Source organism: Clarias gariepinus, chromosome 24 (genome assembly GCF_024256425.1).
Source record: "Clarias gariepinus isolate MV-2021 ecotype Netherlands chromosome 24, CGAR_prim_01v2, whole genome shotgun sequence".
In the NCBI taxonomy this organism is placed as follows: domain Eukaryota; kingdom Metazoa; phylum Chordata; class Actinopteri; order Siluriformes; family Clariidae; genus Clarias; species Clarias gariepinus.
Window position 1 is genome coordinate 18,207,427 of NC_071123.1, and position 72,089 is coordinate 18,279,515.

Consider the following 72,089-nt stretch of genomic DNA (forward strand, 5'->3'; position numbering starts at 1 on the left):
CAAGGACGGCTACAAGGCACAATCACGTCCAGCGCTTAAGTAGCTCTAGGAGCTTGCGGCAGGGACTAAGGACAATAATGGATTATAAAGCACCAACATCCGGTATGACGAACGCAGACGTGACTCTTGCTGACAAGCTGAACACCTTCTATGCTCGCTTCGAGGCTGCAGCAATGCTAATGCTAGCGGCGCTAACGGCTGCAGACAGGAAGACACTGCCAGCACCGGAAACGCGTTCATTACCACCGAGCACGACGTGAGGAAAGCAGCAGGACCAGACGGCATCTCAGGTCGTATCCTCAGAGCCTGCGCAGACCAGCTAGCACCTGTGTTTACAGAGATATTTAACATCTCTTTATCTCAGTCGGTGATCCACATGCTTCAAAGAGTCCATCATTGTTTCTGTCCCGAAGAAACCTCATCCTGCTTCTCTCAATGATTATCACCCTGTAGCCCTCATCTCAGTAGTGATGAAGTGCTTTGTGTGCCTGATCAGAGAGTTCATCATTTTTTCACTACCAGACACACTGGACGTACTACAGTTTGTATACTGCCCAAACCGCTCCACAGACGATGCAATCTCTCATCTCCTCCACACATCACTCATTCACGTGGATACTCGGTAAGGGAATTATGTTAAAATGCTCTCTTTATCGACTGAGGCTCTGCATTTAATACTATAATTCTCTCAATTACACCACCACACAGGACTAATAACATCTTTTTAAACTCCCAACATTGACTGGACAATCATGGACACATTCATACACACTTGCACTACATATTTAAATTTTCATTCTGGACCATTGCACAAGACACTTTAATAAGTCACTTTTTATGCATATTTGCACAACCATTGCCACTTTCACATTTTATATATATACTTTTTTTTTCTTCAATATTTCTATATTTTGTAATATTTCTATTATGCCCTTATTTGTACAGTTTATTTTACTAGTTCAATTTATATCTTTAGTTTTTCTCTTTATCCATATTTATTTCTTACATATAAGGTTTTTTTTAAGGTCACTGGCGGTTGTATAAGCATTTCACTGCATATCGTACTCTATATGACTGTGTATGTGACAAATAAAAATTTAATTATTACATTTGCATACTGCACTGGTAATCAAAAGCTATATTAAAAATCTACTATAATTTTAAAAGAGAAAAAAAAGAAATCCTGACCTCAGGATGAATCCAGTTTATAACTTTGGAGAGTGCTAAATCATTTTGAGAACATGTCAGTAATCCTGTGTCTTCACTGAACAAAAGGTCCACAGTGATCGTATTCTTTCTGTTTATAACTCTGCTGCTGTCCGGTACAGTGCTCTTTGGATCAGACGTGTGATGAAGCACCACCAGAATGGCTCGTTTGTTACCTTTTGATAGAGATGTTTAAAAATTAGTTTGAAGGAGACAAAATTTCTGCATCATTACTTCAGTCAAGAAACATGCATTTAAACATTTAGCAAAGCATCTAAGTATAGAAAATAAAATAAACATGAGAAAAAAAATTAAGTCTGTGTTCCTAATTCTTAAATGTTAATCAGCCTATATTCTATAATTTCCTCTTGTTGTTTATGCCTCAAGGTGTTCTCTGGTGTGAGGGAACGGTATAAATAGCTGTTGGTTCTGGGAAACTGGGTCAAGCATTGTTTATTTTTGGTTATGTTAAGTGGGCATTTGTTTTGTTTTGGTTTGGTTTGGTTATAGTTGGCATTTGATTTATGGAGCTGGTTAAGTTTATATCTGTTTTGATTTAGTATGTATAGTTAGTATGTCTTCTTGTCTCTATGTCTCCTAGTACGATTAGCCTTTTGTTAGTTTCCCCCTTGTGTGTAAGTAACCTCTTAAATGTTTAGTTCTTAGTCTGTATAAATACTAACCAAATTGTTTATTTACTAATGTCAGGACGTTGATCACGGAAAGGCGTGATGTCCGTCGGTGCGTAGAGGCGGGTCCAGACGCAGGTGCAGGAACGAGGCGTTGTCTGGTCGCGGATGAGTGAGAGCGAGCAGAGCAGAGAGATCCGTCAGCGCGGCGTTTGTGCTGGAGCGTGAAGATAAGCGGTAGTCGTGAAAGCGCGCGTTGGGTCGTGAGCCGTGAAGTCCGTCAGCGTCGTGACTGTGCCGAGACGTGAAGATAAGCCGTGATCGTGGAGGCGCGCGTTGGGTCGTGAGCCGTGAAGTCCGTCAGCGTGGTGTCTGTGCCGAGACGTGAAGATAGGCCGTAGTCAAGAGAGCGCGCGTTGAGTCGGGAGCCGTGTAATCCGTCAGCGTAGCAATCAAATCAGAATCGAAAGGCGAGGAGGGGAAAAAACGAGAATCGGAAACAAACTTGGCAACGTGAGGGCTATCAAAGTAAACGCGAGAAAACTGGTACAAGAGACACAATAATCTGGCAAGGATCCAGTGCGCTGCGCTTCCTTATAAGCACAGAGAAATCAGCGCAGAATGAGAAACCGGTGTGCCCGCGGGGCGGAGCGAGGGCGTGGAAGTGACATGACAGCGTGGGAAAACAAGGGCGCGTGATGAGGAGCTTGACAGCGTGGGAAAGGAAATGTCAACTGACAAGAGCGGTCTTAGATCAGCGCGGAGCGCTGAGAGAATGACAGTACCCCCCCCCCCCAACGAACGCCTCTGGGCGTTGCGCGGGGTGCGTCGGGACAGCGTCTGTAGAAGTCTGTGATCAGAGTTCGGTCGAGGATGAGTTTAGCCGGGATCCAGCTTCTCTCCTCAGGACCATAGCCCTCCCAATCCACCAAAAACTGGACTTCTCTGCCCCGTCGGTGGGCCTTCAGAAGTCTTCGAACAGTGTAGGCCTCGCTGCCATCAATGATCCGGGGAGGAGGATGAGGGTGGGTGGGTGGACTTAATGGACAACTGATGATGCGTCGCAGCTGGGATACGTGGAAAGTGGGGTGAATCCGTCGCATGGACGAGGGGAGAAGCAGTCGGACCGCGCATGGGTTGATTATCCTAGTTATCGTGAAAGGACCGACGAAACGGGGGGGAGAGTTTTTGAGAGAGTCTTCAAGGGGATGTCCTTTGTGCCGAGCATGACTCGGTCTCCCACACGGTACTTGGGGGCTTTGATGCGGTGGCGGTCCGCCTGTCTCTTGTAAGAGGAGATGGCACGTAGTAAGGTTCGTCTAGCGCGTAGCCACGTTTGCCTGCAGCGGCGGACGAAGTGCTGGGCTGATGGGGTCTCCACCTCTATTTCTTGGACTGGGAAGAGTGGGGGTTGGTAGCCTAAGCAGCACTGGAACGGGGACAAGCCTGTCGAAGCGGAAGGCAGAGAGTTGTGGGCATATTCAACCCAAGGGAGAAACTTGCTCCAGGTAGTAGAGTCCCGGGTCGTCATGCAGCGGAGAGAGACCTCTAACGCTTGGTTCATGCGCTCAGTCTGTCCGTTTGACTGGGGATGGAAACCTGACGAGAGGCTGGGAGTGGCTCCGACGAGCCTGCAGAACGCACCCCAAAACCGCGAGGTGAACTGAGGGCCCCGGTCTGACACGATGTCTGTGGGAAGGCCATGAAGCCGAAATACATGGAGGACGAGTAGTTCTGCGGTCTCCTTGGCGGATGGCAACTTCGGAAGGGGCACGAGGTGCACCGATTTGGAGAAGCGGTCCACGATGGTCATGATACAGTTGTGCCCGTCGGAAGAGGGTAGGCCGGTGACAAAATCCACCGCAATGTGGGACCAAGGGCGTCGGGGAGCCGGTAGAGGTCTGAGAAGGCCAGCAGTCGGCCGGTTATCCTTCTTACAGCGGGCGCAGATGTCACAGGCTGCCACGAATCTGGGCACGTCCCTCCTCAACGTGGACCACCAGAATCGTTGCTGGACGATATAGAGAGTTCGAGCGGCGCCTGGGTGACACGATAGCTTGGATCCATGGGCCCACTCCAGAACTTGTGAGCGCAGGCGAGGGGGAACGAAGAGACGGTTGGGTGGGACATCACTAGGTCCGGGCTCCTGGGTCAGGGCCTGCCGAACCTTGCTCTCTATGTCCAGTTCCATGGCGGCGACGAGGCAGTGGGACGGGAGGATAGTATCCTCCGACGTGGGCTCCTGGGAGGGTGAAAACTGGCGTGAGAGGGCGTCTGGCTTGGAGTTCCTTGAGCCTGGCCGGTAGGACAGGGCGAAATTAAACCTGGAGAAAAATAGTGACCATCTGGCTTGGCGTGCATTGAGTCTCTTGGCTGTGCGTAGATACTCCAGGTTTTTATGGTCGGTCCACACTAGAAATGGGAGCTCAGTCCCCTCTAGCCAGTGTCTCCACTCTTCCAGGGCTAGCTTGATGGCCAAGAGTTCTCGGTCTCCCACGTCATAGTTCCTCTCAGTTGGGGTTAGCCGACGGGAGTAGAATGCGCATGGGTGCATCTTGTTATCTTGGGTGGACCTTTGGAAGAGGATCCCACCAACCCCAGTATTGGAGGCGTCAACCTCCACCACAAACTGAAGAGATGGGTCAGGGATAGTGAGGATGGGAGCAGAGGTGAATCTTTGCTTGAGCCTAGCAAAGGCTTGATCAGCTTCCTTATCCCAGTGGAACCGGGTCTTTGTGGAGGTTAGCGAGGTCAGGGGAGCGGCGATGGTGCTGAAACCTCGTATGAAACGGTGGTAGAAGTTGGCAAACCCCAGGAACCGTAGGAGGTCTCGCCGTGAGGTTGGTGTGGGCCAGCTAGTGACAGCCTGGACCTTGGCTGGCTCCATCTCCAACATGGACGGGGAGATGACGAACCCCAGGAAGGTGGTGGAGGATGTGTGGAACTCACACTTCTCCTCTTTGACATAGAGGTTATTCTCTAAGAGTCTCTGGAGGACCTGGCGAACGTGGTGATGATGTTTCTCCAATCCTTGGGAGAAAATTAAAATGTCATCCAGGTAAACAAATACAAAGGAGTTGAGGAAGTCGCGGAGAACATCATTAATGAGAGATTGGAAGACGGCGGGAGCGTTAGTGAGACCGAAGGGGACCACTAGATATTCATAATGTCCCGTAGGGGTGTTAAAGGCTGTCTTCCACTCGTCTCCCTCACGGATACGGACAAGGTGGTAGGCATTTCGTAGGTCAAGCTTCGTGAACGTGTCGGCCCCCTGGAGCAGTTCGAAGGCGGTCGCCATGAGTGGAAGTGGATAGCGGTTCCTGACGGTAATTTCGTTGAGGCCCCTGTAATCTATGCATGGACGAAGGGACCCGTCTTTTTTTTTACGAAGAAAAAGCCTGCCCCCGCAGGAGAGGAGGATGGGCGGATGATTCCGTCAGCGAGGGCCTCTGTGATGTAGGTGTTCATGAATTCTCTCTCTTGGCGAGACAGGGAGTACAGGCGGCCTTTGGGCGGAGAGGTGCCGGGGAGAAGGTCGATGGGGCAGTCGTACGGGCGATGAGGAGGAAGCGACATGGCTCGGGTCTTGCTGAAGACCTGCTAGAGGTCATGATACTGAGCAGGGACGTTGGCGATATCTGGGGTGTACTCGGCCCTGGCGGTGGTAGGGAGTGTAGGGAGTGCAGAGTGAAGACATGACGTGGCGCAAGAGGGGCTCCAACCCGTGATCACCTGTTTGATCCAGTCAATCTGGGGACTGTGAAGAGCTAGCCATGGAAGACCGAGAACTAAGGCGGCGTGGGATTTGTTAATAACGAAGAAGGAGATCTCCTCAGAGTGGTTCCCAGATGTTCTTAGGGTGAGTGGAAGGGTTCTGTGAGTGATGGCTGGAAGGGGGCTTCCATCTAGAGCTTGGACGGACAGGGGATGATCCAGCGGTGTGCAGGGGACCCGTAACGCCTTGGTCGTCGCCGAGCTGATCAGATTCCGATCAGATCCGGAGTTGATGAGCGCCTGGATGGGATGAGTCTGGCCGCTGATGACTAGGGTTACCGAGAGCAGTGGGCGTGGTTCTGGGAGTTTATCGGGAGGAGCGCCCTCTAGGGCTCCCAGTCTGACTAGAGGGCGCCTCCTTTTAACGGACAGTCCCTCAGCATGTGACCTGAGCCCCCGCAGTAAAAGCAGGCTCTTTCTAGGCGGCGGCGACGTCTCTCCTCATCGGAGATGTGGGTTCTACCCAGCTGCATAGGCTCCTCCTGATTACTCTGCGCGCGAGGAGAGGAGGGAAGGGGCGCCCTAGGGGGCGAAGGTCGTCTGGTGGGTGGCGACCTCCGGGTTGGCTGCCTTGAGCGAAGGCGCGAGTCAATCCTCCCAGCGAGATCCATGAGCTCGTGGAGGTCGGAAGGAAGTTCACGAGAAACTAACTCATCCTTGAGTGCCTCCGACAGACCTTCCAGGAAGACGTCGGCGAGTGCTCTGGCGTTCCATCCGCTTGAGGCAGCTAAGGTCCGAAACTCGATGGCATAGTCATAAGCGGAACGCGACCCCTGGCGGAGGCGTAGTAGCTTGGTGCCTGCCTCTCTGCCGACGTGAGATCGGTCAAAAACCCTTTTCATCTCCCCAGACACTTCAGCAAAAGTGTCACAGCATGGGTCGTGCACGTCCCAGGGGGCGGTGCTCCATTCCCGGGCCCTACCTGTGAGAAGAGTGATCACGTAGGCGACCCTGGATCTCTCCGAAGAGAAGGTGGAGGACTGTAGTTCAAAAATCAGAGAACATTGTGACAGGAAGGACCTGCATGTACCTGGCTCTCCGCCATAAGTGGGAGGGGCTGGCAGGCGTGGCTCTCGTGGAGGGTCCGTGGACCGTGCTACAGGCATCTGAAGACGTTGCATTTGGGCGGTGACGTCAGCGAGCGTCTGTCTGGTAGTGACCAGTTCCTCCTGATGTTTACCAAGGAGAGCGCCTTGATTCTCCAGCGCCTGCCTCATCCTGTCTAATCCTGCTGGATCCATTGTATGGCCAGATTATTCTGTCAGGACGTTGATCACGGAAAGGCGTGATGTCCGTCGGTGCGCAGAGGCGGGTCCAGACGCAGGTGCAGGAACGAGGCGTTGTCTGGTCACGGATGAGTGAGAGCGAGCAGAGCAGAGAGATCCGTCAGCGCGGCGTTTGTGCTGGAGCGTGAAGATAAGCCGTAGTCGTAAAAGCGCGCGTTGGGTCGTGAGCCGTGAAGTCCGTCAGCGTCGTGACTGTGCCGAGACGTGAAGATAAGCCGTGATCGTGGAGGCGCGCGTTGGGTCGTGAGCCGTGAAGTCCGTCAGCGTTGTGTCTGTGCCGAGACGTGAAGATAGGCCGTAGTCAAGAGAGCGCGCGTTGAGTCGGGAGCCGTGTAATCCGTCAGCGTAGCAATCAAATCAGAATCGAAAGGCGAGGAGGGGAAAAAACGAGAATCGGAAACAAACTTGGCAACGTGAGGGCTATCAAAGTAAACGCGAGAAAACTGGTACAAGAGACACAATAATCTGGCAAGGATCCAGTGCGCTGCGCTTCCTTATAAGCACAGAGAAATCAGCGCAGAATGAGAAACCGGTGTGCCGGCGGGGCGGAGCGAGGGCGTGGAAGTGACATGACAGCGTGGGAAAACAAGGGCGCGTGATGAGGAGCTTGACAGCGTGGGAAAGGAAATGTCAACTGACAAGAGCGGTCTTAGATCAGCGCGGAGCGCTGAGGGCATGACAACTAACCTGTTTAGCCACTATTTTGGTGGCTTATGTGTAAAATATGGGGGAGCAGATAGTTTTTGTCTATGTATATACTGATCTAATTTACTTTGTACAGTGGAACCTCGGATTACGAGCATAATTCATTTTGGAAGTGGGCTCATATTTCAAAACAATCGTAAACCAAATTATTTTCCTATAGGAAATAATGGAAACTCAAATTATTCGTTCTACAGCCCAAAAAGTAAATAAATACATAAAAATAAGCTATAAATATAAAGTAAAAATAAAACAAATTAACCTGCACTTTACCTTTAAAAAAAACTTAAAAATAAATCCAGACAGAAGTGTTTCCGTTTGTGCACGCAGGTGGTGTGTAAAATGTGTGTGTGTGTGTGTACACACAGATTCTCCTTTAGAGCCCCCTCCTCTCAGGTTCGCAAACACACACACTCTCTGCCTTACACAGACACACACACACACTCAGAAACTCTGCAAGCACTATGACCCAACAGGGGAGACATTTACCTATCGTCTCCCCTGCTAGGTCTTAGTGCTTGCAGAGTTTCTGAGTTTGCTATTCACCCAGCAGGGGAGATGACTACCTCCAATTCCGCAGCGCAAGAGAGAGAAAACCCGTTGGCTCAGTTGTGATGACGTGGCACTCAGTGTCAAAACAAGAAGCGCATGCGTGATACGTAATACTAGGTGCTCGTAAACCAAGACAACGCTCGTTTTTCAAGTCAAAATTTATTGAAAAACTTTGCTCATCTTGCGGAACACTCGTAAACCGTGTTACTCATAATCAAAGGGTTCCACTGTATATAATTTAAAGTTTAGATTTGTACATCTGGTATAAAAAACTGCTAATTACGACAGTGTTGTCATCCCAAACTGCCAGAAGTTATCATGGTCTTGAATGTAACTTTCATTAGAATTGATCAAATATTGCATGTTAAAAGTTATTTACTATCTATGTATTCATTTAATTCTATAGTACCTAATCAGCAGAAGTAATAGTATATAACTACATAGATATAATCTTACTGTAGTTAATGATTTTTAATTATACCTAATTTCTCTTTGGGCTAGCCTTAAAATTTCATAAAAGTTGTTAAGCAAACTTTGTTAATGTTAGGAATGGGTTGAGACATTTTTTTTGATAGACAATTCTGTGTGAATATCATCTTCATATCTGAGTGGTTATCGTTGCATAAAAATTCTAGAGAAAGTTTCTAAATTACTGCTTTTTTGCAGTGGTACCCTGGAATAAACATGGAGAGAAACAATGAGCCAAGGAGTGATTACAGGTACTGTGCATGTGTCCCCTTACAGGACCTGTAGAAAGTACATACCAAAATTTTACTTGTACTGTACTGTTTTGTTATTACTTTATTACTATTACTATTGTTATTTTTATTATTACTGAACATTTTTACAATTTAAAATGCTTGTAATGTTAAGTTTTTATGTGATGCCTTGGTTTGAGCAGCCATTATTATGCAATTTAATGCAAAAAAAACATGAAATGCCATGATTTTTTTTTTTAAACATGAAGTTTTTTAGTTTAAATGTAACAAATAGCCTGTGATATACAATTTCAGAATTATTTACGGCTATTGTTTTTACTTTTTTTATTTTAAAATTTGTTACCTAAAATTCTGTGCCTCTTTCCTTGGGTCATGTTTTGACTCTACCTTTTAATAAAAGTTTTAATTTATATCCTTTCTGATGTGTTTATTGTATTTTATAGATATTTACAAAGCAATACTTTTCTTCCTTTATTTGGAGTTTTTAATATAATGAGATTTATATTGTAGATTAAAAATAGTTATTTTATTATCTATTATACCTTTTAATAAACAGAGAAAATAAAAGTTAAACAGACATTTTCAGTTATGCATTTAATTTTTATAGACAATTGCTATAAAATAAATACTGGATGAATACTCTAAAATTACAGTAGATTGCTGGCGTCTGTGCTGCCAGTATTCTACTGTTAATTTTGAGAAATACAGAAATATACTGTGTTTTATGTTTACGGTAATAAACTTTAAAGTGATTTAACAGTATGAGTACTGTAAAATTACAATAGGTTGCTGGCGTCTGTGCTGCCAGTACCATACTGGTATTTAACAGAAAAAAAAAATTACAGTGTAGAACATTTGAGTTTTTACCTTTTTTAAATTTAATTATGCGCACAATTATTCCAGTTAGTTTGAGATGCACTATAGACACTTGATAGTAAGAAACTTACAACCTTCACACATTTAAAGTCTAAGTCTTATATCACATGCAGCACAACATAATTAAAAAAAAACAGTGTCTTAGGCACTGATGTTTTGGAGCAAAAAGAAACTGTAAGGAATCGCCACTAGAGGGCACTGTTTTGCCCTTTGTAGTTTTTGTTTTGCAGACTCAGTTTCCCAGAAGGCACCTCGGTCAGGTGATGCGGGTGCGCACTTGAACCGAGGTAGGTCGTTAAATAAAGAGCTGGTTAGTCTGGGAAACTGGGTCGAGCATTGAACGTTTGTACGTACTGTCAAGTGGGCATTTTGTGTTGTGTATTGTTTTTCTTTGTTTATATTTTTGTTTATTTTATATTGTTATTTTGTAGTTCATGTTATCCCATAGCTACTAAGCATGTCCCCAGGCTAAAGGTGTTTGCATGTACGTCTTTGGTGTTCAAGTGTGTGTGGAGCTGATTCGGTGTTGAGTCATGTTGTGTTGTTTGTTAGAGAATAGGTAAGTAGTTAGCCGCTGGGTGTCCCCCAGCCCAGCCGCTGAGAGTCCCCCAGCCCAGCCGCTGAGAGTCCCCCAGCCTAGCCGCTGTGCTTCAGTGTCCTGAGTCCCTAGTGTTGTGTTTAGCTATAAGGTAAGTGTAGTTATGTGCATGTTAGGCTAAAGACATTCTTAGCTAGATGTTTGTGTAGCTAATAGCCATGTTTAGCTGATTGCCATGTCTTTAGCCTTAGTCCTGTCTCGTGTCTCTAGTCCAAGTCTTATATTCTGAGTAACGTGTATTAGAGCCTGTGTTGACTTTAAGCATGTGTCTCTACATAATGCTTATAGTTATGTGTAGTTGGTGTATTAAAGTACATGTCTTGTCAGTTAACCAGGTATATCAGCATAATGCTTATGTCTTGTGTCTTGTCCTCTAGCCTGGGTATTAGTCAGTTATGGGTTGTATAATTTACGTGTTCGTTTCTTTGTTTTTGTCTCTTTGGGAGTCCTGTTTGGCTATATCCTGAATAAACGCTTTTGTTCAAAAACACCCCTCCGTGCCTATGCCTGCCCTTTTCTGCCCATGGCATTAACAACAGCCAATACCACCCCGTCATGACAGAAACATCTTAGCTGCAACTTATTCCATTAGGCAAGATAAGTCAACAAACATAAACTAAAACACAATCCACATAATGTATACATTTATACTAGACAAATAGAAAAAAAATTATTCTTTTTGCAAAATACAGAATGAAGACTGAAAAAATGAAAAATTTTCTGAAAACATGTTCTGTAATTTAGAACATATAAAATCTAAAAGCAAATGTATAAAGTTTTTTTTTTTGTCTTTCGTATTATAGCCGCTTGAACAGCTGTTTACAATCCTCTGCCTTAATATGCTTTCTAAACATTTAAATAAATTTAAATGAAATAATTTAATTAAAATAAAAAATAAAAAAATTGTAATGAATAAATATTTATAATAAATATATGAAAAATGAAATGTGTGTATTTATAACTAATTTACATTATGTGAAAATGAATTTTATTTAAATATAAAAGAACTCAATGATAAAGGCTTTAAATACTTAAGTACATGGAAAAGGCACTGGCTGATTACAAACTTACAGAAATCAATCACTTAAAACATATACAGTGGAACCTCGGATAACGAGTAACGCGGTTTATGAGTGTTCCACAAGACGAGCAAAGTTTTTTAATAAATTTTGACTTGGAAAAACAAGCATTGTCTTGATTCACGAGCACCGAGTATCATGTACAGATGTGGCCATTAAGAATGCGTGTGTTTTCCCGCTTGATGCCGCAATTTGGCGCGCAGCATGCCGCGACTTGCTGCAAGCAACATTCGGGAATATAAATAAATGTTTTGTGCTTCACTGAATATCTGCCAGATGGCGCATGGAGGAACTTTATCTAAAAGCCGGACCAAGTACAGCGAAGAATTGTGCATAATTAGTTAGCCTAAAACAATATTGTTTCCAGCATGAATTTTGTTTTACAACAGGTAAATTTATGATGAATGTGTGTATATGTGCTTTATATTATTTTCATAATGATGAAATGAGATGCCCAAATTCGTGTTTTAAAAGTTTCTTATATAGTTTTTGTAATGTCTTAACAGGGACAAAACAATGAAAGACATGGCAATGCCTCAGTTTAAATGGTATTGAAATGAATTTAACTTCCTGATAGTAGGCTATCTGAAAGTGTTAACTATGTGAATGTCCTGATTCATAAATATGCCAACATAACTTATTTAAAACTAAAAAATGTGTCGCCATCATCAGAAAACATGAATGAAGAATATATATATACAGTATATATATATATATATATATATATATATATATATATATATATATATATATGTATATATATATAAAATAATTATTTAATACATTATTTGGAAATAATAGCTGGAATGTGATTGTGAATTTATGACTAAAATAAAGCTGTTCGTCGCCGTGCGGAAACTCGCAGCTCGTACTTTCACTTTACAAAAGGCAGCGTTTTTATTAAAAGGCTGATAAACGCGTGTTGTACAATATATACAACGTGACAGCACGCTCATTTACTGTAATCCCTCTCTCACCTTCGATGTAGGTGTGAAGTTTTTAAACCGGTTTCCCAGATGGGGGAATTTGCAGAATTGAGGTGTTTAAAGCGATTTAACAAAACCGAGCAGACATCTCTGCCTAAAATGTATTTCGCCAGCAAAACATAGAATAAATAAAAATAAAATGTTTAATGGTACCAATCAAATTAGACTTAATAATTACTTTGAGTGTAATTCACAAATTTACTGAATATATTATGTTTTTATGTGTATACAGTATGTGTTTGTATGTGAATATACTATATAAGTATGTGTTTGTGCGTGCGTCTCATATGTGACATTCATATAAAATGCAATTCGTGATAAGTGTACATTGTTAAGGTATTTGTGGATATAAATGTAACGACGCAGCACTCACGAGGGGCACACACGTGGCCTCCACGTCGCACCCCGTAACAATATAATTAGGAGAAAAATGTAAATTAAGGATGCCTTGAAACATAATGCAGTAAACTTTTTTCATCTACCGACGGTAAAGGTGTTAATGTTTCGTACATTCCTTTATTCGTCCTTTCTGTTTGTGCTCAGGTTTCACTGTTTTCCATATACATACAACGTTTGGACAACAATGTCCCGTAAGCGATATTAAATAAGGAAAATACACAATTTTGTTTCAATACAGTTTTATTAAATATAGAATATTTTTATGTTTTGCTGGCGAAACACATTTTAGGCAGAGAAGTCTGCTCAGTCTTGGCAAATGGTTTTAAACTCCTCAATTCTGTGAATTTCCCCATCAGCGGAACCGGTTTGATAACTTTACACCTATCATGAATGAAAGATGAGAAGAGGGATTAAAGTAACTGGTTTCTTATTAAAGATTATTCACTTTTGTATTCTTTGTATTCGTCTTTTTGTACACACGCGCAGGCATCTTTAAATTTGAACAGAAAATAATAGTGGGCTGGTAGGAACGTTATTTTTCAACTTAAACGGCTGAATAAAGTTAAATATAGACAATAAATTAATAATTGCGTTTGCTTTATATTTGAGCACTCGTTGAGCCTTTTTATTTTATATACTATCATATCATATATTTGTGTCTAATACTGTTTTATTTATATTTTACAACATTACATGCAATTTTAGATAGATTTTAAAGCATCTGTTTTAGCCCTAAATATTCATTTTTATGAATGGCCAGGTGTTCAGTTGTTCTTTGCACGGTGTGTCTGCACTGAGAGATTGTGTGTGTGCACGGAGAGATTGTGTGTGTGTGTGTGCACGGAGAGTTTGTGTGTGTCCGCATGCTCGTCGCATACTGTACCTTAGATGTGTATGCACGGAGAGTTTGTGTGTGTGTTTAAACATGCTTCCAACCAACCAACCAACCAACCCTGGCCTCCAAACTCAGAAGTCTACGTGTCATAGCCAATAACTGCTCCTTTGATCTGCTGGTTACGGCAGGGCCGTACTGCTGATCAGCGTATAGTAGCCTGTACAAGCCAAGCTCTTTCCCAAAAAAGTGTGAATGTCTGCAACAATCACTAACCATTAAAATGTTAAGAATTTAATTAAACACAAATATATAAATTAGATTTTCTTTAAACATAATATTTTACTTATATATAAACTACGGTGGCCCTGAAGTGCAAAACAAATTAAAAAAACTGAAAACAAAATAACAAAACCCAATACAAAATAACAAATTCAAAACCAAATTAACAAAACGGAAAACAAAATAACTAATATCTGACTGGCCGATAAGTGCAATACAAATTAACAAAACGGAAAACAAATTAAAAACCAAATAACAAAACCCAAAACTATTTTTTTTGGAGGGGGGGAGTTTTGTTGTTTTGTTTTTGGTTTTGTTATTTTGTTTTCGGATTTGTTAATTTGGTTTTGAATTTGTTAATTTGTTTTCCGTTTTGTTAATTTGTATTGCACTTCTCGGCCAGTCAGATACAAACCGGAAAAGGTAGGTATAGATTGCAAATGAAATGCTTACCGCTAATTGGACGAGACATCTGTCACTCAAGATATACAGGAAGTAGGAACTTGTCTCTTTATCTTTGTTTCTTGTGTGTTCTGCTTTACTTTAAAATATGATGGCCGTGAAGTGCAAAAAAATTAACTAAACTGACTTCAGGTAAGAACGCCATATTTGAAACCACAATAATGTTTGCACATTCATACACACACGAATCTACCGCTACTACAGTACTTCCTGTATATCTTGAGTGACAGATGTCTCGTCCAATCAGCGGTAAGCATTTAATTCGCAATCTATACCTACCTTTTCCGGTTTGTATCGGACTGGCCGAGAAGTGCAATACAAATTAACAAAACGGAAAACAAATTAACAAATTCAAAACCAAATTAACAAATTTAAAACCAAATTAACAAATCCGAAAACAAAATAACAAAACCAAAAACAAAACAACAAAACTCCCCCCCTCCAAAGAAAATTGTTTTGGGTTTTGTTATTTGGTTTTTAAATTGTTTTTTCGTTTTGTTAATTTGTATTGCACTTCTCGGCCAGTCAGATATTAGTTATTTTGTTTTCCTTTTTGTTAATTTGGTTTTGAATTTGTTATTTTGTATTGGGTTTTGTTATTTTGTTTTCAGTTTTGTTAATTTGTTTTGCACTTCAGGGCCACCGTAATAAACTCATGCTAGTGGTTTTTTTATCTACGCTGAAGTACCATTTAAAGCTATTTATTTATTTTCTCTTTTATTTGCTTACGTACTTACTTACTTACTAACTAGCAAATGCTTTAGTAAAGGGCTCTAAAACAACGGCAGTTTGAAAGACAATCGAATATTACAGAACGTGCGAGTTGACGCCCATGCACCAATCACTGACCATTAAAATGTTGGATTTAAAATAAAATGCCACTTATATATATATATATATATATTCGTGTTTAATTTAATTCTTAAATCATTGTGTTCACCCATGGGTTACTGCATAAACACCTGAACAAAAGGGAAGAAACTGAGAAGTTTCTTTTTCCGTTTTTTGCATTGAGCACTTTTAGTATTCATAGCAAAAGCAACCCAACAGCGTGATTAAATTACCCGAAATAACACAGAATTTTGACCCAGCATAAACAACCCAACGACGTGTTTACAGAAACCCAGCATTTTGAATGAAGTACTAATGAATGAAGAAAGTGCAGTCAAAGCCCGGGGATTCTGCGTGCTGTCGCGTTGTATTCAGCGAGTAGCACATATATTTTTGTGTTTGTTGCATTTCTGCGCACACGTTTACTGTATCAGCCTTTTGATCAAAAAGCCACACCCGCAACTCACTTTTACTTTGCACAAGGCAGTGTTTATTGTTTAGTGTATATTTAAAGCACATAAACACAATAAAACAATATTGTTTTAGGCTAACATATACATATACATTTTTGTATTATTAGTTGTACTTTTTCTTTTTGCACACGCACGGGTGCATTACAATAATAATAAGAATAATAAATTTAGAGCACTATTACTAATAATAATAATACTGAATGGAGTAGTTAAAGAATTATCATTACTGAAGGAGTGAAGAAAATGAAGAATAAATACATATTAGAGAGAGAAGAACACATCTTCGGCTTTAGTAGACACACAATACTTCAGACTGAAACACTACTGCCCCCTACAGGTAATGAAGGGCATTTTCACAGCTTGCCGTGCTCAGCCGGATCCCTTTTCTCAAAACATGCGTTTTTAATGGCCAGATCTGTATCATATCATCTGTATCATGCATGCGCTTCTTGTTTTGATGCCGAGTGCCATGTGATCACAACTGAGCCAACGGTTTTTCTCTCTTTTGTGCTGCAGAATTCTGGGTAATCGTCTCCCCTGCTGGGTCTTAGTGCTCGTCTCTTACTGGTATAATCAACATCCATGCGCACATGTACTGTTTACTATAACACTGTGACCACGTGTGTGTGTAAAACATCTTTTATTTTGTGTTTGTAAACGTGTTTGTACAGCGCGTGTGTACAAATTGGAGGGCAATTAGAGAGGTCCATTTTACTCTCCCTCTCTTTATCAGCCGGTCGTGTTTTACTTTACCTTTGAAAAGAATCGCGACAGAGCAGAGTTTTTGTGTAAGGCAGTGTGTGTGTGTGTGTGTGTGTGTGTGTGTGTGCGCGTAATTTGACACTGTGCTCCTTCACTCACACCAACACAGACGCACACACACACACACACACACTCTCTCTCTCGCCTTTACAGATTCCCTCTTACCCCCTCCTCCTCTCGGCTTCCCACACTCACACATACAGACACACACTCTCTGCTCTACACAGAAACTCCGCTCTGTCGCAATTCTTTTCAAAGGTAAAGTGCAGGTTCATTTGGGGTTTTTTTTTGTTTTGTTTTTTTACTTTACAGCAGTGATTCCGTTAGTATGCGCTCACGTGAGTGTGACTAGCGATGTTCCTTGCTAATTTTTTTGATATAAACAGTCACTCCGTTAATGTGTGTGTGTGTGTGCATGCACACTATGGGAAAATGGGAATAATCCAAGGTTCCACTGTAATTCACAATAAATAAATAAATAATAAAGTCAAGTGCTGGTGTTCTAACAATACTGTCTTTATCCCACTCTGACTCTGTTAATCAACAGGACTTTATTAAAATAATGAGTATTTTACCTGACAGGGTATTAATAATCTTCACTGCTTCTTTGATATCAGTTCCAGCTCGTAAATCAAAATGGAGGAAAACCAGAATGAAATCACATTCCTGAGAATTCAGCACATTCTTCAGACCAGGAATGAATTCATGAAGTTTCTTTTCTATCCCCGGATCATGTCCTAATGTGTTTCCAAGTGTAACAGTGTAGTATTTTAATACACGATTCCCCGACATCTGGTCAGCTGTTTGGTCATAAGCTAAATGTGTCAAACAAGAGAAATTAGACAAAATAATTACTTTAAGCATGTGCAAATTACATTTACAAATTTGAACATTCTTTACAACAGAAATAATGATGTCAGCCCATCATCAGTGCTACTTGGCCAAACTGTTGAAAACTTGGCCAAGAATAGTGATCTGTATGTATGATATTATTGAAAATAACAGTTTTGTGTGTGCAATATGGCCATGGTACATTTTTCTTAGTCTTTCGGCTGTTCCCTTTCAGGGGTCGCCACAGCGAATCTTTTGCCTCCATCTCTATCCTCGGCATCCTCTTCTCTCACACCAACTAACTTCATGTCCTCTCTCATTACATCCATAAATCTCCTCTTTGGCCTTCCTCTAAACCTCCTACCTGGCATTTCCAACCTCAGCATCCTTTTACCAATATGCTCACAATCTCTCCTCCAAACCTTAATCTGGCCTCTCTGACTTAGTATCTCATATATTTCTAATGCTGGGAAGATAGTCAGAGCCCAGCTACCTGACATCTAAACCATCTATGTCTCACGCTTCCCCTTGCCATTCGCTCAGTATTATCAATGACCACTCGCTCATGACCTGTTCAATCCATGTCAATTGATACAATAAATGCACGGACTAAACCCATGCTAAACAGTTTTTTTTTCCCCTCAGGTGATCAGATTGCTCAATACAAACCTCCAGGTCATACCCCTCCATCAACACTAAAGCCCAATCCCAATTCTATTTTCTACCCCTTCCCCTACCCCTCGCCCCTTCTCCTTGTCCCTTGAAACGAAGCGAAAAGGGAAAGGGTTAAAATATTTCCCCTAAGAAATGGGACGCCACTACAACACTTATACGTCATCATACGTATCCGTTCATTTACATGTACGCATATGGCCGTAAGCAAAACAAACAATGCGTTATCAAATGCTCTGCAAACTGCCGTGCTACTGAACTTTTATATTTGTTTGTAGCATGCAGTAAAGTGTATATGACATAAAAATATATTTTTGTAATATCGTGCAATCGGTGCTATCCGCTAGCAAACTTTAGCATTTTTTTTGCAAACGTTTCTTTACAGAACATCACCATAAACACAAACACAAGCCTAAAGGTAATATACATATAATGAGAACTTGTCATAAAAATCCTTATTAATGGCAAAAATTTGTTACATTTATGGGTCTGCTTGCTCGAGTGAGCAGCCATCTTGAAAATTTCGCTTAGCCCTTCGTTTGAAGTGAGGTCCCGAAAAATCTTCGTTTGGAGGGCTATCTGGCCCTTCCCCTTACCCCTACCCTTCCAACCTGAAGAGAAATGAGACACCTCTACCCCTTCACGTGAACGCGCCAAACGGAGGGGTAGGTCTAAGTGTAGGGGTAAGGGGTAGAACTGGGATTGGGCTTAAGTAACATTGTAACTGGCCACACATTTACTGCATATATGTAGATCCCCAGTATTCCAAAGTCTTGCGCTGTTAAGGTGTCTGGTATCCTGCAATACATCTTCAACCTTAGTCTAATGCAGGAAAGAATGGTGCTATGGAAAACATCCTGTGTAGCACCAGTAACTAAGAAGGCTTTCCCTTCTGGCCTCAATGACTTGAGAACGATCACACTGATGTCGCAAGTCATGAAGGTGTTGAAGCACCTAGTTTTGGCACACCTAGGACCAATGGTACAATAAGAATTATGTTTTTTTATTTCTCTGTTAGGATTGCAGGACGAGATGGTTCCAAGTGCAGTGGCGCAACTCCTATGAATTTATTATGTTATAAATTGCCGGACGTGAGATTGGAAACTGGCTGGCAGCGAGGTTTCTTAACGACTGTGATTTTAGTTGGGGCGCTCGCTCCTCTGTGTCGGGAAGCTGTGTGTGCAGAGAGAGCAAGAGGCGCGGGAATGCGGAAGCCGGAGTGAGAGCTCTGTGTGTGACGTGAGCCTGGGAGGAATGCGGAAATGCCGTGAGCCGGCGAGAGCGCCCTGTGTGTCCCGCGCAGGAATGCGGAAGTGCAAAGAGCCGGTGCAAAGGACTTTGTTTGTAGCGTGACTTGTGCCGGGATGCAAAGATGTGGAGAGCCGTGTGGAGGAGAATGACTTTTGGAGTTTTGTTGAGCTTACTCGTGGTCGAGGGAGAGCAGAGTTCAGAGCCGGAAAGACGAGAGTTAAGTCCGTGATCCAAGTTCGTAGTCGTTAAAACAATCCCAATGGTCGGTAACAAAGTCTGTGAGCGTGGAAGTCCAATACATGAGACAAAAAGCGAGGTCGAGAAAAACGTAGCGTGGTCGGTAGCGAAGAGTCAAGGCATGGAACAAACGCTGGAGAATTGGGCTATGGAAGGCACACAATAATCTGGCAATGAGGTGGTGTCAGTGTGTGGTTTAAATAGGTAAGGGGATGATTACAGATGCCGCACAGGTGTGTGGCGAGCGGAAGGTGAGGCAGTGAGATGTAAGGAGTGATTGGGAACGTGGAACAGGAGTGCTTCTGACATTATGGCAGAGCTGTGGCTTGGCGGTTCGTGACATTCTCCAGTGGCTTTAATACAATCAAACCATTTTTACGGAGTTAGAAACTGCTCAGGATGGGTGTCGGCACATCCATTGTACTACAGGTTTTTGGGTGTTCAGATTGGACAGGAGGACCAACACAGACGTTGTGTATAAGAAGAGGTTGAGCGGACTTTATTTCCTAAGGAAGCTCAGATCCTTCAATGTATGCAGCAGGATGCTAGAAATCTTGTATAAGTCTGTTGTGGCAAGTGCCCTTTAGCAGCATCAGTGCCAAGAATGCAGGCAAGATAAACAAATTCATCCGCATGGCTGAACATATAATCGGACACAAATCACGTTGGAGACAGTGAGGGACAACAGATCACTGAAACTCCTGTCAAGCATGGAAGAATTTATTCTTTAACAGACGGATTCAGCTTCGCTGTCACAAAGAACGGTTTAGAAAATCATTCCTACCATTGCACTGTACAATGATTCACCTCTATGTAACAGATGGCAATAGCAGCTTATATACATATCCCATTATTCATTGTCATGGGATATGTATATATCCACATTTCATCTTTTTTCCATAGTTTGAATTGCCAGTTTCCACTCTTTTATATAATCATCTGCAATATTCTATTAATTTACAGTATATAAGTTACAATTGCATTCTGCCTCCCCCCCCCCTTTTCCCCTTACTACTGTTTGTGTAATTTCCCTCACGTAATCAATTAAGTATATTTATCTATTTATTTATTTGCACTTTTAAAGCAAAAAGCATTCTATTACTCGTATTTTAGGATTTATAGTGTTTGTTGTTTTATTAATAATATTACTCTATTTTTAGGCATTTTTATTTTAATGGCTCAGGAGTTGTTACTCTGTTTTGTTGCTTTTATGACAATGATAAATAAGGATACATACTTATTTACTTACTTACAAATATGACAAAATTCTAATAAAATAAAACTTACACGTCAAGTTTGTATATGTCTAAGAAGATGTCTGTCCACTTCCAGTAAGTGTACTTAGTTCATGCTCATGCACAAAAGGTCTAACTTGTTTTTTTTTCTAGATTAGAGTTCAACTTCTTAGAACATGTTGTGTACTGTAAGTAGCAATATGGTTAGTCAGATTTCTTTGTTAAGTAAAATAATATAGAATTGTCTCCCTAGACAACGTAGACACTTTATTATAGAGTTTTTCAGATTATTGCATTTGCAAGCTAAATGCTCCTTAACTAGAACTAGATAAGTTAATGTTACTTGTTTGTAGCTGCTGCAGTGGTGTCTGCAGACAAATGTAGCTTATAACTTTAAAATTAGCCTGTGTGTACAACCAAAAGCTTATATGTTCTATAAAATATAACTTTGTACGTCAACTTTGTAAACAAATATGATGCTGCCATCATTCCACCCGAAATGTAAGGTATGTCTTCAGTACTATACTGTATAACATCCTGTAATCAAATACAGACATACTGTAAATAGACTCCTTAAGATATTCAAGGATAGCAGTTTGCTAATAAGTGTGCTTACTTTCTGTAAAGGGAGAATTTACACTATGTTGTCATTGAAATAGTTCACCCATGCTTAGTTCTAATGTCTCTCCTTTTTTGTATCCATAATTGTACAGTATATGCTTAGTGGTATTTCTGTATCAAAAGACTACACTAATTATAACATATATAAAAAAAACTATTTAAGATAAACTAGTAGCCCAGTTGTAAAGTAGCTGTATCACCAACCTTTGCACTTAAAGCACCATAATTCAATGTACAAAGAACCCCAGTATGCAAAACAAGTGAACGTTAAACAATTCACTATAGTGGCAAATACTTTTTCCAAACTTTTACTTGACTTAAATAAACACCTGAAACTTTTAATTAGTCTTATGTACAGTGACATCCTTGAATGATGACATCATTTACTATGATGTGGTGTTTGGATGACATTTGACCCAGACTTTGTTTCTGTTACAGAGGCAGTGAAAAGGCAAGACAATGTTTATGTGATTTATACTTGATCTCCATATTACTAATCTGTATTTCTACTTCAGTAGTTAATCCTTTGCAGATTAAGTGGACATAAAAATCGGTTTATATAAATCAGGGTTCTTCCATTTCAGTTCTGTAGGGCCAAACCCCAGCACAGTTTGTAATTCACCAACACCTTCACACACCCACTGAACCTGGTAATAAAGAAATTAGTTGAATTATCTGTACTGTATTTGAGCAGGAGTTGAAGAGCTCTGATATAAATTGATTAACGGTTCCTAATTTACAGCTTAAAAACATGACTAATGACATATATCACAATGTTGCAACTGTCAATGTAATTTTGCAATTTGCTTTACTTTAAGGTAACACAGATGGGAAAATATAATTGTTGAATGTATTTGTATTTGTATAGACTGCCTTGCCAAAGAAACTAAAAGTCGCACATTTCAGGATGTTAAGACACATAGCTGTTTATCCCCAATCAGGTGACTTCTTGTCACATCATATGTGTGTGTGTGTGCGTGCATGCGTAAAAAAAAAAAAAGGTTTTACTTTCACTATTAAACATACATAGCACTGACTTCTAGTGTAGGTTCACTAAAGTGTTTATGTGATCTCCGTACATGACTTTTTTTTTAATCACATTTCTTCCACAAAGTTAAAGGTTCAGCACACCACACGTGTTGGACAGCTTCTATCCCAATTTCAGTCATTTCAAATCTCCTTAGTTGTTGTCTGTATTTGATGTCATTATAAATATGTTAAAATGATTTCATTAACAGCTCTTAGTAAACAGCATTTTTGAAAGATTGTGTGTAGAAGAAAAATATAGCCTGAGATAGATTTGCACATGTTTCGTTTTCGGATGACTAAAATGAAAGCTACCTGTTAAAAAGAAAGTAAGAAAGAAAAGAAAAAAGAAAGAAAGAAGAAAAAATTTCATTACCTGTTATCTGATCATTGCAGTTCTGCTCTGCTGTCGCCATTTCCCTAAAGGACTAAATAAAATTATTAAAATGAGTTTTCTTAAACAAGCTACAGCCGTACTGTATATTGTAAATGCGTCAGAGATAATCTTTAGAGAAGTTGTTTTACTTTTCACTTTCACTTTTACTTCTGAGCTGAGATTGGTGGCTGTCTATGCAGTACCATCAAATAAAGAAATAAATAATAATAGAACCAGACTGGGGAAATACTCGAAACGCGTTCACGCTTCTGATTTGTCCTTTTCAGGACGCCGTAGCTGGATGTCTTCAAAATGGCGGAGAACAAAAAAATAGCAAGTAGGTGTACTAATGTTTCGTAATTTATTTATTTATTTGTTTATTCGTGGAACTATGGATAACATGGCTTTTGTTTTGATATTTATATGTGTGTGTTAACAAGCTGTACACTGTATCATAACTGTTTGTTTATTTTTCGTCCCCGATGCTAATCCGTTAGCTGGCTTGTTTAGTTAGAGCGCGGATTTTAAAATGTCCTCAATGCAGATTGTGTTTGATTGATAAATGAGTGTCGCCCTAATTCTTTGGTGTTTTATGTTCCCTCAGTGCGTTCTCAGGACCCGGGTCAGCGGCGCGTGCTGGACGGAGCGACCCGGCAGCGGAGGCTCACGCGCCAGCTCGAGGCGCTCGAGAAGGATAACTTCCAGGACGACCCGCACGCGAGCCTTCCGCCGCCGGTCAAGCGCCTGCCGCATTTCGACGAGAGCGACGAACCCGGTACTCACACGTTTACACTGAATTTAGTGCTGTTGTTGCACGACATTGTGTTCAAAAACATATACAACCAAATAAAAAAAAAAAGGTTTAAATTACCACTCTTGAAAAATGTTCATTCAATTGTTTAATTGTGTAGAAAAAAATAACATCAAAATCACAAACAAAACTGTGTAAGGCTTTTCACTTAACATTCCAACTTTCTGGCTTTAAGAAACATAAAAAATAAATAAAACTGTATTGACTTGCAACTGTTTTTGCACAGAAAGAATATATTGATTCACTCAATTCTGAGGAAAATATTATGGAATCATGAAACAAAAACACTGTGGTACACCACTAGTACTTTGTTTCACCACCTCTGGCTTTAATAGCAGTTTGAGTTCTCTGAGGCGTGGATTTAACTATCAACAAACAGTATCCCTCATTAATCCGGCTACAACGTTCTCTTAAAGGGGTCATACAGGCCTACATGCACTTTTTCAAGCTGTTTGGACTGAACTGTGTGTTAGGAGAGTGCGTACACAACCACTCTACGATGATAAAGAGCCGCCCAGTGGTTTTCTTTTCATTTATTACAATAACATGCCCCTTCTGAAATCAAGCCAATCGCAAATGCCTGTCACTGTGACGCCACACCACAAGAGGCCGCTCCTACACTAGTTGATTGACACTGGTGTTTTAGCAAAGACCCGCCTCGAGTGAGAAGAAGCTGTCGGCCATTGTTTTTCGCCGCTGGAGCAAAATGCCGCCTAACCGAGTGTGTTGTACAGTTGTTGGGTGTAATAGCGAATACAGCAGTCGTCATTCACTACCGACATCTGAGCCGCTGAGGACGCAGTGGCTGAATTTTGTTTTTAAAGCTAACGTCCCCGCCGATCTACCTAAATGCGTTCATGTTTGCACTAATCTTTTTTTACCAGACTGCTTTATAAACGCGGGTCAATATAAAGCAGGTTTTACTAGGAAGCAGCTCCTAAAAAATGGATCTGTACTAACGCTTCGTGTTCCTGCTTCATCTTCACCAGGCTCAGTGAGTAATTTCTTTTTCTATGAATCTTTGCAGATCGCCTTTTCTAATAATCACGATGAATGCGGAGTGTAAGTTAACTTATACTCTCATAGAACATGGTTATGGCTTCTTCTCTGTGTACATCCATCTCTATATAATCCCTAATCGCCCGTTTATAATAAACAATGCATTAAGGTGATTGTCTAGTTGCAAACTGTGTACGTAGTCGGAAAACTATATTATGCTTACCTTTGTTACGTTAGATGGTTTATAACGATGTCTGTCGAAGATTAAAAAGTCATGTAAACACATCAGTAAACACATCGCATCCGTATCTCTCTCAGTAAGTTTCTCCGCTTTTGTTGTTGTTGCTCGCGGCAGCGTAACAGCCCGTTAATTCGTGCCCATGCAGTGATGAGAGAGACAAATCGAGTCGATGCATGTCCATTCTTTTAATTTCTGCGTTGTCAGGCGATATTACAAACTTTCGCGTAGGTTCCGTACTTAAATCAAACCAAAAACTACTTAAGAAAACAGACTCAGGCTCTATATTCCAGCGTTTTCCAGTTTGGACTGCATTACCCACAAAGCCCTGCGTTGTGGGCAATGCTTTGTGGGTAATGCAGTCCAAAGCATTGCCCGCACTGGACTACACTCCCGTGGCTATACCCCACGTTTGTTGTGAAGACACGCCCCACAAAACTGGGGGGGGGGGCGGGCTCAGCAGAGATCATAAGCATTTAAAGGAACATGCACTGAAACAGGTTGCTGAGAACAGAGCTAGTTTTTACCAGTTAAAAGTAGTGTTTTTTTTACACAACCATTGAGAATTTTTAATTAAATATATTACAAACTTTTCATTAGGACCCTAAAGATCATATTAACATTTAATGAAAAATGTTTTTGGATGATCCCTTTAAAGTGTTTCTTAAAACCGGAGGGTTGGAATGTTAAATAAAATAGGTTTGAGGGATGTCTGTGATTTTAGTTTTTGAATTGAACAATTGGATTAACATTTTTCAAGAGTGGTAATTCCATACTTTTTGCCAGAGGGTGTACTTCACTATGAAGTTGGTCCCCCTTTTGCAGCTATAACAGCTTCTGCTCTCCTTGGAAGGCTGTCGACAAGATATTGGAGTGTTTCTGTGGGAATTTGTGGCCATTCATTATGTAGAGCATTTATGAGGTCAGGCACTGATGTTGGATGAGAAGGTTTGGCTCGCAATCTATTGCAGTTCCAGTTCATTCCAAAGGTGCTTGGTGTGTTTGAGGTCAGGGCTCTGTGCTTGGGCCAGTCAAGTTCTTCCACAATGAACTCATCAAACCATGTCTTTATAGTCCTTGCTTTGTGCACTGTTACACAGTCATGATGAAAAAGAAGAGTCTTCCCCAAACTGTTAGCACTAAGTTAGAAGTGAAAAAGAATGGCAAAATTTCAAGCCTCTTCTTGGGTGATTCTAAGGAGATTTCTGCATCAGGGCCCCAGGATAACATTGTGTGTCTGTTAGTAATTATTTCACTATTAAATGAACTACAACAGGGCACTAAAGATTTGACCGAAAGTAATCAGTAGTGTGAGATACAGATGTGTGCTGGAAAATGAGTTTGTCTGCTAACTTTGTCCTTTCTATTTTCATACAAAACCCAGGAGCCTGCATTAGATTTTTTTGTTTTGTTTTGTTTTTGTGTGCATGTGTGTTTTGCTTTTGTTTTCATTTGAACACTGAAGAACATTTGCATGCCTAAAAAGAAAGTGTCATGTAATATGTTGCAGAAATAGTGAATAGTAGTGTACGTAATAATGCAAACATGATAACCATATCTGCAGTACAGATGTTATGTAATATGATTCCTAACACATTTGCCCAGTACTGTCTACTATTCACAGATCAATACAATTTGTGAATTTATAATGATCCAAAGCCAAAAGCATCAAAGTGGGGGGGGGGGAAGGGCTTACTCCCAAGTAAAGACGGTTCAGTTTTCTTCATATATCTGTGATACACAATCATTCCCAGGCATTGTTATTTCATGTTCAAGTTTTGTGCCTTGTTTCAAGATAAATTCTAAGCTTAGTCAGGAGTGAATTTGGAATAATGAAATGATTGGACAGTGATTGTACACACTGATGGTCCATTGCACACATTTTTGTAACCTCATGGATAAGGCTAAGGTTAGGCCTGTCCCTGATGTTATGGCCATGGCTGTTGAAGTGTCTCATCCCAGGAAAGGAAAGTCTGATTATATGGAAATGCTTATTAAAACCATCGTCTAGTCCCCTCTTGGTTTCTCCAGTGTATAGCCGATACAATTTCTTACAGGAAAGACAGTAATGGTTCCTGTGCTAATACACAAGGAGTGCAGTGTGATAATAAACGATCATTTGTAGCCTTTAATACAAGTGTCTGTGTCTTTAGTGTCTACATACATGCACAACAAGACTCTAAAAAGCCCAAGTTCTGCTAATAATCTTAACTTAAACAAAGAAGGTTTTCAGACATTTTCCTGCTAAAGAATGTTGTAATCCTAAATGATGTCTGTTCTATTTATTCTTAGAAATGAGAAAGGATTGTGTGTATGAAGACGCATGCTACTTCTTCATACTGTGCTGAATCATTAACAGAAATAACATTTCCCCAATAATGTTTTGGTATTTGTTCACATACGAGATTTCATAGCAGACGGTTTGCCCCTTTTTTTTTTTTTTTTTAACGCTTCTGTGTTTTTGTTGTAATGCTTAAGGAAAGCGGAGAAAGAAGACCAGAGGTGACCATTTCAAACAGCGTTTCCGGAAAAACTTCCAAGCCCTGCTCGAGGAGGAGGTGAGGCTTTAAAAACAAGCACTATCATTTGTTAAAAATATATATATCTATTGTTCAGCTCAAATACAACCATGTTGATAATTAGGTAGTTTATTGAGTTGTAAATTGGTTTGAAAGTGAATTCTGTAGGACGAGAGATCACTACTAAGAGCCACAGGTATCACGGTGGTATACAAGCTTATCTATGCATTTTAATGTATCCGTATTAATTGAAAAAAATTATCATGGTTCAATTGAGATTTTTGTCTTGAATATATTTCTGAAAACGTTCCTTAACTCAAAGATTGCCTTTCTAATGTAAAAGTTTCTAAGTAAAAAGGTGTAAAAATTACTTTTATAGTTTTCTTGCAGTTACACAGAAGGCTCACTGACATTTTGACACTGAATTGATTTATTGTATGTCCATTTTACATCATTTAACTGTCGAACAGATTAATCAAAGTGAGATTTACTGTGAAAAGAAATCACAGTTGGCTAGAAAGGCTTTAGAAATCCTTGCAGCGTTTGACTGTTTGTACTGCCGTGTTTGAAAAATCAGCTCCTTACACAATATTATATTAGCAAGGAGATAGCAAGGCCAGTTTTACATGTAAATTAATAAATAACATATAAAAATCTCTCTTTGTTGAAAGAAACACAGAATAGATGGCTCATTCGAGCATTTAAAATGGAAATGGAAAAGAATGACTTAATAAATAAAGGAAACAATGCAAAAATTAAAGAAAGAAACCAATGATGGACAAATGAAAGATTGAAAAAAGGAAATGAAAGAAAAGAAGAAAACTTAAAAGAAAATAAAAGAAAAAGGAATATAGCTAAGCTGTGCAGGTTTTTTTTTTTTAGTATTTCATTCTATTTAAGTATTTCATTCTCTTTCCCTCTGTCCAGGATTTGAGTGTAAGCGAGGGTCCAAACTATCTGACGGCGTGCGCCGAGCCGTCCAAGCTTCCTCAGCGTCACTTCTGTGCTGTGTGCGGCTTTCCTTCCAACTACACCTGCGTCTCCTGCGGCGCTCGATACTGCTGCGTGCGATGCTTAGCGACACATCACGAGACCAGGTAACGTACTTGCACAAAACCGACACATGAAGCATAAAAACATGGACCTGCACTTCATATTTTTTGTTCAGACTACATCTTCACATACGGTCTTCTTTTTTTTTTTTTTTTTTTTTTTTTTTTTTACCAGGTGTTTGAAATGGACCGTATGATCCTGCGTGTCGGATGGCCGAAAATCCACTTCATGTTGAGTCGCATTAGAATGAAAACGCTGTGCGCTGGTCTGCAGTGCTGATGGCCTGAGGACGCCACAGTTTTTCCATGTATGGCCTGAAGAGGAACAGAGTTCCTAGGTGCAGTTTGGGATGAACTACATTACACATTGACACTATGGAAGCTTGTGAAATAATCATGGTGTGTGTGTGTTGGGGGGGGTGGGGGAAGCTCTGACATGCTAGTGTTGATGTCTGTCGTGTTTTTGAAAGCACCATGCAGCTGGACTGCAGCTTCACAGCATCAGTCTGATATTCTCCAGATTCGTCCATCTACACGGCTACATTAGCTTGTGTGAACTTTAATTTTTGCATATAATATTTATTGTAATGATATCTTGTGGTTCAGTTGTATTTTCTCATAGACTCAGATTTTCAACTGACTCCACTTTGTGATGAAAATCCTGAGGGAAGTGTTTCATACATTAAAAAAGGAATAATGATCTAATGACCTCTGCTTTTACTGTTGCTGAAACAACTCTGATGTCAATAAATGCTGTAAAACGATGCTTGTTTGTGTTCTCATAACATTACACGCAAGACAATGTAAGCATGCAGATGTGAGCATCTTTACAAGCAGCTCTTCCACTTTTCTTTACCAACCAAACAGATCATAACTCCAGACTTTTTTTTTTTTTTTTTATTGTGGAAAAAAGAATAATTTTCAGGTCAGAGAATACCTGGATAGACAGTGTAGGAACGTGCCTGAGTATTTTATCGTGGTAAATACCTACAATAAATCCCTAAAAAATGTGTCCATGATAATTTATTTTGTCTAGGGGACTGGTGTTTCCATACATATGTTTAAACGTTTAAACAATATCTTAGTGTACATCTTTGTTCTCAAAGCTCAGCCTGTAGGGTTTAAACAGTAAGTGATCTCAGTATGGTACAATAATGAATACAACTCGTATTTAAGTCGTGCATTCATAAAATGTATATATATATATAGTGCATGTGAACAGAATCAGTGTATAAACCTACTGAAACAGTCATTTTCACATTTATTACATTAAAATACATAGGCAAGAAGTTAGATTTGAAAAAATTATCTACAAATTCATAAAATGTCCGGCTACCCTGTTTTTAGCTTCACTACCGATATACCATTTAGCCCACATCATTCAAGATAAATAGGAAAATTATTTTTGTAAACAAAGTTAACATTTTAAAATATTTCACATTTCCTTGTGGCTAGATTATTTTAAATTTGCCTTTATGACCAGCATAATTCTATGTTTTAAAAAGACATTTGGCATTCTCTGTAAAATAATACAAAGCTTTACACTATCATACATGTGCAATTTGGTTACAGCTATAAAAATGTTGTTCTGTGTGTGTGTGTAAGAAGAAAGGGGTGTGTGTGTGTGCGTGCATGCCAGCATGGTTCCATTCCAAACAAGCAGAAGCAACACCTGTTTAATTAGTCGTTCTTGGCTTTCAATAGATCAGGTGTGACTTGGAGTGCATGGATGGAACGAAAACCACACACACGCCCTTTCCGGAGAAGATTGGACACCCTGGCAACTGCATACCAAATGCAACAAGTATTTAGCCTGTATGTGTGTTTGTGTATGGATGTGTTCAGATAATGCGTAGCTCGTGTGTTTCTGCCAGTCCGCAGCTGGTTTTGTGTGTGTGGAAGAGTTTGGACAGGGACTCCATGTAGAGGTTGTGATAGTGCTCCACCTGCTGTTCGGATGGGTTGCGTACATGAGGCACAGAGATGGGGCTTCCAACTAAAACAGAAAGAGCAAGAGTGATTATGATTCCAAAAATGACAGTAACAATAGAAGGAGATGACTAAGAATTAGCAAAACCAGAGTGGCCATTCAAGTTAGAGCAGATGTATAAGCTGAGGTGTTACACTCACCCACAGTGGTGATGGGTCTCCTGTAAGGCAGGATCAGACAGCGCCCCCCAGTGAAGAGACACGGCGCAAAACCCATCACTCGCTTAAACAGAGCCTGAAGCCTGCGGCCTATGCTGCCCTCGGACAGCAGCACCTGCGGGAAGAGCTCGTTCTCACCAAACGAGTACACTGGAACCAGGTCAGCCCTGAAAAACCCAACACAAACTTATTTCATGTAGAAGCATTAGCATATTATGTGTAAAGAATGAAACGTGAAGGTGTGCTAGAAAAATAATCATTCAATTATTCCTGGATAACTTTTTATCAGATCTTTTGCTGTCCAAACAGGGATATGCTGTCATTGCTGTTTTATTATGGATGAGTAACTAATTGGTTTATGATCAGTTTGGTACTTAAGGTATGATGAAATACAAGTAGTGACAAAGTTATACACTATATATTATAGTTATACACCATCAGCCATGACACAAGTTCCACCGCAAGGTGAACTGAACAACTCTGATCACCAACTATGCATCAGCAAACTGGTGACTCATGGGGCTCATGGGCAACCAAGCCTCACCCATTCCCGTGGAGACCAAAGGCCAGCAGGTCTAAACCACTCCCACAGAAAAGCCAATACAGCGCAAATACACAAAAAAAGTCATTGCTGGCCACAGTAGAATGGCACCAGAACACCCAGTGCACCACTGCACACAGGACCCAGCAGGCAAAGAACCCAAGTCAGCAAACATGGACTCCAAACCCTAAATCCCTTTCTGATTAAGCACCCATGGGATACATTGGATCAGATCCACAACCCACAGCACCCGAAGGATCTGCTGGAAACTTCATTGTTCCAGACACTACAGCACGTCACGTCAGAGCGGGTGGCACAAGAGGAACCGATAAAAACCCAGGTGGTTTAATGTCATGTACACCACTTTACAGTAACAGTTTTTACAGAAGCAAAATTATGTTATTATTAATTAATGAGGTGGCACGCTGGTGTAGCGGTCGGCACTGTCAGCTTGCACCACCATCGGCTCGATTCCTGGCCAGGTTCGATTTGCCTCTCTGTGTGCATGAAGTTTGCGTTTTCTCCCCGTGCTTGGTGGGTTTCCTCCGGGTACTCCGGTTTCCTCCAACAGTCCAAAGACCTGCACATTAGGCTAAGTGGTTTTCCCAAAATTTCCTGTAGTGTGTGAATGAGTGTGTGTACAGTATGTGTGTGCCCTGCAATTGATTGTCGCCCTGTCCAGTTTACCCTGCCTTGTGCCCGACGTCACCTGGGATAAGCTCCAGGCCCCCTCCTGAATACAGGGTAAAGCGGTATAGACGATGAGTTAGTGATTAGTAGATGTGTTCCAGTCATTAAAGCGATCACGGTTTCTTTGTGAGCTGGCATTTTCTCTCCTCACCCGTTTTCCAAAGCAAGACGAACAAAGCCTTTCCTCTGCTTCATAACCACAGTGTTCACTCCAGGAGCAGATGCCAGTGACTCCTCAGCTCCTCCGATGATAATGACCACAGCGTTGCCCACACCGGCTCGACTCAGTATGTACTCGAGACTCTGCTTATTGACCGGCAACAAGCCTGTGAGAGAGAGAGATTTGTTAGTCCTTTTTTGTTTCCTTGAATCTGTTAGTGGGAAACAGTTATTTTTATTTATGAAACTCATGTTTATTGAAAATAAAACGACTGCACACTGGAAGTAACTGTAATAAAACGTTTATTAAACTGAAATCAAATTTGCTGCACGTGCTGTGCAAAAACACTTTTTACCAGCTTTGGAGTTTCCAACTCATACTTGTGGTTTTTTATACCAGAACACTAATTCAGTTAAGGATGCAGTAATATGCGATTGTCTCTCACAGTAACTACTGAGTGTGTTTATTAGTGTTTTTCACATTTTTTTATGATATTAGACCTTCTACATCATACCTAAATGTAGCACGACTCTAGTTTTAAGTACACATGTGTGTTTACATGTAAAGTTTTAAAGTTGTGTAGCTGAATAAGCGAGTTGCTCTGTCTGTCCGCTGTGCTTCGAAAAGCTTTGAGGTTCAGTCAAACACACACACAATGAGATAAGCATGAGAGCAGCAGGGAAGATTTAACACATTAATATCAGATCTATGGGAGAGAGTAAGAGAGTAGAAATAACTTTCATATAAAATAATTCCCTTACATTACCTATGCTGTATATACTGTAGTATAGCTACTTTTAATTAATCTTAACTCCCATACATCTCATCATATCATTTTCATCGTGACCACAAATTTGAATTCTAGCATGAGCGCACGAACACACTGACCTGTGACCATGCTGTACTCTCTGACGAACGGCATGCGGAATACGCCAGCAAGCATGGCCAGAGAGGAGCGTATTCCCGGGAACGCCTGCGCAAACCCACCAGGCTCGGTGCTGAAGCAGGAGAAGGCGCCCATGCTCATGATGCCGTGCGGATGGCATCCCATAATATAGTTCTTACTGGGATTCAGCTCCCCTGTCTTCACTAACTAAAAGAATAGAAGAAAGAGAGAGGAATGAAAGCTACGTTACAAGTGGTAATTACAGTGAAACCTCGGATGGCAAGAAACGTAGTTTGCGAGTGTTCCGCAAGATAAGCAAAGATTTTTAATAAATTTTGACTTGAAAAATGAACAAGTCTTGGTTTACGACTACCGAGTATCATGTATTACACATGCGCTTCTTGTTTTGACGCCGAGCGTCACAACTGAGCCAATGTTTTTTCTCTCTTGCGCTGCGGAATTGTGGGTAATCTTCTCCCCAGCGCGCGTGTACTGTTTATTAAAACACACGTGTGTGCGCGCGCGTAAAGCAAAATAAAGTCCCATGAGAGAGGTTAAAGATAATTTTTTTCTCTCTTTCTCCCTGGGTCAGCATGCCGTTGTGTGTGCGCGTCTAATTTGACACAGTGCCCCTTCACACACACACTCTCGCCTTTACACCCCCCTACCTACCCCTCCTCCTTTCACCTACAAACACTCACACACTCTCTCTCTGCTCTACACAGAAACACAGTTAGTATTCCCCTTACGCGAGTGTTATTAGCGATGTATCTTGCTAATTTTTCTGTTAAAACAGTCTTTCCGCCAATGTATGTGTGTGTGAAACTCAAAAAAGAAAGGAGAAAAGATTTACTTTATAAGATGAAAAGGGGGAGAGGGGCTGATTCCTCCTCCCCTCTAACTTTAGCTTCACACACATACACAAACACACACACAACGCTGTGAACAAATAAATGAATGAATAAAGGCCAGCTCAAAATTACCTTTACTGGGAAGTAGTCTTTAAAATGTGTCCACACTCTCCAGCTCCTAACAAACTCACTTCTTCTGCCACCTGGTTAAAACACAGAAATGTACTCAGTGTGGTCAGTCGTACTCTTTTGTAATGAGATAAGATCATCTGCAGTGATGCATATGAAGCATCTTAGTCTTATTAGATGACGATTTCTAAATGGAAATAAACAGTTGATTTAAACATGCCAAAAGAAGATGACCATTTGCAGTTTATACTAAAAATGTAAAAAGAATTAAACAGTTTGACAGCAAAATGAGATAACTCCATTGTTGAAGTTCTGAGAAAATCCTGCATTTTTGTTGTCTTTGCATCAGAAAGATGTTAAAAAGCAGAAATGGCAAAATATTTTGTCAAAATTACTACAACACTGTTACATTTGTGTGATTTTTTAAAAAGTTATAAGTCCACCCTCTACAATTGCCACACCGTGGCAGCAAATTAGATCAAAGAAAATGTGTTGAGATCATGAAAAATTTTATAAGCAATATCAAATCGCACCCTTATCCTTACTGTTACTAGTGCATCTCATGTCTCTTTTACACAAATCGCTCATGCATATCTAAAGCTTTATAATGTTATTTCTCCGTTTCCATACAGTGCTTACGCGACAGTACTGCACATAGTTTTGTTAAGTATATAACGAATAAATGAGGCTCGCACACAATGTACACAATGTATGAAAGACATAATGCCCATTAAACTATTACCACTTTAGCGCATTAGACTTAACCACTCAATAGCAGCCGCTATGTTGCGCAGTAAGGAACTTCGCTTCACTTATTATGTGACGGTTTTGTGTGAAAATGCGGGCAAGATGTTTTTAGGAGTTTTCAAATTAAATATTTTGTTATAGACAACCTCGTGTGTCAAAGAAGAATCATTTGCTAAAATAAGGAAAACATTTTTCATGTTTTGCTGTCAAACTGTTAATGTTTCTAAAAACAGTTACTTTTTGGAGCAGAGCTACATTACATTAAAAGTGTCCTCATACAGTACATGAACATACAGATGGACATTATTACTTCTCTGTGAACATAATGAATAAATAAATAAATAACTCTATTTGTACTTTTTTAGGAACTGACATGCTTCTGCAATCAAGACGTTCACACGTTCAGTACTTTCGAAACAAACACGTTTTTCATCTAACATTCTTATTTTGTGTTTTTGTAAAGTGATTGTGTGCGCATAAGGGGGTATAACCTCTCTGAGGTGTGTCCCAGTCCAAAATCAGCCAGGTGAAGTAGAAAGTGGGAATCAGCCAAAGTGACGTAAACATCAGATAAACCATCAAAATCAGCCCTGACAAACCTACACACACACACACAAAAAAAAACGTTAACGTAAATAATTATTCACCATGCACCATGCATGTAAAATCATTACACCGTGCATTTTATTCCTACATAAATAACTGTGTGTGTGTGTGTGTTGGAGGTATCTCACCCATAAACAAGAAGGTCAGTACCAGGTGTAGGACACTGATGTCCTCAAGAAATAATTTCCATTTGGATTTTCCTCCATCCTTCTCCATCTCTTCAGCTGCAGCAACAGACAAGGAATATCTATTAATAAACACAAAGAAACCCAAAGACGAGAAGGCTAGTCCTGTGTCAGGACTGATGAAACGCTATGGTTGACTTCTTAAAACTATTTGTCTCACTAGGTCATAAGTGACCGCGTTTAAAGCCGTAGTTGGGAAACAGATCAACGTTACGCAACTGTATTGTACAGGATTTCTGAAACGGATTATCTACAAATGGTGTTACTGAGCCAAACGATGGCTTTGATTGTGACATACAGTTTGCACCATTAGCTTTTGCAAATCTAAGCAATACTAGCCTTTTTACATTAGTTGTATACATTAGATCACCTACATTTCTTAAATGTTGTTACTGTCAGAGGCGGACAGAGTACACAGGTTCATTATTAGAGTAAAAGTACAGATACAACTTGCTAAATTTTACTCAAGTACAAGGAAAAGTTCTACAATTAGATCTTTACTTAAGTAAAGGTACTTGTTTTTAAAAAGTACTTGAGCATCAAGAGTACATTTTCAAAATTTAACATTACTACTGCTACAGTGCTCACATTCATGTACAGAAACGTCCTACATAGAGTACATCTGAGTGGCTAGCTACAGCTGGCGAATCGGCGGGTGTACGTGGCTTCGACTACCCAAACCTAACCGGGAATGTAAAAAGCTGCATTATCGCAGCTAGCCAATCATTTAGTGCACTTTTCTGTAGCTAGAATCTAGCTTAGAAATGTAAGGAAGTTTATTTCAATGTACGCACCTTGACATTGTTGTAGGCGGTGATGAAGTTCTGTTTTGGTAAACACAGCAAACACTTGAAGCGAAAACTATCATTAACTTGTTCAGAAAGTTGAAATAGTTTGGCGAGGTGGGGCCACGGGTCGGCACATTCCCGGGATGGACCTGCTGCGTCTTCATCCATTGTTTAGTCCATGGTTTCGTCTCTTGTCTAAATCATTATCTGACCATGGAGTTGACTTTGGCGGAAAGCTGAAGGTGATTGCTGATAGGCTGTCCCAATCAATGGCGCCTGCACAATCCAATCGCGTTTCTGAGATTTTTTGTTTTTCCTTTTTTTTTTAAAAGAAGTAACGGGTACTCTCGCTTATGGATGGAAATGTAGCGGAGTAAAGAGTACAATATTCGCCTCTCAGATGTACTTGAGTAAAGTCATCAGTACTCCCCGAAAATGATACTCAAGTAAAGTATAGATCCCCCAAAATTGTACTTAAGTACTGTACTCAAGTAAATGTACTCGGTTACTATTCGGCTCTGGTTACAGTACGTGACTTCATAGTGCGATTGATTCATCAGACTGACCCTTGACCAAGTATTTTATCATTTCTGCCAGCATGTTTGAGCAAGATATTAGGTAATACACCCGACAGATAGCATACTGCACTTGCATTCAGTGAAAAAAAGAAAATCTTACTGAAATTAAACAGGGGGGAGGGGGGGGGGTTCAGAAAAAAGTAAAAGGGTTTCTTGATCTTGCTTTGATTATACTTTTACCATTAGATTTATTTTTAAGTCAAAGGACAGACGGAGAATGGTTGAGACAATGAAATAAACCATGGAGAAAAAGTGAGGCAACAGGAGTGAAAAGAGCGAAAGAGTAGGAGAGAGAGAGAGAGACAGAAGAGAGAAATGGAGACATCCTGAGAGAGACAGAGAGACAGAGTGGGTGAGTTGAAAAGTTGATGACAATGTAGAGAGAGAGAGAGAGAGAGAGAGAGAGAGAGGTGTATTCACTGTACCTGTTCCGCTCGGGTCTCCTCTCACTGTGGACATCGCTGCGCTTCACAGCCGGTTCAGCCGGTTCAGCGCGTCTCTCTGCACTTTGATCTCCTGATAAGGAGCACGCGCAGCCCAACTAGCGCGCGTGACGATCCACGGCGGCGTCATGCTGTCTTCTCAACGGCTTCCCGTCGTTAGTAGACATGCTGTGGGTCCGTGATCTCCCTCAGGACAGGCGGTCGGGTGAAAACGCCTGCCGAATAGTCTGCACTGGTCAAAAAAGGAAAAGGAAGTCGCAGGGATGTGGGCGTGGCCACGGGCGTGGGCGTGGCCAAACAGTGGAGGGAATTTCGAAAAGTGACCAACTGTATGTACATGACAATATAATGCAGCAAATTGCAAGATAGATAGATAGATAGATAGATAGATAGATAGATAGATAGATAGATAGATAAACAAGCTTGCAGAACAATACCAAACAGAAGAAACATGAAACATAATAGAAATTGGAAAGAATCTAAAACACTACTGCATAAAACACACAAAATAAAATCAAGACAAAAGTAGGCCAATCAGAAAACAAACAAACTAAAGCAAAACAAAACAGCACATAGAAAGAAACAAACAAAATACCAATAAAACAGACAGAAAGAGAAAATGCTAATTAAAAAAACAGAACAACTAATATACAAACAGAAGTGAAAACGGAACTGAATAAAAGCAGAACTACACACACACACACACACATACACACACACACACACACAGGGCACAAGAACTACATTGACTTACTGACTAACAAAACAAAAGACAAAAGAACATGAAATACTTTCCGTGTTATGTTCCAGTGCAGATTGTATTTAAGCAGCTTTACAGAACCAGAAAATCAGAAAGCAGAATAAAAATAAATATGTTTAGCTTTTTCTTCATCATATATACATTACTGCACAGCGAAAGTCTTGGTTCTTGGTTCTTCTTCTTTAAAAACAACAACGTAAGATCTTTACAACATTAATATACAACAAAAATGGAGAAAAACAGAACGGTTATTATAAAATATTAGAGAAATTTGTTAAATGTAACTATCTCACTTATCTTCTATATCACTTTATAGGGACACAGGGACCTGGAGCCTGATATTATACATTTTTATCTTATCAACTTTCTATGATGAATTTAAAAAATGGGAATGTTTGTTTATTAGAACTCAACTTCAGGGAGGTAAAAATACACATGGTTGATGTCAGGCTGCCTCACACCAATCACTCATTGATATTTTCTAATAACGGATAATCTGAAAGTGTTTTATTCCCTACATAATAAAATCTATACAATCGAATGAAGTAAGCTGACTGGTTAAAGTGCCAGAACACAAGTGAGCAATTTAAGGAAGAGGAAAAAAAACACCTAGGATGAAGCTATAGGATGAATACTCAGCAGAGGGAGCCAGATTTCCACTGGCTATAGCAGAGAAATAATATGATAGCTTTTTATATCAAATTGTCTATTAATTATAGTTTATATAGTATAGGTACTCTCTCTCCCCCTCTCTCTCTCTCTCTCTTTCTTTCTCTTTCTCACTAAATGTGAATGCACATTATGTGGCCTAATAGGCTACTAAAAGCTCTCTTTCAGCCTTTTAAATATGCACTAGGCTATAATAATTACTATAGTTTGGACAATACATTTGATCATTTTCTTTCATTTTTCATTTAAATAATATCATGCACACAGTAATAAAAAAAAAAACATTTGCCTGGGCAGTGCATTAAAACATTATTATAAAGAAATAACTGTAAAGATGTGCAGATTTCCAGCGTCTGGCCTTATCTTTAAGGCAATAAAGTTTAGTAAAGTAAAGTAATACAAGGATATGTTGCACATATGTCCATAAGATTTACATATGTGATTAAGGGAGTAGTATACCATGTGATCACACGTAAACAAATTATGAAAAACAAAAACAAATTATGAAAAACAAAGTCGCAAGTAAGACTGTATGCCCTAGAGTCCACATGTAATTAATAAACACGCAGAAATTCACTTACACCTAATTACATATTATTATTATTATTATTATTATTATTATTATTATTATTATTATTATGAATTATTATTATTATTATTATTATTATTATTATTGATATAATAATAATAATAATATTATTATTATTCTTGGGAACGTGCCATAACCAAAGATTTCTTTCTGTATAAAAGAAACTTCTCTAAAGAGCTGTTGTGGCAAAATTTCAAGCCTCTGCATAGCTGATTCTAAAGTTAGTTGCATCAGGGCCCCAGGATAACATTGGAGAATTTTACATCATTCATAATTATTTATAATAATGCAGACATAATAAACATATCTTCAGTACAGATGTTGTTACTGTATATAATATGATGCCTAAGACTTTTGCACAGTGTGTACTTTTGCACAGTGTGTGTGTGTATGTGTGTGTGTGAGTATGTATAAAATACACATGTAAGTCATAAAAAGGTCGTTAAGCATAATTCATACAAGGGTCATAAAAGGCTGAACTGAGTACACACAAAAATTTCTAACCCATGCCAGCAAGCTACTGTCACTATGAGTCATTGTGACGTTCCCTGTTAAGACACTATCTTACTGTAAGACTATCAACAGGTCAATATCATTTGTGAATTCATAATGATCCAAAGCCAAAAACAACAAAGTGAGGAAAGGGCTTAATCCCAAGTGAGCATCAGTGCAGTTTACTTCATATGTTTGTGATAAACAATCATTCCCAGGGATTGTTGTTCCATGTTCAAGTTTTGTGGCTTGTTTTGGGGTAAATCCTAGGCTTAGTCAGGGGTGATTTTGGAATAACCAACTGATTGGACAGTGATTATACAAACTAACATTTTAAGCTGATTGATGAGGCTCAGGTTAGGCAGGTCTGTAACAATGCACACAGAGACATCACTAATGTGGTGTCCATGGCTGTTGGACTGTCCCAGGAAAGAAAAAAGTCATTCTAATTATATGAGAATGTTTAAACAGCCATTGTCTAGTCTCCCTCTTGGTTCCTCCAGTGTATAGGTGATGACATTTCTTAAAGGAAAGACAATGACCTGTACTGATGGAGTGATGGGTAATAATACGTAAACCTCTATAGCCTTTGATTTTAGTGTGTGTATCTTTAGTGTATATATACAGTACATGCACAACAAAACTCAAAAAGCCCACGTTCTGCATATAGTCTTAACTTGAACAAGGAAGGTTTTCAGACATTTTCCTGCTAAGGAATGTTGCAACCCTGAATGATGTCTGTTGTAATTATTATAATGAGATATGATTGTGTATATGAAGTATGTTTGGTCACTCCATGTTACTACTGTACATACTATGCTGAATCATTAACAGAAATAACATTTCCACAATAATGTTTTGGTATTTGTTCACATGTGAGATCTCATAGCAGATGGTTTGCCTTTACCTTTTTAATGCTTTTGTGTTTTTGTTGTAATGCTTAAGAAAAGCGGAGATAGAAGACCAGACGTGACCATTTCAAGGGAGGAGGAGGTGAGGCTTCGAAAACAAGCACTATCATTTGTATAAAAGTAGTGGTTCAGCCCAAATACAACCATGTTGATAATTAAGTAGTTTATTGAGTTGTAAATTGGTTTGAAAGTGAATTCTGTATAGGACGAGAGATCACCACCAAGAGCCACAGGTATAATGATGATATACAAGTCTATCTGTGGATTTTAATGTATCCGTATTAATTGAAAAACATTTATCATGGTTCAATTGTGAGATTTTTTTCTTGATTATATTTCTGTTTGTTATAATGTTTGGTTCCCTCATAGAAAGTTTTTCTGTAAAAATAGAGGAAATTTTTTTTTCTGTTTGGAGTTTGTTCTGACAGTTTGTTCAGACATTTTGGCACTGAATTGATTTGTTTTATGTCAATTGTACTGAATCTTGTAAATGTCCAACAAATGTATCAAAGTCTGAACTTTACTTTGTAAGGAAATCACCCTTTGTCACTAAGGTTTTAGAAATTTTTGCGATGTTTGACATCCAGAATACGTGTTACGTGATTATGAAGAAATATGCAGATCAGCCTTAAAATATCACTGATTGACCTAAAGTTGGAGATAGATATCTTTTCAATGTTTTCGGTGTTTATATTATTATTCTAAATACATATTTTTGTTATTTATAACATCTGGAATAAAAAACTATTTTGTTATCAAAAATAGTAACATGTATTATGTTCTGTGTCAATTTGACCCCAGGAAAAACAAGCACAATTAAAAGAAAATTAGAAGAATTTTATTTGTAAAATAATCATTACCATTATCGTCTGTGCTACTGTACACATTACGTATGTGCAGAGAGTGCATGCATTCTTCTTCCATATCTTCTCTCGAAATGAGATTTTACCTACATGTAACCCAGTTTTTCCAACAAAATCCTCCTTCAACTCAGTTTTCTGCTGTTCCAGTCCTTGTTTATTTGTCTTCCTATGACAAAAACCTTGTAGGTCCTCAAATTAATGAAGAACGTTACAAGGGGCCAACAGACAGTCATGAAGCTGTATTTGGCTGTGGCCTTTTCCAAGTTATCAACCTTTCGTTGTAGTCCAAGACCATTTGTGGTTTTCTGTCTTCTCTGGTGCTCAGGACAACATCGTTGTGCATGGTGCTCATCAGCAGGACATTTTCACTCTCTTGAGGCAATTGGAGACAATAGTGGCTCTCTTAGTAAAGGCAAACATTGAAGATTCTACCTTCCTGTTCTTCATCACAAGCAACTCAGCGGGACCTTCAGCTTGTTTTTTTTTTCTCACTGTTCCCATCATGGTAACCTTCCTCTTTAGAACTTTACCCAATGTAAACAATATATATCACAGGTAATATTAAGACCATTCAGTCCTTTAGCCATGTCAAGGACCACCCTTATGCCTTGATTGTTTTCAGGTGCTTCCCCAGGGGATTAACCAGGGTTCAATGGCATATTCCAGGCATAGCTGGACTGTGCGCCATATTTTGATACTGTATTTGACAACCAGGCATTCATCCATAGTCAGGTGGGGACCTGGATTGTGAAGAAAGGGTATACATAAGCTTTATAAGCTTTTATACGTTTGCTCCACCCCTATGTTGGGTGAACTATCAATAATCTTCACAGGAATCATATTTTCCCACCCCAACAAAGTAGGAAATGTCAAAACTCGAGGATAATGTTTTCCCCTCCCCCACATCGTGTGAGTTATCAGTAGTTCTCGCACTAGTAAAGTTATGGGTATGTTAGGTTATAAGCTTTTTAAATATTTTTAAATTGCATGTTATAGTGACTAAAATATCATCCAAAACAACCAAAACAAATGAATATTTATTTATTAAAAAAAAAAAATTATACAGCTAAAACTGCCCGGCGTCAAATTGACCCCAAAGAACACCGATGCGTACAACATGTGTACAGGACGTTAAAAACACTTCAGTTTATTTTAAAAACACTTCATCATGTTAATTTATTATATACCAGTTATTCCAATTAAATTAGGAAAAGTCACTGAATATGAAGCAAAAAAAAAAAGTCAATTATTGGGTCAAAATGACACCAAAAATAATAGGAAGAGGTTAAGATCGTTGTTTTTTTTTCTCTCATGTATGTCTCATGGGAAGACATGCCTATTGGTACTGAGTGGCGTCAGGAAATTGAGCGCACTTAGTGATTGAGACGCGCTGTATGGCCTGATAAAAAGTGTGTTTTACTAGCGTACGGCTCCTTTTGCATGTGTTCCTGTTTTTTATGCAGTAATATTGGTTTCTCTCTTCCTTTCCTTTTTTTCTGTTGGGTTGTATGATCTATCTGTTCTTCGTATAGCCGCAAGTCATAGTCTAAATATGTTTGTCATTATTATATGTTTGAAAGTACATTATGTGCGTGTGACGACTGCCGGTACAATACAGTTTATTATAGTCTAAGAATTTCACTTAGAAGGTAAGGTTTTCTATTTGGTTTGTTTGGTTGTTTGTTTGTTTATAGAAAAGGGAGAAATCATTTTTAAATATATATATATATATATATATATATATATATATATATATATATATATATTGCGTTTCAGGTGCAGCCTGCTTTTTCGTACACCTGTTTTATATTGGACTGTTTCCAACAGCTGGGTGTCGCTGTTTTGAACCAATGATGTATAGCATGTTTTAAGACTATTCTGCCCTATTGTGTTGTATGATGTACAGTATGTGCAATAGGTTACTGGACTTTTTTCTTTCTTTTTTTTCTCCTTTATTTTCTCTTTGACTGTTTGTGTGCGTGTAATCCGCTGTAATCGTTTTTTTCTTTTCAAGTCTCTGTCTTTGATCTATTCGAGCCAGCTGGATCCTACATATTTTTGTTATTTCACTTGATTTATTTATTCTTACTTTATATTCCTGGGTATAAAAACACCACGGGTGGTCTAGTCGGGATTACATACACATGCAAATGTAAGCATCTTTTTTTCACTTTTCTTTACCAACCAAACAGATCATAACCTCACCTTATTCTTTTTTTGTTTTGGAACAAAAATAAGTTTCAGGTCAGTGCATTTACCTGGATACAGTCAGTGTAGAACAATCAGAGTCCAAATCAGAGCAGGTAACTAGTGTTGCCACACATACTGTAAGTATGTTTAAACTTTTAAACATGAACATAAAACCTAAATCTCGGTGCACATCTTTGTTCTCATGCTCAGTCTTTGGAGTTAAAATAGTATTTAATGTTAGTATGTTGCAATACTTCATAGTGCATTTATCAAATGTATATACTGCATGTCAACAGAATCACTGTACAACTAATGATAAATCTACAAAAGTCCCTGGTTTTTAATTAAGTACAGATATAGTAGCATTAAGCCCTGGAAGTCATCTTGCGCATAAATTAAGATCGTTAGAAAATGTAGTTTTTTTTCTTTTTGTAAACTAAATTAATATTTTAATACATTTCACCATTTCTTGTGGTTAGATCATTTTTAAAATTGCTTTCATGACCACCATAATTCAATGATTTAAACAAATTTCATTATCTGTAAATTAATACAAAGCTGTACACTATCATACATTTGTAATTTGGTTACAACTATAAAAATGTAGTCCTGAGTCCCTTTGGATAGCAGTGTCCAATCTTCTCCAGAGAGGGCATGTGTGTATTGAAAGCCAAAAACAACTAATTAAACAGGTGTGGCTTCTGCTCGGCTGGAACCAAAGCCTGCACACACAGATGGGCCCTTTTTGGAGATTATACCCCTGACACCTGCCTACCGAATGCAACAAGTACTTAGCATGTTTGTGTGTATTGTTTAGATGATGCGTAGCTCGTGTGTTTCTGCCAGTCCGCAGCTGGTTTTGTGTGTGTGGAAGAGTTTGGACAGGGACTCCATGTAGAGGTTGTGATAGTGCTCCACCTGCGGTTCGGGTGGGTTGCGTACATGAGGCACAGAGATGGGGCTTCCAACTAAAACAGAAAGAGCAAGAGTGATTATTGCAGTAATGACAGTAACAAAAGAGGGAGATGACTAAGAATGAACAAAACAGAATGGTCATTGAGGATAGAGTAGATCTATGAGCTGAAGTGTTGTACTCACCCACAGTGGTGATGGGTCTCCTGTAAGGCAGGATCAGACAGCGCCCCCCAGTGAAGAGACATGGCGCAAAACCCATCACTTGCTTAAACAGAGCCTGAAGTTTGCGGCCTATGCTGCCCTCGGACAGCAGCACCTGCGGGAAGAGCTCGTTCTCACCGAACGAGTACACTGGAACCAGGTCAGCCCTGAAAAACCCAACACAAACTTATTTAATGTTCACGTACTATTGCATATTATATGTAAAAAAATGTGCCGTTATAGGAAAATGATCACAGGGTGTTTTATTCCTTACTTAAGACAAAGAAAGAAGGTGTGTCTTGAAGAGATAACTCTGATTTCAACAGTGATATTCCATCATGTTCTTTTATTATGGATGAGTAACTAATAGTTTGGCAATAGGGGTGTGGTGAAATACAAATATGACACTGATTACACATTTATACACCAATCAGCCATGACACAAATACCACCACAAGCTGGTACTGGTAACAGGATCATGGTCGACCAAGGCTCACCCATGCCCATGAGGAACAAACGCCAGCACGTTTATACCAATCCCTAAGAAAACCCAATACAGCAACAACAAAAAAAAAAAGTCAACACTGGCCACAATAGAAAGGCACCAGAACACCCAGTGCACCACTGCACATTGCACATGGGACCCAGCAGGCAAAGAACCCAAGTTAGCAATCTGAACTTTAAAACCCAGATCCAATCAAGCACCCATGAGATACATTATACAAACAAGTCTTATACACAAAGGCCCAAAACCCGTAGCACCTGTGGGATATGCTGGCAACATCCTTGTTTCAAACATCACAGCAAACTTCCAGAGACCCCATGGAGCTGCACCCCAAGGGACCAAAGCCGTCAGCGCAAGGAAAAATCAAAAACCCAGGTGGTTTTAATGTTATGGACAGTACAGGTAGTCCCCAACTTACAAACATCAGTGTTATGAATTTCTGCAAATACGAACAAATACAGAAAAATCACAGAAGTAGCTCAGATGTATTGTACAGAAAATAGACACTGCCAATATTTACAGTTATTATTTTCAGTGTGTAAGTGAATGTATAGAATGTCTAAAGTATATGGTGTGTGTGCATATGGGGATGCTTCCAATGAATCAGTCCGGAAACACGATGATACAAAATGGCTGTCCTGTAAAACTGTCCCAATGGTAAATAACCCTAATTTCGTAAAATTCTCAACGAAACAGAGTTTACAGTCCAAGAAATTTGAAAACAGCTAATAAAATATCACCCAGCATTCCCCTTGCAATTCAAGGGCACAAAGACAACACACTTTGTACTGTGGAACGAATTATCTAAGTTTCCATTATTTCTTATAGGGACATTCGCTCTAAGACAAAATGATTCCCATCCCGGGAATGCATATCCGTGTAAAAGACGTATAAGACTCGTTTAGTTGAATGTGCTCCCGGAATGAAACTCGTTCGTAAGTTGGGGACTAGCTATACAGTACTAGGTTTTACAAAAAAAAGCCAAACGATGGTATGATTAAAATAAGTGTTGCAGTCATTAAAATGATCACGGTTTCTTTGTGAGCTGGCATTTTCTCTCCTCACCCGTTTTCCAAAGCAAGACGAACAAAGCCTTTCCTCTGCTTCATAACCACAGTGTTCACTCCAGGAGCAGATAACAGTGACTCCTCAGCTCCTCCGATGATAATGACCACAGCGTTGCCCACACCGGATTGCCTCAGTATGTACTCGAGACTCTGCTTATTGACCGGCAACAAGCCTGAGAGAGAGAGAGAGAGAGAGAGAGAGAGTCCTTTTTTTTTGTTTGGTTCTTTGACTCCATTAGTGAAAAACTGTTATTTATATTTATGAAACTCATGTTTATTGAAAATAAAACGGCTGCAAACTGAAAGTAACTGTAATAAAACGTTTATTAAACTGAAATCGAATTTGCTGCACGTGCTTCGCAGAAACACTTTTTACCAGCTTTGGAGTTTCCAACTCATACTTGTGGTTTTCATACCAGAACACTAATTCAGTTAAGGATGCAGTAATATGCGATTGTCTCTCACATTGTCTCTGTATATCACATGATGATAAATGGGTGTGTACAATAATGTTTATTTCACATTATTTCATGATTATAGACCTTATACATCATACTTAATTGTAGCACGACTCTAGTTTTATGTATAAATGCATGTTAATAAATGTTGTATATAGTATGGTATCTTCCATGCACTTTATATTAAACAAAATTTGAATTCTAGCATGAGCTCACGAACACACTGACCTGCTAACATGCTGTACTCTCTGACGAACGGCATGCGGAATACGCCAGCAAGCATGGCCAGAGAGGAGCGTATTCCCGGGAACGCCTGTGCAAACCCACCAGGCTCGGTGCTGAAGCAGGACACGGCGCCCATGCTCATGATGCCGTGCGGATGGCATCCCATAATATAGTTCCTACTGGGATTCAGCTCCCCTGTCTTCACTAACTGAAAGAATAGAAGAAAGAGAGAGAGAAATAAAAACATGTTACAAGTGATCACGGCTTATTATTATAATTTTTAACCAATATGTATATTTCCTTTTTTTTCTCGTTCAAAAGCTGCATTCTGGGTCTGATATCTACAAATATGTCGACTCAAACCCTTGGCTCTCCCAGGGATAATGAAACTGTGAACACTTGAATGTACAATAACAGCCTCTACAGTGATGATAATTATGTCTCTGGGTTGAAATAGAGGCCAGCTTAAAATTACCTTTACTGGGAAGTAGTCTTTAAAATGTTTCCACACACACCAGCGCCTCACAAACTCACTTCTTCTTCCACCTGGTTAAAACATGGAAATGTACTCAAATTCACATGAGGTTAGATCATCTGCAGTGATGCATATGAAGCATAGTTTTAGAAGATGAAGATTTCTAAACAAAAATAAACAGTTTATATAAACAAGAATAAAACCATTTGCAGTTTAAACTAGAAATGTAAAAAAAAATGGAACCATTTGACAGTAAAATGAGAGAATTCTATTGTTGAGGTTTTAAGAAAAACTGCATTTTTGTTGTCAAACTGAATATTTTGACAATGTTGTCTTTATGTCAGAAAGGTGTTAAAAAAAACACATGGAAGAATATTTTGTGGAAATTGTGACAAACGTGTAACATTTGTGGTTTTGTAAGAAAGCTATAATTCCACCTTCCAAAGTTGCACATAATGGCAGCAAATTAGATCAAGGAAAAGGTGTTTTTTTTTTTTCTCATTACAAAGATTGTTGAAGAGCATGAGAAATATTATAAGCAATATCAGACCTTTAATTTACAGCATGGTCTCAGTTCTATTACACTGTGATACACGACATTTGCTGAAAAAGTGTTAATTTGTTTCTAAAAACAATGACTTTTTTGGTGAAGAGCCTTTTATGTTTACGTTTTTGTGCAAAACCGAAGTGATTGTGTGTGTGTGCGTATGTGTGTGTGTGTAATTATGAAAAACCTTTCTGAGGTGTGTCCCAGTCCAATATCAGCCAGGTGAAGTAGAGAATGGGAATCAGCCACAGTGACGTAAACATCAGATAAACCATCAAAATCAGCCCTGACAAACCTACACACAAAACCATCAGCTTAAATAATTACACTCATCTTCATTACACCATGCATTTGATTCCTTACATAAATTATTGTGTGTGTGTGTGTGTGTGTGTGTGTTGGAGGCATCTCACCCATAAACAAGAAGGCCAGCACCAAGTGTAAGACACTGATGTCCTCCAGAAATAATTTCCATTTAGATTTTTCTCCGTTCTCCTGCATCTTGTCAGCTGCATCAACTGACAAAGGATATCTATTAATAAACACAAAGAAACCCAAAGACGAGAAGGCTAGTCCTGTGTCAGGACTGATGAAGCTCCACGGATGACAAGCATTGGTTAAATGTTGTTAAATTTTGTAGCTAGAGTAGCTATAGCTATGGTAATCAACCTTTTTTTTAAACAGACATGATGTATTCCTAATTCATTCCGTGCACTTGTGTACGACTGTATGTGACTTCACAGTGCGATTGTTTCATCAGACTGACCTCTGACCAAGTATTTTATCATTTCTGTCAGCGTGATTGAACTTCTCACCTTGTGCAATGCATTTCAGCAATATATTAGGTAATACACCAGACAGATAGCACACCGCACTTGCATTCAGTAAAAAAAAAAAAAAAAATCTTATTAAAATTGAAAAAAAAAAATGAAAAAAAAATCAGAAAAATGGTTTCTTGATCTTGCTTTTGTTCTAAAAGATTTTTTTTTTTTTAATCAAAGAAGAGACAGAGTATGGTTGAAACCATATGAAATGAACCTGGATGAAAAGTGAGGCAATAAGAGTGAAAAAAGTGAAAGAGTAGGAGAGACAGACAGAAAAGAGAAATGGAGAAATCCTGAGAGAGATAGAGAGACAGAGTGGGAGGGCAGACAATGATGAGAAGTTGATGACAATGTAGAGAGAGAGAGAGAGAGAGAGAGAGGAGGGGGTGTATTTACCTGTTCGGTTCAGATCTCCTCTCACTGTGGACATTGCTGCGGTTCAAAGCTTGTTCACATGATTTAGTCTGTCTCTTTGTACTTTGCTCTCTTGATAAGAGAGAGGTCCCGCACTGACACAACCTCCACACCCACACAACCGAACTAGCGCACATAACGGTCCACAGTGGTGTCAAGTTCTCTATCATTGGTAAACATGTTGCGTGTTTGTGATTTCCTATGGGACAGGAGCTCGGGTGCAAACGCATAGATGGATGGATGAATGAATGGATGGATGGATGGATGGATACTTTATTGACCCTGAAGGACATTTCCAACATCCAGTAGCTAGGATAGTAGCATAATAAACAATAAACAAGCTTGCGGAACAAAACAAAACATAAGAAACATATTAGAATAAAATTTAAAATACAACCACAAACAAAGAATCTAAAACACTACAGCAAAAAACACACAAAACAAAATCGGGACAAAAGTAGGCAAATCAAAGAAATTAATAAATAAAAAAAGGGCAGAAAACAAACAAAAGCAAACAAAACAGCACCGAAAACAAACAAACAAAAATAAACAAAACAGCACAGAAAACAAGCAAAAAAAAAAAAAAAAAAAAGAAATACCAATAAAACAAACAGAAGGAAAAAATAATAATATATTTAAATAAAAAGAACAAGTGCAGATCGTATTTAAGGAGCTTTACAAAAACAAAAGCAAAATAATTAACGCAAGCAAGATCACAGAATTAAAATAAATAAGTTCAGCCTTTGTTTGTCACATATACTGTACATTCCTGCACAGTGAAATTCTCTATTCTTCACATATGCCAGCATTTTTTAAAAGAGGTCAGGGTCAGAACGCAGAGTCAGCCCTTATCCGGCGCCCCTAGAGCAGACAGGAGCAGCTCAAGGGCCCGACAGCGGCAACATAGCAGGACGCGGCAGAACAAAAGAAACAACAGAATTGAATAAAACAGAACAGAATATGAGGATAACAAAAAATATATATATATTATACAAGAAACGGGAAAAACAGAAGTTATGATGAAATATGAGGGAACTTTGTTTAATTTAACTATAAATGTTTACAACATATTTAATATCATGTAAGAACAAATTTTAACAATTGTCACCTATCTATTAAAAAAATAGGAATGTTTGTTTATTAGAACTCAAAAATAGATTTTAAAAAAATACATATGATTGGTGTCAGGCTTCCACACTCCAATCACCCATTAATTATTTTCCAATAACGGATCATCCGAAAGTGTTTTATTCCTTACATAATAAAATCTTATGCAATCAAATTGCAGAAATGCAATCAAAAGTAAGTTAACTGGTCAAAGTGCGCAATTCAAGGAAGAAACAAAAAAACACCTAGAATGAAGCTATAGGATGAATACTCAGCAGAGGGAGCCAGATTTCCTCTGGCTATAGCAATGAGAATAATTTTTTTTTCTTTTTATATCAAATTGTCTATTAATTATAGTTTATAATAAGCATAAGTGGATATTCAGAAATAAGAACAGCAATAATGTATTAGATGTTATAGTAATTAGTATATCATTGGCTGTAGGTATTCTCTCTCTCTCTCTCTCTCTCTCTCTCTCTCTTTCTCTCTCTCGCTCTCTCTCACTAAATGTGAATGCACATTATGTGGCCTAATAGGCTACTTAAAGCTCTCTTACAGCCTTTTAAATATGGACTAGGCTATAATAATTACTATAGTATGCACAGTACATTTTATGTTTTTCTTCCATTTATCATTCAAATAATAGCGTGCACACAGTAATTTAAAACAAAAAGAAATAATAAAATTGCCTGGCCAGTGCATTAAAACATTATTACCAAGAAACTGTAACTGTAACAGATGTGCAGATTTCCAGCGTCTGGCCTCATCTTTTATTTTGTTGTAGGGAAAATCCCTAAAACAAAAATATGTTGTACATGTGATCATGTGCTTTACATATGTGATTAAGGGAGTACACCATGTAGTATACCATGTGATCACATGTAAACAAATTAAATCTGACAACTAAGTCACAAGTAAGACTTTATGCCCTAGAGTCCACATGTAATCACATAATCACATAAAAATAGCCCAAATGGAATAAATAAAGAATGTAAATCTGAATCATGTTCAATTAACATCTAAAAATAACAGAATACTGTAGAAATAATGTGGAAAATAAAATTGTGTAAATATCACATGTGTAAATAACTCCATTGCGCAATTCATGAGAATGTGAGATCACATGAAGGTCACAGGAAAATATATTAATATCATAAAGATCACATATTTTAAACATCACATAAAAATACACTAAAAAAATTAGATGTTGTAAATGTAGCATTATTAAATCTGGGTAATCAAAAATAAATAATCAAGTTTGTACGTTTACATAAATATATCTAAGTTAGAACTTAATTTGCATTTGTTAAGAACACAAGACAATGTGCATTTTTTCCTTAACTTATTTTTTTTACGTAATTCCTGACAATCTTTTTAAGTGCACACACAACAAGCAATAATCTTGTTTATTTTACTCTGTTTAAATAAAACTGCCTCTCCATGGAAAAGCATGGGAAACCCCGTATCAAATTAAAAGTGTACCAAAGCCTCATTGTGGTAGGAAACAACTCTTTGGAGCATTCTGTTCACCTTGTGTGCAAAAAGTTTTAACAAGCAGAAGACGACCTGTGGATTCAGGACCAAGTGCACTTTGAAGGAACTGTGGATGTTCAGGAGTGTATGCACATAATAAAAAGTTTTGTGCTGAAGTAGCATTTTAAAGTACAAAATTACACAACTGGTATTTTAACTATAATATATAAGAAATGACTAGTTGCTAACTAGATAATGTGAGTATATGTAACTTTAAAATGAGACTCGGACATTTAATAAAACAAAGTAGGCCCCACTCCAAGTAATATGGAAACTAAAAAAAAATAATTAGTTAAATTTTAATGAAAAATATATATTTGAAACTCTTAAAGTTAAGTAGAGCATGGACAAAAGAATGACTAGGGAAATTAATAAATTAAGTAGGGTTTACTTGCGGAATTAAATAGACTTAACTAGCAAAATTAAGTAGACTTTATTAGCAAAAAAATAGTTTTTACGTGAAGAAATGTAAGTAGTAAATACAAAGAATAGTCTTGTTTGAACTACATAATAATCAGATGCAAAAGGTTACCTTAATTTTTTAAGTAGATCAGGCTGGATGTTTTTATCAGTGTGGACACACTTTGTAAAAAATCAAGAATTACTTAAAATTAATTAACTATATAAAATTATCACATATAAAGGTAATCATGCAAAAATAATCTATGAAATGTGTATTTTTCTCATTGCAAATTTTTATATATGTTTGATAATTTTTTATATATTTTTACATATATGTGTGTGTATATATATATATATATATATATATATATATATATATATATATATATATATCATTTCGGACAGATCTGGTAAAAATTCCAACAAATCAAAAAGTGAAATTACTTTTACTTTATAAAACATGTTCTAAAATAGTTTTGTGGTAAACATGAGTATTAAATAAGTTAAAATTAAGTTAAAAAGCAAATATAAGCAGAAAATTATGTGACAGGTGTATTATTGCATCATAAAGTGTAACTAAAATGCAAATATAGATTCTGTAACACAATGCAATAGGGGTGAATGTGTACCTTAACTATGACTATGAGAAACAAAATAAGGAAAAGAAATCCAGAAAATCACATTGTAGGATTTTTAAAGAATTTATTTGCAAATTATGGTGGAAAATAAGTATTTGGTCAAAAACCAAATTTTATCTCAATACTTTGTTATATACCCTTTGTTAGCAGACAGAGGTCAAATGTTTTCTGAAAGTCTTCACAAGGTTTTCACACACTGTTGCTGGTATATTGGCCCATTCCAATGGCCCATCACTGTCTTGCTGAAAGACCCAGACCTGTTTCATCTTCAATGCCCTTGCTGATGGAAGGAGGTTTTCACTCAAAAACTCACGATACATGGCCCCATTCATTCTTTTCTTTACATGGATCAGTCGTCCTGGTCACTTTGCAGAAAAACAGCCCTAAAGCATGATGTTTCCACCCCCATGCTTCACAGTAGGTATGATGTTCTTTGGATGTAACTCAGCTTTCTTTCTCCTCCAAACACGAAGTTCTATTTTGGTTTCATCTGACCATATGACATTTTCCCAATCCTCTTCTGGATCATCCAAATGTTCTCTAGCATACTTCAGACAGGCCTGGACATCCCTGGCGGCGCAGTGTGTTACTGATGGTAGCCTTTGTTACTTTTGGTCCCAGCTCGCCGCATTCACTAGGGCCCCTCGTGTGGTTCTGGGATTTTGGCTCACGGTTTTTGTGATCATTTCGACCCCACGGCGTGAGCTCTTGCGTGGAGCCCCAGATCGAGAGAGATTATCAGTGGTCTTGTATGTCTTCTATTTTCTAATAATTGCTCCCACAGCTGATTTCTTCACACTAAGCTGCTTACCTACTCCAGATTCAGTCTTCCCAGCCTATATATATGCAGATTCAGTCTTCCCAGCCTGTATATATATATATACACCTCATATTAGCCTCGGTGCTGTGTTCGGGTGCAGGTTGAATGCATGTGCTGAATTATGCAGGTAGGCAGCATCTAGACACCTACATGAGTCATATTTCGGTTTATGAAAAAAAAAATAGATTTCCTGTTAATTACATTGAATAAATAAATTAATTAGCAATGTATACATACATAATATTTGGACCTCCAGGTCCTGGGATCGATTCCCACTTTGGGGTCTGTGTGTATGGAGGTTGCATGTTCTCCCCGTGCTTGGTGGGTTTCCTCTGAGTTTTCTCGTTTCCTCCCACAGTCCCAAAACATGCAGATTAGGCTAAGTGACGTTTCCAAATTGCCCATAGTGTGTGAATGCGCGTGTGAATGTTGACCACAGTCATACAAATGGTACAAAAGGTAATAAATACAATGGTGACTTTTTTTTTCTTGCTGCCTCCGCCACCTCACATTAGCCTTGGTGCTGTGTTCGACTGCAGGTTTAAGTCAAATGGACCTGCTGAATGATTCAGGTAGACAGCATCTAGACACCTACATGAGTCATATTTCGGTTTATGAAAAAAAAATAGATTTTTACAGTTAATTACATCGAATGAATGAATTAATTAGCAACATTTACGATTCCAGTAGATGAGGAGGGCGGGGTGGGGCGGGGGGCAATTAAGTGCGCGTGTGTGCGTGCGTGTGAGCGCGCGCCACTGACGAGAAAATAAAAATAGGATGTCTGACATCTCGGGGTGTCTAGACATGTCCTCTGAATGTGTATGAGAGAGAGAGAGAGAGAGAGAAAGCGCGTGCGTGCGTGCGTGCGTCCGTGTTTGTGTGATCAGAAAATATAGATAGTCCGTTTGATATCGCGGACTGTCCAGACACGTTCAGTGTGTGTGTGTGTGTGTGTGTGTCAGTGCGTGCGCGCGCGCGTCATCAGAGGTTGGGATTTTTTTTTTTTTCCCTCCTGCGCGCGCGCGCGGGCGCGTGCTTTCTCCCGACGCCTCGCGCTTGCTGCTGCTGCTGCTGCTGACCGGCTGATCCGCGCGGAGGAGAGCCTGTGTGACACCGGCGCGACGAGTCAGCGGCGTCAGTCAGCGCGCGCACGGACACCGGGCAGGATGGAGGAGACGAGGGCGGGATCGTGCACGAGGTGAGCCGCGGTGTGTACCTGTTTAGCACGAGAGCAGGAATAATTCGTAATAATAATAATAATAATGATGATAATGATAATGAAATGAAACGAATGACGGGGGGAACGAGACGTCTTGAGGAAGAAGAACTGCGACATTAACATTCGTGTGCATGTAAATTGTCGTTTCATCACCATCATCATTATCATCATCATCTTCATTCAAATGACGGAGACTGTTACAGATCAAAGAGTAATAGCGTAGATCTAACACGGGATTGTTTTTTTTTTCTACGCAGCGATCCTTTTTTTTTTTTTTTTTACCGGGAGTGTTGTTTACAAAACGCATCCGACCCCCCCCCCCACTACCCCCCCACCCCAACATACCTTCTGATTGTGTCTCTGATTGAAGCGCTGTATTATTATCATTAATAATAATCATAATCATAATAATAACAAAAATAATAATAATAATAATAATAATAATAATATAGTGTAAGTGTGTGTTTGTGAGAGAGAGAGAGAGAGAGAGAGAGAGCATCCCGCTTGCATGTGAGATTTATTTGGCCTGTGCGTTAAAGTGCGTCCCGGTGCATCATTTCATTAATCGCTTTTGATCCCCAGGACGCGGGTAAACGCAGCTCAGGGGACAGGTTCTGATCCTCGTTGTGGTGAAACTCGAGCGGCTCGGGGGTATTGATTTGTGTATTAATCTGCCTGCGCTTACAAACATCCGTGCGTGAGTGAGGGAGTGTGTGCGTGTCGGGGAGTTGCGGGATATAAAAACACGCGCATCCTTATTCTTTAAAAAATATATATTATTATCAGTAGTAGTAGTAGTAGTAGTAATGTTTTTCTTTTACTCATATTTATTTTTATTCACCACACGGGTGTTTTTTTTTGTTTGTTTTTTTTTAAATCAGCTGATCATTCCCGCGTCGAACCCCGCAGATCAGTGTAAACACACCGAGCCTCTGGCCGGTCAGGGGTTATTTATTTATTCATTCATTCATTTATTCATTCGAAAGGAAACGTGTGACGCGTCGCTCTTTTTCCCAAACGCGTCGGATAAAAAAAATGTTTATTTTTTGTTGTTCTTTTTGCGTTCGAACGCGTTTGATGCTTCTACTACGCGCTCCGAATGGGCGTTCCGTCGGCCATGTTCTGCTCGCGCGCCGTCTCGCCTGCGTGAAACGCGCGTCTCCTGGAGCCAGGGTTGCCAGATCGGAGACACCGTTTCAACCAAAATTCAACATGCAGCTCATCATTGTAAACGCTGGGGGAAAATAGCCCAAAAGAGGTGTATAATCAACGAACTAAGAGCGTCAACGGAATTAAATCTAATTATTTCTAATAGATATATGTTTATATAAATCAAGGTAGGCGACAAAGTGGTGATGTGGTTAGCACTGTCACCTTGCACCTCCAGGGTCTGGGTTTGATTCCCACCCGAGGGTATGTGTGCATAGAGTTTGCATGTTCTTCCCATGCTTGGTGGGTTTTCTCCGGGTAATCTGGTTTTCTCCCACAGTCCAAAGACTTGAAGATTAGGCTAACTGCCGTTCACCTCCAGGGTGTACCCCGCCTCACGCCATAGGTCTCCTGTGATAGGCTCCAGGCCCTCTGCACACGCAAACCTACATGCCATAAATCTTCTGTATTTTCTAGATTAGTAAACACTTTTAAATGACCAATCTGTTTGTTTTGGGGTTTTTTTTTTAGCTGGGGAAATAAAACCCATGACAACAACCCCAACAAATAGCAGAAAGTCTTAAAGTCAAATAGAGCTTGCATGAAATCGCTAAACAGCTTGACTGACGGACAGAGATGTTTCGGCTCTGACATGCCATCTGGCGAATGCCATTTTTAAATCCTCCAGATGTACATTAGATATGCAAGCATGTAAACAACTCTGCTCGAGTTGCAGCTGCGTACAAGCACATACACGTGGTGAAAGTGCACACTTACTCTCAAAGTTAATTAAAGGTACAACAGTGTACCCCAACAGTGAGCAAATTTTGTAAACACACTTTAGGTAACTGCTTCATCCTTCAGCCAGGGTTGTGATGATTCCAGAACAGTATTCATATGGGTGGAATACAGCATAAATAGGAACCCAATACATCACACGCACCATGACACTTTTTCACACTTATGTTGTGTTGCTTGTAATATTTATATATATATATATATATATATATATATATATATATATGTGTGTGTGTGTGTATATATATATATATATATATATATATATATATATATATATAGTAGTATATACAGTATATAAAATGTGAAAAATATATAACGTGTTTATATTATGACCTTACACTTCAGTGAAGCTGCTAATATTCTTGCCCTTTTTGTCCACTTAAGGTAATTTTGTGTACTTTTCAGATGACTACTTTGCATGTTATTTGCATTAAAAGTCCGGCAGTTTGGACAGATTTTAAACACCGATATATCTAAAATGTGCTTAGCCTAATGGCAAGGCTAGCTCTTAGATCCAAGCATTGACTAATGTGTGAACTTAAAAATCAGCTTATGGGATGCATTAGGAGCAGACACATGATAGTATTATGTAATCCATTTACAATATGCCAAATTATTAAATTTTAGCATTAAAAATGTATAAAGTAAAAGTAGAAGAAGTGAAAGTGCTATTAACAGACAATAATTTTTATATCTTTTAATTGAGTCCACAGCATAAATTGTTTGGTGTCTAGCATCGTTGCCTCTGACCTCCATGGTTAGGGGAGCAAATATTCAGCCTGTGTGTGTGTGGAGGTTGGATGTTTCCTTTAAGTAATCCTGTTTCCTCTACTGTTTAAAGACATGCATTGTAGGCTGACTGGCATGTCCAAATTGCCCGTACTGTATACAGTAATTGTGTGTGTACTTCTGAAGGGGTGCCGGAAGTTTGGTAAGCAGCAACATAACCTTCACTATGAAAATACCCACAGCCATGAAATGAAGTCATAGGTCATTGTGGGTAACTATTGCTCAGTGATATCCGCCATAACCAGCCATAACATTTTGACCATTAGCTTAATATTGAGTAGGTCCTCCATGTGCCAGCAAAACAATGATGTGCTGTGTGTTCTGTCACCTTTCTATCACAACCAGCATTAACCCTTTTATCAATGTGATCTACACTAGGTAGCGCTTTGTTGGATTGGACTACACGGGCCAGCATCCACTTCCCATGTGACATCAGTGAGCCTTGCCCACCCATCACACTGTTGACCAATTTTAATTCCTTGCACCACTTTTGTTCGGTTTTATCACCGCAGACCAGGAACATCCAGAAACAGAGTTCTTCTGACCCAGTATCTAGATGTCACAGTTTGGCCCTTTGCAAAGTCACTCAAATCCTTATGTTTGCCCATTTTTCCTGCTTCCAACACATCAAATTTAGGAACAAAATTGTTACTTGCTTTCTATTTTATCCCACCCATTTCAAGCTGCCAATGAGATAGTGAAACCCTAGCTACTGTGAGAAGAGCCAAATTATGATGGAAAGACAACTGGGTCAGAGCAACTCCAAAACTGCAGCTCTTCTAAGATGTTCCCGGTCCGCAGTGGTCAGGAGATCCCAAGAGTTGATCCAAGGAAGGAAAACTGGTGAACATAAAACATCACAAAATATGTGTTGAAATATTTAGAAAACACAGGAATATCTTCAAATATAACATAGCTTTTGCCTTATCCTCCATCCCTGTGGGTTCATGTAAACACAGAAGGAAAAATCCCCAATCTGGCATCAGACTGGATTTAGATTCTATTGGGTTTGGGATTTATCTGTCTTCCACATCAGTGTTTAAGACTTAGGCTGGAAATGAAATTAAAACTGGATTAAAATCATGCTGAACTGGCATCATGTAGAGAGGTGCGAGTGTGTGTGTGCATGTGTGTTTATGGATTGTCTTAAGACCAGTCCACTTATATCACAGACAAAGTTAACCGTTGATTTCTAAAGGCACATGCACACTGAATTCTGCAGTATCCTCACCTTCATCATTCTCTCTCTCTCTCTCTCTCTCTCTCTGTGTCTCTCTGTGCTCTTCCTCTTACACACAAGTAGCTCATTCACAACGACCCGCAGTGCTTTCGGTGTGATTAGTAGCTCGCTTGGAAGAGGAAGAGTGGGAGGAAGAATAAGAGAGTGGGCTGGATAGTGGAGGGATGCTGGGATCTGAGGTTTTTCAGGTGAATGTGTGTAAACAGGATGAGCGAAGAGACTCAGCAAGTGGAAGGTGTAGAGACAATCAGTAGGAGGTAAATAGGACGTAAAATGATAAAATGGTATAAAATACCCATACAGTAGTATGCGCAGACTAAATTAGGCCTGCATGCATGGAGTTTGCATGTTTTCTTCCTGTGCTTGGTGGGTTTCCTCCAGGTACTCTGGTTTCCTCCAACATGCAGATTATGCTAATTACTGTTTATTTATTATGTGCATTTACAATATTTGCTTGCGAACTCGCCTCCAGAATGCGAGTTTCTGCTGCATTCTTAATGATGCCCCCTGTTGGTGAAGGCTCTAAGCAACTGTTTTGGCTCCTGCTACTGCATTTCATTGGCTTTGTACAGGACATGCACTTTGCATAATGACAACAAGGTTTAATCTAATCTAATCTAATCTAATCTAATCTAAGACTATAATGTTAAAAATCCATAGCTACAACGGAGAGGGGTCGAAGAAATCCTGCCACCCCAAATACTTAGATAGTCAGTAGCTGCTTAGCCTGCAACTTTTGCAGGAACTCCCAAGTATGATTTCAGTCTCAATTAATCTGTCCGGTTTGCGCGCCGTCCTCAAATCTCGACTGTGATTGGAAAGAAGGTCTTACATAGCAAATCAGCTACATACACAAAAACATACTTAAATGTTTACAGCTACAGTGTATTTAATTACACTTTTCATTTTGGAATGTTTTTCTTTTAATTTAATACATTTTCCATACTTTATTATGCTCTGATCCAATATTTAATATAATATACCATGGCAAGTCAAGATTAAGCAATATTATTACTTGTCATTTGCACAAAACATGCTGTAATTAAAATGAAAATTAAGGGAGAGAGAGATAGAGAAGGAAAGAGAGAGAGAGAGATGCAGTTTAGACACTGACAGCTCATCTTTAAAGGCCCGGCTTCAGAGTCGGTCTGTCTTCTCACTGAGCATTGGAAATCCAAATTAAATTATTGAATTTTGTCATGTATGCAAGTTTTTCTCCAAACACTAAGAAAAAAGAAAAAGAAGGCTGAAAGGGAGAGATGGAGCGTGATTAGTGGTATAAGAAAGGCTGAGAGATAAATAGGAAGCCAGACAGAGAGAGAGAGAGAGCAGTGGATAACAAGTCACAATGGCTTTAGTATTGTAAACAGAGGAGTACAAAAGAGCAATCCAACATACAGATGTGGTTAGATTTGAAAATTGGACAAACCCACAATGCTGATTATCAGGCTAACCCAGAAGAATTTTTTCCGTGTTATACAGTACGTAGCGTGAGCAGGAAACAAGTCAAGGAAAATTTGGAGAGGTGGAGGTACGCTCTGGAAAGCAGAGGAATTAGCCGCAGCAAGACGGAATACATGTGTGTGAATGAGAGGAACCCAAGAGGAACGGTGAGGCTTTAGGAAGAAGAGGTAAAGAAGGTGCAGGACTTGAAGTACTTAGGGTCAACTGTCCAGAGCAACGGAGAGTGTGGAAAGGAGGTGAAGAGGCGGGTACAGGCAGGTTGGAATGGGTGGAGAAAAGTGTCAGGTGTGTTGTGCGATAAAAGAGTATCAGCAAGAATGAAAGGAAAGGTGTACCAGACAGTGGTGAGACCAGCGATGCTCTACGGCTTAGAGACAGTGGCAGTGAAGAAAAGACAGGAGGCAGAGTTGGAGGTAGCAGAGCTGAAGATGTTGAGGTTCTCCTTGGGAGTGACAAGGATGAATAGGATCAAGAATGAGGTTATCAGAGAGACAACTTATGTTACATGTTTTGGAGATAAAGTCAGAGAGGCCAGATTGAGGTGGTTTGGACATGTTCAGAGGAGAGATGGTGAAAGTATCGGTAGAAGGATGCTGAGGCTGGAACTGCCAGGCAGGAGATCTAGAGGAAGACCAAAGAGGCGATTTATGGATGCAGTGGGAGAGGACATGAAGTTAGTTGGTGTGAGAGAAGAGGATGCAGAGGATAGGGTTAGATGGAGGCAGATGATTCGCTGTGGCGACCCCTGAAAGGGAACAACCGAAAGACAGTACGTACCATGGTATTCTGATGGTACCTGTACCACATTATATAATACCATAGTATGTTTTACAGTGTTGTGCTACTTATTTGCTAATATAATACCTGTAGCAAACTAAGGTACATGGTTCTACCTTCATACATACTTTGATGCAATGTTTCAAATGGAATTGGGGGTAGCTCAGTAGTTAAGGCTTTGGCATACTGCTCAGAAGGTCCCAGGTTTGAACCCTAACACCACCAAGTTGTCCCTGTTGGGCCATTGAGCAATGCTCGCAGCTGTATAATGAATTTTAGAATGTAGTGAGGCGCTACCAAAGGGGCTACGCACACAGCTTGCCCTTGATCCACATACAATTCGCCCTTCCTGATTCCCGTTCTAGAGCGAAGAGGCTGGGTTTGGACATTGAACCCAGGCATGGCAGGCAAGAAGCATACTACCAAGCCAACAATTCACCAAAGCATGGTGGTACATACTGTAGTACTAGCATTCTACCCACTGTAGAGCCATGTTTCCTTCCCTGATACTCTATAAAGTCCCGTGGTAATACAGTAACTATATGGTATATTATGAAACATACTGTAAATTTCCTAACATTTCATTACCCCTTTTTTTAAATATATTTTTTAAAGTAACTTAGTTTATATTTTAAAACTATATACTCTTACCATTTTTGTATTATTTAATTTTTTACCAGAATTTTATCCATAGTTAATCAGCAAACATATAAGATTAGCTTGTTTTAGCTAACTGGTTCAAAAAGTTTTCAATAATCTGAAACTTGAACAAAATTTGTTCATTTTAATCTTTATTTTAAAGTCCTAAAAAATAACCTAAAAAAGAAACCTAGGAAAGTTGTGTTTGTTGTATAAGTATCAATGAACATGTGTAAATCGCGGTTTGCTAGCTAAACAATGCAAGATTGAAATTCTGCTAGTTAAACTCCACACACGTACTGTACATGTTTTAACAACAATCTAAAACTGAATCAGCCAGTCAGTCTGTGTGTAAAAATTTCTCTTTTAATAAAATAATTGAGGCTGCTAAAATTAGGATTTGGCTGGAACTTAAAATTTTAGCTAGCCAGAAAAAGACAGGATTGTTGGCAAACTAGCTCAAAAAAATGTACAAAAACAGTAACAATACTCAAATATGAACTCTGTAATCCACTCATCAACTCATATTTCCACAACAATAACAAATAGTTGTAGATAATAGCCTAGGCTTGACTTAGCTAAATATTAAATATACACGTCCTTAGTCACATTCACACATGAAGTCAAGCTTAAAATTGATGAAGGCAGCAGGTACAGCATGTGTTTTGCTTGAGGGCAGCTTTGTAGCATGCTAGAGACAGAGAACATGAATGTTTCAGAGAGAGCTGTAACCAAATATAAATGATAGAGAGCAAAAGAAAAGGCATTAAATATTAAATCTGTCGGTAGGTTTTGAATGTGATGCGCTAAGAGCACAGCAAAGTGTTGTCAGGCGGTGATGTAGTTGTGCTTGTGCTCGGATAAAACACCTCTATGTAGCGTATCATCTTACCTCAGTGACACAGAAAGTCATGCTGTTTTGGAAATACAGGATGTTGCTATGGTTAATGTATGGACTGAGGAATGTGTGTGACATAGTACATTTTCCAAACGTGCTCAATTCTTAGCACGTCGCCACAAAACTATTTATAATATCTTTGTGATATCACATTAAAAATTTATACCTGTAACGTATTATCAAAGTATTCAGTACAGGGCTCTGGTAGGCTACATGATATTTATCCATACGCAATCTAGATATTTTTGGGTTAGCATTTGTAGGCTAATTTTAGAACACTAGCTTGCTGCTCATCTACCAAACTAATTGAAGTTAGAAAGTTATACTGTATAAGTTTCTTGTGTGCTGTGGCTTCTGGCACCAGGACATTAGCAGCAGATCCTTTAAGTCCTGTTGTAAGGTGATGCCTCCATGGATCAGACTTGTTTGTCCAGCACACCCTACAGATGCTTGATCGGATTGAGATCTGGGGAATTTGGAGGCCACTTCATCTTGTTCCTCAATCCATTCCTGAAACACTTTTTTAAAAAAGGTTTTAAGATTAGGTCTGTTTACAAGCTCTGTTTTTTTTATCGTACGTCCTCCCTCAGATGCCTTCACACTGGCAGTAGAATTCTCTATGGATGGTCTAAGGACCGTCCTGAGGACAAATTCTCCATGCACAATGTCAAAACATTGGAGATGATTGCTGATGACTGTTGCTTTGTCTTAGGGTCGTACCCATACACCCAAGTTTTGTCACAGGTAATGAGTCTCAACATGACGGACAGGTCACACTGAAGCAGTTTTTGCCCACCTTGAGTCGATGTTTCTTCTGTTCCTGGGTTAGCAGCCTGAGGATCGAGGTTGAGCTTGTTGAAGTTCTTCTTAATCTCTTTTCTTCTTTCAGTGATGTTCTTCCACTCTTGATGCACATGTGCCATTCAAAACCCCTGAAACAACTTATTGCACCATAAACTATAAACTTGCCGATTCATGTCAAACATCTCTGTGGCAGATTTTCCCAGTTTCATGCAGAATTTCACATTCGCTTTTTGTTCTTACTTGTTGTCCTTGAGGAATTAGCTGACTCGGTAGAACACATGGTCAGTATAGCACTATTTACACAGCTCTAGATGTGACAATGTCTTTTGGCACACTGACTTATTAAGGTTGGTGCTCCCAGAGATGGTGTGTGAAGCCTTGTGCTGCCATCTGTTGATGTGTTACAAAACTAGTCTCTTAACTTTTTTGATACCACCTTGTATAATCCTGCTGTAATCAGGCCAAGGTCATTCCCATATGGAAATGCCTTTGCCATAAAGGTACTTAGTCTGCAATGTGTCATGTGTCAAAGTAGCATCAACATAAATGCCAGGACCCAAGATTTCCCAGTAAAACTTTGCCTAGAGGTTTTACTGGCTTGCATCCTTCCCATAGTGCATCCTGGTGCCATTTCTTCCCCAGGTAAGTGATGCACACGCTCACACCTGTCTACTTAATGTAAAAGTAAACAAGATTCATCAGACCAAGCCGACTTCTTCCATTACTCCATGGTCCAGTTCTGATGCCCACGTGCCCATTACAGCATAAGTACTCTGAACAGTCTGCAGCTGCACAGCCCCATACACAACAGGCTGAAATGCATTGTGTATTTCAAACAACTTTCATTGCCAGCACTGACTTTTTCAGCAATTTGTGCAACATTAGCTCTACTGTGAGATTGACTCAGATGAGCTAGCCTTGGGGACCCATGACCCTGCTCACAGGTAATGGCATATATTAGCAGTATGCTTGTGCTTTTAGCACTGTGATATTGTTCAAATAGTTTTGATATATTATAGTGCCACAAAATGTAATGTTTTAGATCCAGACAACTTATGTTATGTTATCTTGCGCAGGGTGTTCAAGTCAAACCGAGACTTGTGGTGACATAAATGGGTTAACATAGATAGGATAAAAGAGGGTACAGTATGTTTACCTCAACTGTATCTGTTTTTTTTTTGGTCATCACTACAGGGGCGTCTGTAGCAGTATTACTAGTATAATACTGTATTAATAATTAAACCCCCTGAAATGGCAAGAAACAGAAAGAGGGCTAGTGGTTAGCACTGTCGCCATGCACCTACAGCTTCCGGGTTCGATTCCCGCCTTGGGTTTATGTGCATGGAGTTTGCATGTTCTCCCCATGCTTGGCGGGTTTCCTACCACAGTCCTAAAACACGCAGATTAGTCTTACTGGCTTTTCCAAATTGCCCGTAGCGTGTGTATAGCCTGCAAGTTCAGGGTGTACCCTGCTTTGTGCGCTACGTGTCCTGGGAGAGGCTCCACGCCCCTCACAACCCTGAATACAGGATAAAACCACGAGTGAGCGTGAAACAAAAAGAAAATCACGCAGGATCTGAGCTGTATTTCTGCTGGAAGCTTAACACACATTTTTGGCGACCATCGCATGAAGTCTTTAAGACTCTGTGTGTTCTGGTTTCCTGGGAACATGACAAGCAGCCTTTTTTCTTTTATTAGCACCAAATACATAAAGAGTATGACACCGGCAAGTAATTGCTGTGGTATAAAAGAACACATGGGTACATGCTGTAATAGGAAATCAATCACATTCAGTGTGATTGTCCCCACAGGGTAATTTACCGCCCAAAAAATCCCATAGCCTTAACATTGAGACCAGCTCGGACATTGAGATGATTTCTAGTGCAGAGCAAGAGTTTTGTAGAAATATAAAACGTACCACAGTTGAAGAGGCTTGCAAGTTTTGTCAGAACATAACCTGCAAACGGGTTCCCCAGGGGCGCAAGAGGTGCCCAAATTTGCCCCATTATAATATAATGGTGAAGGTACTCCCCACTGAAACAGGAAGTGCTTACAGCTTACATTCTCTGCTGTGGTAACTTCCACAAAAACCTTTTGAAACTGTGGATCTCATTGTCATAGAGACATGGTCAAGACAAGTCATTTTACTCAGGCAACCAATCAGGCTCTCAGGATCATTGTGAAGCTGTCGAGCCACGCCCAAGCAACCACTCTAGAGCACCTTAGCGACTGATCCTGTAGACTGTTATTATTAAGGGTCCAGAGGCGCGAGTTTTGCTACGGCGAGCCAGCCGCGTGACTGACCCTGGCCTGGCCTATGTCTTTAAAATAGAAGCAAATAGCTCGGGCTAGCTAACTGGCTAATGTTGTTTATGCACCTGAACGCAAAGACTTGATAATTATGACTTCCCAAGTGGGGAAGCGTTCTAGTGCGTTAATATTTGTGTGTGCATGTGTAGAGGTTGATAAATAGGCTAGACCTCTTCCCCGCCTCGAGCTCCTTGATTTATTTTTCCCCACTGTCATCTCTACGTGCGCTTGTCCTTATCCAAACTTTGCACTCGTTCACACACGCGCACACGCATGAACACGCACGTTCACCCTCTTGCAGTGTAGAAAGTAATAATCAAAGCACCAATATAAGCTGTATTTAGTGTAGTGCTGCACAAAAAAGTGTATCTTGTTGAGTGTTTACAAGTGTTTTTTTTAGTCACCTACTCTTTATTCTTCGACCATGCTTCATTCTCGCTATCTATCTCTTGCTCTCATTCACGCACGCACGCACGCACACACACGCACACTCTAATGCATGCTTAATCAAAAGGGGATGCCGCTAGGGTGCGGATGCCCCATCGGAGGAAAATTTGCAGCTGCGTGTGAAGATGAGGCTGCCCGTCGGGTGTAGCGCATTCTAAGTATTGCTCACCAAAATCACTAAATTACATACATTTAATTGATCGTGCATGCGTGGTTGTGAATTTTGTGGTTGTGCGTGCAGAAACCTGTAATGCATGCATGACCGTACAGTACAGATGTGCGCGTGTGTATTCCAGGTTTTGTGTTTCCATAGGTATAATCATGTGCATGCGCACATGTGTACGGTGCTTTAACGTGTGTTGCTGCGTGTGCATGGCATGCGGCGAGTCGCCTCGTTTACTGCTGAGTCCCGTGAATAATGGCCAAGGACGGAGTAGGAAGAGAAGAGAAGGAGGGGCGGTGCGAAAGGAAAAGAAAGGTCAATGAGTGCTTCTGTGCATCTGTGCATGCAGAGAGAGACTGAAAGGAGGCGATGGAGAGAGGAAAAGAGCGATGGAGGACAGGTGGAGGGCTCTATATTTTGTCAGCTTGCAGAATCAGACACAAAGTGGATAATCCACGGTGAAGCCACAGCCATTGTTACTGGACCTGGGAGAAGTGGGTTTGAGGTCAGAGCTCATCTCTACCTGCCGGTGTGCTGCAGTATCCTATATTTACAATGTGCTTGTGTGTGTGTGTGTGTGTGTGCATGTGTGCAGGTGGAGTAGAGCGTTATTCCAAGCGCACACACTCTCTCTCTCTCTCACACACACACACACACACACACCCTCCCACACACATACCACACTGCTACTAATTAGCTAAGTGTGGTGTAACTGGACCCATGGTGTGTATATATTAGCACCTTTTCGCTGGACAGTATGGCAGAGCATGCTATTTTAGCATGGTTTATACCGTAACTCACCGCGCTGAATAAAGTTGCCAACTCTTTACTCAGAATGTGGTTTTCTTTCTTCCTGCTAATTTGCATGCTCATGTAAAAGTCATAATCATTTGCATATCACAGCGTTACAAGAGGAAAGGGGGATTTTTGTGTTGGTGTTTTGAATAGAATAGAATTGAATATGCATTTTTTTTTTTCAAAAAAGTTTTTTTTTATAAAATTCAATGCTTTAGAACTGACGTATAATAGATGAGCTTTATGAGAAAAGAATAGACTAGACATAATCAAGCTTTATCAAAATAGAATATAACAGCGCTTGTCTCCAGTGGATAGTACTGGGGACTCACACCTTCAGGCTCCGGGGTTCGATTCCTGCCTCGGGGTCTGTGTTCATTGAGTTTGCATGTTCTCCCCGTGCTTGGTGGGTTTATTCCGGGTACTGCGGTTTCCTCCACAGTTCAAAGACATGCAGTTTAGGCTGATTGGAATTTCCAAAATGCATGTAGTACGTGAATGACGGAGTGTGTTCAAGTGTGCGTGCTTGTGCCCTGTCATGGATCGGCACCTGTCCTGGGTGTGTCCAGAGTCCCCTGGGGTGGGATTTAGGCCCCCCGCAGCTTTGTAAAGTAGAGTTTAAGCACAATGCAATAAGGCATGCAAACCTCCTGAACTGTTTACTTGATCATATGATCCAGTGCGCAATATATATATAACGGTACAAGAAATAAATCACAGTCAACGACTACAAAAACGCGACGAAATTTAATAGAATTTAATCAGAATATAATAGAATAAAGAACAGAATGTAACAGAGCTTTACATAGCAAATAAAGTAGCGTAGAGCAGTATCAGAATAAACCTGAATAGATTTGAATAAAGTTTTTTTTCAGAATTTTATAGAATAGAATTATAAGGAAGAGAATTAGAAGAAAAAATTTTAGTAGAGAAATAGAATGAAATAGAATTTTCTTATTTACTGAAGTCATCTGAGGATAAAAATTCATGTGTGTGTGAGTGTGTGAGTGTGTGTGCAGGTTTTCCTTCCAGCCAAGCAGATGTCACACCTGATTCCACTAAAAGCCAAGAACAACTAATTAAACAGGTGGAATCAGGTGTGGCTTCTGCTTGGTTGGACAGAAAGCCAGCACACACACACTCACACACACACACACACACACACTTTACTCCCTTTTTGGAGAAGATTGGACACCCCTGTGGTAAATATTAGGGAAATACGCAGGAATAGAACATACATTAGTGCATTAGTGCTCCATTAACCTGGAGCATTTCTTCAGACTAACAGGTACTAGGATAAGGCAGTGGATTTGAAAGATCCGAGCGTTTCAGCTCGGTCGGTGTCCTCAGTGTCCCTTACAACATGTACCGCGCAGGAGCCAGAGTGCAGCTGGACACAAGTGCTGAGTCTCTTTATTAGAACATAACCAAGAATAATGGTCTAAATCCGTGCCCGGGGTCAACGCCGAGGCACGGGTGAGCGGGTTCAACCGAGGCAAAGCACACTTGGACTTGTTTAAGGACACTTTCACGTACGTACACGCGCGGGCAGGTGCCGACCTCTCGAACCGCTTCACTCGATCATACGATCCAGTGCGCGATATACTGTATAACGGTGCGAGAAACAAGACATAAAAAAAAAAGTAATAATAATTTGGCATTGAAAAAATTTGTGATGTGCGTCAATGTCATGCGATCTGACTCTGGAAATCTTGCTATTCATTTACACACACACATACACACACACACACAGAGACACACACACCTGTCACTATTCGTTGCGGGTGCTTTAACGCCGTCCCCTCTCCTTGCATCCCATCTTTCTCTCTATTCCATACTACTGTATATAAAAGCCGTAGACGCTTCGCTTTACTCTCAATGAGTAACACAAACACGCTGAAGACACCCACACACACACCTACACACATCCACTCTCTCAATCCTCTTTCTCCGCCTGTGTATCATTCTTTTTTCCTTTTTCTTTTTTTTCTGTGCCCACAGTCCGTAGCTTTCTGATAGCATGGCTGGGGAGGAGGCCGAGATCTGCAGTAACCCCCTCCTTCCTATACACGCTCATACATCATTATCAGGCACACACACACACACACACACACACACACATATGTTCCCTGAGTATTACTGCAGCCTTACGCATACATCCGTACCTCAGGGAGACAACGCATGTGCTGGTATGTTTAAGGCGAGGGCGAGCCGTGCATATGTGTGTGTGTGTGTGTGTGTGTGTCTCATTCTTCATTACAGTGCAGCTGTCATGCCAGGATAAGCAGCTTGACGCAAGTGCAGTCAACAAAAAAAAAAAGAACAAAGATTTTTTTTAAAAAGAAAAGAAAAAACGAAATCCAGAATTCATAATTCAAAAATCATTTTTATCATATATGTCACTTCGTGTGGGTAAAATTTGATATACAGTATATAGAACTATCGCTATATCTATTGCGAGGGACAATTTTAGCCCACCTCTACACCATCCATAAATGGAAAGGGTCAGGCTTCAGTCAGTAACCGTACACCTACAGCGTGACCTATATAAGTGGGGCGCTGGGAAACCCCTTCAGATGTTCCTGGGGCTGAATTCTGGAATTCTGGAGAGCAGCCAAAAATGATCTTAAAATAATACACCGTACGGCCAAAAGTATGTGGACACTTGGCCGTCGCACCAATATGGGGCCAGGGGTTAGCTTAGAGGTTACGCCGGTGGACTCTTGATCGGGAGGTCTCAGGTTCAAACCCGACCACCACCCAAACTGCCGCTTTGATCAAGGCCCTTAACACTCAGCTATGTAACAAGATTTTTAAAAAGGAAGTCACTCTAAATGAGGGCGTCCGTTGCAATAAAGGTGAAAGCACACCGTTGTGTACTGTAGAATGTTTTTCTGTGCTGTAAAATGAAAATTCAGATACAGGTACCTTGTGATTATGACTGTCCGATCTGACCAGATGTTCTGAATTGAACAATCATGCATAAGAACTTGAGTAACATCCGATTCTTAATACATATGGTTTAATATGCTGTTGGCCCCGCCCCCTTTGCAGCAGCTATAACAGCTTCAGCTCTTCTGGGAAGGCTTTCCACAAGGTTTAGGAGACCATTCTTGTCTGACCAGAAGCGCATTTGCGAATACAGACACTGGTGTTAGACGAGAAGGCCTCGCAAATTCTCCACTCTAATTCATCCCAAAGGTGTTCTGTCAGGTTAAGGTGCAGGCCAGGCAAGTCCCTCCACACCAAACCCGCTTATAGACTTTGCTTTGTGCACTGGTGCACAGTTTTGTTGGAACCGGAAGGGGCCGTCCCCAGACTGTTCCCACAAAGTCGGGAGCATGAAATTGTCCAAAATGTCTTGCTATGCTGAAGCATTAAGAGTTCCTTTCACTGGAACCGAGGCCGAGCCCAACTCCTGAAAAACAACCCCACATCATAATCCGTCCTCCACCAAACTTTACACTTGGCACAATGCAGTCAGATACAGTAAGTACCGTTCTCCTGGCAACCGCCAAGCCCAGACTCGTCCATCAGATTGCCAGACAGAGAAGCGTGATTTGTCACTCATGAGGGAACACGTCTCCGCTTTTCTAGAGTCCAGTGGTGAGGTGTGTTACACCACTGCATCCGATGCTTTGCTCTGCGCTTGGTGACGTAAGGCTTGGATGCCCTGGAAACCCTATCCATGAAGCTCTCCACGCAGTGTTCTTGTGCTAATCTAAAGGCCACATGAAGTTTCGAGGTCTGTAGATATTGACTCAGTATCCACCGACCCCGCTCTGTAATTTCACGTGGCCTGTGGTTCCCAACCACGTCCAGTTTGTTAGAACACCATTAAACCTTGACTGTGGAATATTTAGTAGCGAGGAAATTTCACGGCTGGACTTATTACGCAGGTTGCATCCTATCACGGTACAACGCTGAGCTCCTGACAGCGACCCATGACAATGTTTCTAGAAGCGGTCTGCATGCCTTGGTGCTTGATTTTAACTCTGGAAGTGATTGGAACACCTGAATTAAGTGATTTGGGTGGGCGACTGAATACCTTTGGCGGAATAATGTAGCCCTGCCTAGACCCTCTGAACACGTTTGGGATGAACTGGAACATCTACTCACCTCAGTGCATAAGAACGTCTGAGACCTCACGTAGGTCCTCATGATTCGATTGCGCTGTTATACAGTATATATTCCATAGTGGAACGGTCGTATTCTTAATTCAGTTTGTAATTAGATCCCGTCAGAGTACACACTCTGTACAGAGCGAATAAATCAGATTAATTTCCCCACGGTGTTAGCACAAAAAAAGGTGACAATGAGGCTTTAACAAATTCATACAGACAGAAATTCCTCAAACCATAAAGCGAAAAGCTGAATTCTTAAATCTGATTGGTTAGAAGGTGTGGCTTCATTTTGTAGAATCGCAAGACGGCAGTTCAACGCAGCAAGGTCTGATCATGTTGATGATCATGGCAATGATATTTTTTTTTCCCATGCAAGTCAGCATACACTACGTAAAACCTCCAGTGAATGCAGCTAAAAGTATTCGCCCCCTTCTTAATTCTCTAAACGTTAAACTAAGACCTGAAATGAAAGTAAATGCATGCAAGTATGGTAATCCTCAAAGTCATATGTGTGTGTGTGTGTGTGTGTGTGTGTGTGTGTGTGTGTGTGGTTATTATCTGCTTTTGTCTATTGCGTGATAATGAAGCTTGTGTGGGCTTATGTATATGAATGTGTGTGTGCGTGCGTGCAAGTGTGTGTGTGTGTGTGTGTGTGAGTGTGTTTTAAAGTCAGCACTGACGTCTGTTAAGTGTCAGTGAGTGGGCTAAAGTATGAGGAAAAGTGTTTAGACATGTGCACTTAGCACGCTCACACCGGCACACACACACTCACACACACAGAGTCAGTGAGTGAA

General features: G+C 39.9%; 4 protein-coding genes across 7 annotated transcripts in view; 2 read left to right on the plus strand and 2 right to left on the minus strand.

Moving 5' to 3' along the window:
* Positions 1-22,897: 22,897 nt before the first annotated feature.
* znhit1 (zinc finger, HIT-type containing 1) lies at positions 22,898-28,717 on the plus strand. 2 transcript variants are annotated; one of them, XM_053485650.1, is made up of 5 exons: positions 22,898-23,034; positions 23,302-23,472; positions 27,224-27,303; positions 28,192-28,361; positions 28,492-28,717. In XM_053485650.1, the coding sequence occupies exons 1-5, from the start codon at positions 23,010-23,012 to the stop codon at positions 28,511-28,513; spliced, it is 468 nt and encodes a 155-aa protein (XP_053341625.1). In that variant the 5' UTR covers positions 22,898-23,009; the 3' UTR covers positions 28,514-28,717. The 2 variants fall into 2 exon arrangements, with proteins under 2 accessions (XP_053341625.1, XP_053341624.1); XM_053485649.1 differs by lacking the exon at positions 22,898-23,034 and adding an exon at positions 23,055-23,122.
* Positions 28,718-29,560: 843 nt separating this feature from the next.
* LOC128512588 (diacylglycerol O-acyltransferase 2-like) lies at positions 29,561-37,305 on the minus strand. Of its 2 annotated transcripts, none has more exons than XM_053485933.1 (8): positions 37,051-37,305; positions 35,203-35,298; positions 34,960-35,067; positions 33,725-33,795; positions 32,744-32,948; positions 31,847-32,021; positions 30,447-30,631; positions 29,561-30,312 (listed from the first exon to the last, which is right to left on the minus strand). In XM_053485933.1, the coding sequence occupies exons 1-8, from the start codon at positions 37,082-37,084 to the stop codon at positions 30,158-30,160; spliced, it is 1,029 nt and encodes a 342-aa protein (XP_053341908.1). In that variant the 5' UTR covers positions 37,085-37,305; the 3' UTR covers positions 29,561-30,157. The 2 variants fall into 2 exon arrangements, with proteins under 2 accessions (XP_053341908.1, XP_053341906.1); XM_053485931.1 differs by having other exon boundaries at positions 35,203-35,301.
* A 5,850-nt stretch (positions 37,306-43,155) lies between these two features.
* On the minus strand, positions 43,156-49,214 carry mogat3b (monoacylglycerol O-acyltransferase 3b). 2 transcript variants are annotated; one of them, XM_053485620.1, is made up of 8 exons: positions 49,156-49,214; positions 48,349-48,453; positions 48,123-48,230; positions 47,389-47,459; positions 46,917-47,121; positions 46,229-46,403; positions 44,641-44,825; positions 43,156-44,510 (listed from the first exon to the last, which is right to left on the minus strand). In XM_053485620.1, exons 1-8 carry the CDS (start codon positions 49,187-49,189, stop codon positions 44,356-44,358), a joined length of 1,038 nt encoding a protein of 345 aa, XP_053341595.1. In that variant the 5' UTR covers positions 49,190-49,214; the 3' UTR covers positions 43,156-44,355. The 2 variants fall into 2 exon arrangements, with proteins under 2 accessions (XP_053341595.1, XP_053341596.1); XM_053485621.1 differs by lacking the exon at positions 49,156-49,214 and adding an exon at positions 48,751-48,824.
* A 5,587-nt stretch (positions 49,215-54,801) lies between these two features.
* LOC128511834 (neuronal tyrosine-phosphorylated phosphoinositide-3-kinase adapter 1) overlaps positions 54,802-72,089 on the plus strand; it is a 39,472-nt gene continuing 22,184 nt past the window's right edge. Inside the window, exon 1 of the mRNA XM_053484830.1 lies at positions 54,802-54,874. The gene's annotated coding sequence lies outside the window, so the exon portion shown is untranslated. The remainder of the gene's footprint in view (positions 54,875-72,089) is intronic.

Bases quoted from the DNA above. Each gene is read 5' to 3' on its own strand.
- mogat3b (XM_053485620.1), bottom strand. From the start codon at position 49,189: ATGTCCACAGTGAGAGGAGATCTGAACCGAACAG. The intron at 47,460-48,122 runs GTTTTTCATAAT...TGTTTTAACCAG, and splicing joins CTGGGACACACCTCAGAAAG to GTGGAAGAAGAAGTGAGTTT. The intron at 44,511-44,640 runs GTGAGTACAACA...TTTCTGTTTTAG, and splicing joins GAGACCCATCACCACTGTGG to TTGGAAGCCCCATCTCTGTG.
- znhit1 (XM_053485649.1), top strand. From the start codon at position 23,089: ATGGATAACATGGCTTTTGTTTTGATATTTATAT. The intron at 23,123-23,301 runs GTGTGTGTTAAC...ATGTTCCCTCAG, and splicing joins TTTTGTTTTGATATTTATAT to TGCGTTCTCAGGACCCGGGT. The intron at 28,362-28,491 runs GTAACGTACTTG...TTTTTTTACCAG, and splicing joins GCGACACATCACGAGACCAG to GTGTTTGAAATGGACCGTAT.
- LOC128512588 (XM_053485931.1), bottom strand. From the start codon at position 37,084: ATGTCCACAGTGAGAGGAGACCCGAGCGGAACAG. The intron at 35,302-37,050 runs GTACAGTGAATA...TGTCTGTTGCTG, and splicing joins AGGAGACCCGAGCGGAACAG to CAGCTGAAGAGATGGAGAAG. The intron at 33,796-34,959 runs GTTATACCCCCT...TGTTTTAACCAG, and splicing joins CTGGGACACACCTCAGAGAG to GTGGCAGAAGAAGTGAGTTT.